Source organism: Pinus tabuliformis, chromosome 2_1, assembly GCF_031772625.1.
Source record: "Pinus tabuliformis cultivar Carrire ecotype Pingquan chromosome 2_1, CPIR1, whole genome shotgun sequence".
Lineage (NCBI taxonomy): Eukaryota > Viridiplantae > Streptophyta > Pinopsida > Pinales > Pinaceae > Pinus > Pinus tabuliformis.
The window spans coordinates 703,544,231-703,616,319 of record NC_142299.1 but is presented as its reverse complement, the minus strand read 5'-3'; the positions used below and the strand labels follow the sequence as shown (position 1 = coordinate 703,616,319).

At 35.5% G+C, this 72,089-nt stretch overlaps 1 long non-coding RNA gene across 1 annotated transcript; it reads left to right on the top strand.

The window, feature by feature from the left end:
* The first annotated feature begins 39,835 nt into the window (after positions 1-39,835).
* Positions 39,836-40,832, top strand: LOC149202527 (uncharacterized). The gene is made up of 3 exons (XR_016253535.1): positions 39,836-39,975; positions 40,201-40,456; positions 40,609-40,832. It is a non-coding gene; the product is annotated as an uncharacterized LOC149202527 (long non-coding RNA).
* The last annotated feature ends 31,257 nt before the right edge of the window (positions 40,833-72,089 follow it).

Here is a 72,089-nt window from a genome sequence, read left to right as displayed (position 1 = left end):
TTCAATGCATGCTCCAATGTGATTAACTTAATTCATTCAACTTGTTGCCACTCTTTTTAAATCGAGCACTGGATACAGAGGGGAGAAGACAATTTATGGCTGTAAATATGCAGTTAAAAATATCTTGTTCCAGATTGTGACACGACTTTTCATATCCACGACTTCGTCTTCATGGCTTCTTTGATCAGTCGAATAACCATTCTACTCGTCTTTTCTAAGAGCATTGGTCAACAAAAAAATGTACTCTTTCATGTCTCATTCCATTTGACACCAAGAATCTTGTAGCAAAACTTCGACAATCTTATCAGATTTAATCCATTGTGTTATGTTCTAAAGGCCCCACGCAAGTCTTCATAATAATTTTCCATATTGCATCAGTTATTTACGCATAGTTCTATGCAGATTGCATAATTTCATACAATGCATAATTCATTCTTTAGAAACCTCGCATACACCCAAAATATTTGTATGCTCTGATACCACATGAAGGATATTCAATCAACTAATAAAACATTAATAAAATAAACAACAGAAATATACACAAATCAAACATGGCGAAAAAGGCTTGAGAGCCTCACTGTATTCCTCACACTCTCAATGTGATTTACAAATAATGTTTATGATACATATAAATACATGAGGATAATTTGTCTCAAGATAGTGCATCTATCTTGGACACTATGGTTGAGCAAATATCTCAACCAAAAAATAATCTAGGAGCCTAACTAGTTGGAGAGAATGTCTTAACCAACTAGGCCTAAATTGACTCCTAACCATGAGGAACAAACCCAATCTAGAAAGGTAGGATTAAATCCAACTTTCTTGATTTTAATTAATTTAATTATTTTGGGCTTATAATTGTTTTTAACACATGAGAGTGAGGCTAACACATTCAGCTCGAATGCATAAGCTCTTACCCAATGATAAACTCTTTTCTTTGTACCTATAGCCAACTGCACTAACCAGGATTCTGCATGCACTTATTTATTCAAACCACACTTATCCACCAATTCAAGACTAACATCACTATAATTAGATCTAGGGTCAATCAAAATGGAAACAACTTGATCACAAAGCTTACCGTCCATCTCAATAATAGTTTCCTATTGATCTGCCTGCTTGTTATCTAGTGCTGCATAAATTCGTGGAATGCTCTTCCCAACATCCCCAACTGTTTGTGCTTCCTGTGCACTGTAAATATGAGGCCTACCACCCTGATTCTATGGAAAATACCTATTAAGATGCTACTTACCATATGTCCAACACTGCAACCGTCCTGTAACATCACCTTTTTTCTACTACCCTCCATGTTGTGACCCATTAAAATTCTTGTAAGGTGCACCATTTTCTTTCTCACCTGCATCCTGAGGTCTTGTTCTTTTCGGCTGACATTTACCTTTAAATTTGTTTTTATCTTTCCAACCTTGCTAAGATTTTGTCTTGCACTTTGAATGCTCATAACAATGCATCAATTTCCCAATAATTTACTCGAGGGACCAAGGCTCGTCATAATCAATATGATCTCTAAATTCTAAGGGAAATCCACAAACAAATATCTCAAATTTGGTTTTTTTTTTTTTTCATTCTTAAGATACAATGCATACCTCAACAACTCCAACAACTTGGTCGTATAATCCTCGTCTAGTATCGATCCCATTTTTATCTCATAAAACTCCTTATCTTTGTTTTCGTACTACCTCTCTGACAATTACTTCTTCCTTAAAACTATCTTGAATTCATTCCAACTCAACTCTTCTATCCTGATGTCTCTAACTTGCTTCACATCTTCCCACGGGATGTATGCTTTCCCTTTGAGGCTGAAGATAGCTATTTTGGTCGTCATATTCTCTATGTATTCATGTAGCTCAAATAAATTCTTCATCCCAAGCAGCCAAGCTTCTGCATCCTTTCAACTTCTTCAAATCTCCATCAAAGGTAGGTGGCTTTATGTTCTTGAACTCATCTGGAAAATATCCCCTGTCACTACTTCTATAACGGTAATAACGAAGGCGATCATAGTGTCGATCAGAACAAGAACTAGAATAGAACCTATGTCCATCACCTCTCATATCCAGAGTATCCAAGGGCCTGCCATCTCTGATTGTGTCATCTCTTTTTGACATGTGCCCACCATGAGATCTACTACCATATGCCCCATTAGTTTTGTCCCCCTTCCCATGGGTGATCCGAAGTGGTCCCTGTCTTTGCAATTTTGACAAACTCTAAAGGAATATTGCATTGACTTCTACTTGTTTCTCCTGTGCCTACATCATTCTGTCATTATCTGCCTTGCACCTTCTTATTTCTTCCTTCAAAATTCTCAATGTGTCTATTAAGTCATAAGAATAGTCACCACCACATTGCTCATTTGACCCATAGAGAGAATCTCATGAACTATAGTCTACCATCTTGCTAGTCATATTTGATCTCTTTCCTACAAGTACACCATGTCAGCTAAAACCAAAACATAACATAATCAACATACCTCAGTATAGTTTAGGGAAGGATATCTCATCTACAAGATTAACCAGATTAGCACAATACATGTATAATCATAATCACATGATCATATAACATCAATTTAACCACTATCCAGTTATCAATGCCTGATCATACCAACCACATACCGTGAACTCATGCATGACAACTACAACCATATCAATGTATGCATAACAATATATCAGCACTGGCATACACTCATGACGACCACATCCAACAATAGACCATCCACTTTCACATGGAAATACCATTACAACCATGACCACCACCATGCATAAACAACAAGTACATAGGCCACAAGCATAGAGAACACATATATGCAACCGACATGAATGCATGACCAGCACACCGCCCATCCAATCCAAGGGGTGAATCGTGCTTTGGTACCACTTTGTAACACCCTCCTCCCACATTTACCCAAGTTAACCAGTCCGCTGGGTTAAACATGTGATGAGAGACTACTATGATGTGATTTAACTCCCCATGTAAAGTTAAGGAAGTGGAACCAATAAAACAAAACCATTATGACCTTCCACACATGCTACAGAACCTTCAGGAGCCAACCAACCTTTCCAGGTGACCAACCCCTGAGAAAACTTGTCATTTCACTGATTTGGACCCTAGCCCTCCCATGAAAAGCCATGCATGTGACTGAGTCCTTCCAGTCTCTCACACAACAAGGCATGCCAGTAAATGTGGACTTTTCAACTAGTTTTGAGCTAGCGACCCTAGATGTTTTGCCACTTTTTCAGGGCCAGGACTCAGGCCACTGCCCAAAACTTTATGAAACTTTCAAAAATGATAAATGACATTGGAACAAAGGTACTAATGCAAATACTAGATTAATGCATTGAATGGATCCCTACTAGCCATGACAGGAATTTCGTCAAACATGTCACAAATATGAAATCTACAGGTCATAACAACATATCTGAGCATAGGGGTGTCATAATTATCTGATATTTGTAAAGAAGCATTGTTGCCATATCACAATAGTTGCATTATTGTCTATTAGGTCCTATATTCATTGTACATTCATTTGCAAATCAAAACATGATGAGAGCCACACATCAAGCTTGTCATAAAAAATACTCATAACCAACATATAAACAACATAAATAACAAGGATATAATGACCATAAAATCCACATATAATCCAGTAAATTTACATATGAAATACCAAGAAGAAGAAACTCTTATTAATGAATGCAAAATCCAACCAAGTATGAGATTTCCACGAACCACCCAACCATAGATTGGCCGAACCAAATCTTTCTTTCAGTCAATCACCCCCGTGCCATATTCCAAGCATGAATGTGGAACTCAAAACCAAACCAAATCAGGTTTCCACGGGCTTTACCACAATCCCCACCAGATCACTAGGCCCTAAGAAAGCATGGATGCCATCGAATTTCTCCACCTACACCGTGAGGAATTTTCCTATCTCCTAGTCTCTAGGATTTACCGTATATCCTGCCATACAATGGTCGATAATTCCTATGCCTAATCAAGACTCCACCCTCCAAGATTTATCTTATATCCCGCAATTCACGGGTAAAGGATTCTTAAGTTTGATCGAGGCCACACACCTCTAGGCTTTACCATATATCCCGCCATTCACCAGTCAAGAATTCCTAGGCCCATCAAAGCACACAAAATCCACATTTACTGCAATCCTACCTTCTCCAATCCTGGGATTCGTAGGTCTTGGGTTCTTTCTTTCAGTGACCACCTTACTTAGTTTCAAAACCATCCAAAAATCCAGCTCAACCAAATACAAGAGAACCCATCAAACCATGACTATCCAAAAATGGTAAGGCAAGGCTAAAGAACATTGTCACACCTCGAAAAACCCATGCTAATGACATCAATAAAACCAAATACACACATGAATGTACCATGCATGCCAAATCTAACAAGGAATTCACGTATTCAAATCAATACCTGCAAATAATTCTGTTGTAGCTACTAGAGGTCACTCTTCCTTATTTGATCTTTGCTTTCCTTTGCCTTCTAGGACTTTTCTTTGCTTTCCTTGATCCAATGCTAGAGTCCTCTAAGTGTCCAAGAGTGTGAGAGAAAGTGCTCGCAAAACTGAACTAACAAAAGGTACCAACTGATTGTCATAAGCCTTTTTATTAACAAGGCCTCTATTTTCTTTATTTTCCTTAGCCATAATAAACCAAATGAACACCCACACTAGGATTTTTTTCCCAACACTCAACTTGGAATACGTGTTCCATGACCCTGGTTATTATTCTTCTTTTGTTAACTTTATTACAAGGATTTTTTGACCAAGGCTATTACATTTTTTATCTTGTAACGCCATGGCCCTTTCCTACAGGTGCTCTACATGTTCTTGTAGCTGTACAATATCTTCTTGTAGCATTGTTGTGTTTTCCCGTCGCACTTTTATTCCATCCTATAGCACTACAAATGTGGTCAAAGAAACTTGGGTAAAAATGAAAAAAGGAAAAGTTTAAAACAACTTTTCTACTCCATTCAATTTTAGGTAATCTTGCTGAGTGTCTTCTTTCATAGTGTGGGCATTCATTCATTGTGCATTTCCATATCTAGTGTTGTATTATCTACATTTTAAAGGAGGTACAAGTGGGTCTAGAGAACTATGAAAGTAATTCAAATGAGATGAGCAAAATCATGTCTTCTTCAACTAAACAAAGGGTTTGGAGCTTCAATATGTCTTCTTTAGCTAAAAAAAGGGATCAAAGCTTCATTATTTCTTCTTCAGCTAAACAAAGGGATCAGAGTTGCACTACACCATTGAAGAAGCAAAAGAGAAGGTGGATGGTGAAATTAGAGAGCTAATTAAGGTATCTAAGCTTCACTAGACCATTCAAGAACCTCGAGAAATGGATGCCCACACTAAGCTCCCTTAAATTTTTTGTTTTACATTTCTAGTACTCGAAATGAGATCAACGTCACTTCCAAGAATTTAATGTGGGTGGATAGGATAATAATCATATCTCCCAACCACACTAGATAAACCCAATTGAAAATTGTATAAATACCATTCAAGAAACAAAAGAGAAGGTGGAAGGTGAAATTAGAGAGCTAATTAAGGGATTTAAGCTTCACTAGACCATTTAAGAACCTTGAGTAATGGATGCCCACACTAGACTCCCTTAAATTTTTTGTTTAACATTTCTAGTACTCGAAATGAGATCAGCATGTCACTTCCAAGAAGTGAATGTGGTTGGGGAGGATAATAATCATATCTCCCAACCACACTAAAGAAACCCAATTGAAAATAATATATATATATATATATATATATATATATATGATGCGATGTGATTAATTAATAAAAATAAATATGTGTAATAAGTGTTTCATGGAAGCTTTGTTCCTCTTGGAGAAATTAGAAAATATATAACTGATAGTTAAACTTAATATCCACAAGAAAAAGTGTTCTTTGTCAGAAGATAACTAAAATAAGAAAAACATTAGTTACTCCTAGAATATGTAAAGGAGAATTATACTATCTATCCTGGAAGAAAAAAGAAATTTTAATCTTTTAAAGATCAAGTTCATATGAGCAATTATCCATGGTAAAAGGTATCAACACCAATATATTCATACAATCTCATATATATTAGTTCCTAACATCATACAATTGGTAAAAGGTGTTAGCCTCACTCTCACATTAAAAACAATTCTAATTCCAAATAATTAAATTAATTAAAAACATGAAAGTTAGGATTTAATCCTACCTTTCTAGATTGAGTTTGTTCCTCATGGTTAGGAGTCAGTTTAGGCTTAGTTGGTTGAGATATTCTCTCCAACTAGTTAGGCTCCTAGATTAGTGTGTTGTTGAGATATTATCTCAACCATAGTGTCCAAGATAGACGTACTATCTTGAGACCAACTTCATCATGTATTTATTTGTACTATTATCATTCTTTGTACATTGGATTGATTAATAATGAGAATGTGAGGAATGTTGTGAGGCTGAGGCTTTTTCAGCCATGTCTGGTTTTTCTATATGTCTTATATTCATTTTATGAGTGTGAGTGTGTTACTATTAGTGTCTTAAATCTCTTCAATTGGTATCAGAGCTAAGGGTCATGAGACTAAAGAAATTACTAGGTTGTGTTTAATTAATGAGTTGATCTCTATGGTGAAGCACTTGGCCGTAAGAAGAATCATGGGTCCAAATTGACGTTGGCTCCTATGCATAGTGGAGGATGATTAAAGAGCATTTCATAGATGTTACATAGAGAAGGAGCAATTTCTACTGTAAGAATCACTTTTGGGTAGCCAAGACTGCGACCTGCGGGAATACCACCGACTGCGGAGCTAAATTGAGCCAAATATGACTTTTGATTTTGATCTCAGATGGATTCCATAATGCGGTCTACAAATTTTTTATCAGTGTGCATGAAGTCTGCAAGTCTCTGCTACTTTTCCTTTGAGAGCGTCATACGGTAAAAAAAATGAAATTCGAGGAACTCCTGCAGCCTTAATGATTTCAAGGCCACAACGAATGCGGTACCAGTCATTGTGCTCCACATTACAAGCAGTGGAATCACCTGCTTTAAGAAGAAGTTGCACAGTTGTATCCCAGTCACCATTGCTCTGGAGTGTTCTATGCTCCGAGTTCACATCAGAGACAATTTCAGGAGATGTTTCTGGCACATCCATCTTGCCATACAAATACCATCAGTATAATTGTGAAAGTCGAGTATTTCTCCCATACTAAAAATCACGACGGTAAATGTCGCTGCAACGTCCATGGAATTCTTGCGTGAAGGTGCAACGGGTTTCTGTTGTTGTCACGACATCTTGTTAGGTCCTTATACTACTAGTGTAAACCCTTATTATTATTAGTGCAACCCCCTTATTATATTGTTGTGCCCATGAAGTCCCCATATTGTTATAATTGTGCCCCATAGAAGCCCACTATTGTTATTACTGCACCCTTACATTATTATTGTTATGTTAGCTCTGATTATATTATGACCCCTTAGACTCTTATATATAAAAAGGAGGTCTTGTCATTTGTATCATCCAATAATTGTTCATTTGTGTAATGTAAAGGAGGTTGCCCCTTCGAAGAGGTTGAATTGTAAGGTGTTCATCTATCTTTTCTATCTTTTTGTGAGTTGGTTTCATAACATTTGGTATCAAAGCTTTGGATTACAGGGTTTCGCTACTCCAAACAGGTCATCATGGCATTTTCACTATAACTTTTTTCTGTGACGTTTCAAACGCTAACCATTTGGGTTGAAATCGTTCTGAACCTCAGATCCGAATTTCAGAGCTTTTCGCGCTATATTTGTGGAGATATGATCTAAGGAAGTTGGCCTTTTTGCAGACTCCCGAATTACATTCCAAATAGGTGATTTGGGGAAAATAGTCATAACTTTTATTTTGAGCATCAGATTGAAATTTCGTTAGAAGTTACAGAAAGAGGACAGACCATAGTTTCATGTTTATAGTTTTTAGATCCTAAAGTCAAAACAGTGACATGTGGCACTTCATACAAGTTTGCTCTTCTGAAAAGGTATATAATCAGGTCATCTTGGGAGATTGTGCATAACTCTTTCTTGGAGAATCTAAATTTGATCAAACTGGTGGCATTGGAAAGAGGATGCATAGGGCTACTGCAGGTTGCAATTTTAGAACTTAAAGATCTGAAAGTACAGAGTTACAGTCGTTTCAAGATCGAGCTCCTAAAATCAAGAAAAAGCGAGATGAGGAAGTTTGATGGCAAGGATCCAGTAAATTGGATACTACAGATGGAGAAATATTTTGATCTACATGGTGTACCACTATTACAAAAGGTATGTATTGCATCTTCATATTTAGAACAAAATCAACTTTATGGTATAAAGGGCTTTGTTGTCGTAAACAACTTGTTACGTGGTCAATTTTCAGGGAGGAATTTATAGCACATTATGAGAATACAAAGAGAAACACCTTCTTTAGAGCAACACCACAACAATTGGAAGAAAAAAGAGAAAAACGGCTTTGTTACAAAGTGGAAAGCAAAATTATGGCAACAAGGAATTCTACCCCTCACAACTATAAAGATGGAAGTGTTTTTCCTCCTAGCCTTGCACAACCTACAAGGGTTACACCACAACAATTGGAAGAAAAAAGAGAAAAAGGACTTTGTTACAATTGTGATAGAAAATGCACTAAAGGTCATAAGTGTGCTGAGAAGAAATTATTTTACATTAAGTATGAAGAGGAGGACGAAAAAGATCAAGAAACGTCAAAAGAAGAGTATATACACTAGGAACCAATCCCAGAGAAAGAAGATATGAATCCGACCATATTTTTTAAAGCATTGGCAAGAATTACCACTCCTCAAACTCTCAAGATAGAAGGACATATCAAGAAGAAAAATGTTCAAGAAGTGAAAGATCACATCAAGCATCAAGAAATGAATCTGACCATATCTTGTAAAGAATTGGAAGAAATTACCACTCCTCAAACTCTTAAGATATAAGGACATATCAAGAAGAAGAAGGTTCAAGTAGTGAAATATCAAGAAGAAAAGTATCAAGAAACATCAAAGGAAAAGGATACTCACCAGGAACCAACCCCAGAGAAAGAAGAAATGAAGCCGACATATCTTGTAATGCATTCGTCAGAATTACCACTTCTCAAACTATAAATATAGAAGGACATATCGAGAAGAAAAAGGTAATAGTGTTGATTGATTCGAGTAGTAACCATAATTTTATTAATTGTAAGATAGCCAAGGAATTGAATTGCTTCCTATATCCAACACCAGAGTTTCAAGTGACGGTTGTAAGTGGAGGAACCATAAATTGCTCTAGAAAGTGCCATAATATCAAGCTATCCATGGGAGAATATGTATTGAATAGCCCAATGCTTTCTGTTCCAATGGGTGGTACTGATGTTGTACTAGGAGTCTAATGGCTACAATCCTTGGGTACAATATCTTTTAACTTTCAAGAACTTTTTATGAAATTTTCTTCGAAAGGAAAGGAAGTTGAATTAAGGGGTATCACAGGGAAACCAAGAAATATAATAAGCTCTAATGGAATGAAAAATCTTATAAAGAAAGAACAACAAGGCGTAATTGCACAATTATATTCGCTAATGGTTCCCATATCGAAATCATGTATTTCTCCAGATCTCCAAAAAGTCTTGGACAATCATTCCAATGTATTTGAGACTCCCAAAGGTCTCCCATGTATTCATGATCATGATCATTCTATTCATTTTATTCCACGAAGTGTTCCTCCAAACGTCAGGCCTTATAGATATCCATATGCCCAAAGGAGTGAAATTGAACATATGGTTGCAGAATTGGTAGAGGTTGGTATAATTATCCAACCAAATTTGATAAACAAAGCAAGGGATGAATGGAAGAATGGTGAAGTAGGGTGGGAACTCATTCAAAAGTTGTCAAAGATCCTAGTTCCAACAATATTGCCAAAACTTGATAAGGAAGGAAAAATCATATTGGAACCTGAAGCATTCACAGAACCAAGAAGTCAACATCTATGAAATCGATCAATTTCAAAGCATCTCATGAAGTGGAAGAACTTACCTGCTGAAGATTCCACATGAAAGAACGAGAATTTTATACAAAAGCATCAAGAACTACTCAAGCGTTGAGGACAACACTTTTTGAAGGAGAGGGGCATGTTAGGTCCCTATACTACTAGTGTAAACCCTTATTGTTATTAGTGCAACCCCCTTATTATATTGTTGTTCCCATGTAGTCACCATATTGTTATAATTGTGCCCCATAGAAGCCCACTATTGTTATTATTGTGCCCTTACATTATTATTGTTATGTTGGCTCTAATTATATTTGGACCCCTTAGACTCCTATATATAGAAAGGAGGTATTTTCATTTGTATCATCCAATAATTGTTCATTTGTGTAATGTAAAGGAGGTTTCCCCCTCGAAGAGGCTGAATTGTAAGGCATTCATCTATCTTTTCTATCATTTTGTGAGTTGGTTTCATAACATATCTTATCCTAGTGCTTCTGCTGCCTACAAAGAAATTGTCCTTAAATTTCTACATGTTGGATCGTTGGTTGAGATTGCATGGTTGATATGCATTTTTAGATCTGCGTGGGAGGCTACTGTATTGAAGGTTTGACTACATGGCCCTTGCCATAATAAGACTCTGTCAACGTTACTGATTATCAACAGAGGAACGTTCATGGCATCCACGGAGTTGAAAATGTAGGCAAGTTTCATGTATTGGTTCCAAGTATTTATTGAATGGGTCAACATTGCAACACATTAGCTACATCAATATGCCATGGATATCCAACCCAGGTCAAAAGATAACTCTAAAAGGGATTACGATTTTTACTTCTAACAGTAATGTTTTCCCCCACAGCTCATTCCCCATCAAAAATCTCGAGATTGGTTCATGATGGTTGGTCAACAATGTGAATGGTTAGTAGAAATAAGCTATTGTGAGCAATGGTCGTGATGTGAATGGTTCCAACCATGCCACAGTCAATATGTTTAACTCAAATCCTTCTACCGCAAATGAAAAAACATGGAACAACTCTGAAGTTGTTACAATTTTATTGTGAGTCTACGCCAGAGATACTGCAAATGGATTAATTATTGAATTCGTTATCGTATCTGTGATTTTCTCTTACACATTTTTTACAAATAATGAAGGAAGAAACTAGTTCCACATAAATTTAATTATGCATGGTGGAGATGCGGGGTAAACGATTTTGGCTCATTGTAGAAATGGACGATTGCAGAGTTGTGAATGATGTTGACTGCCATTAATCTTCCACCTTCCATGTAGAATTTCTGCTCACCATTGATAGGAGGTTACAATTTGGGCAATTATGTTTCAAACATCGGCTCAAGAGAAGCAGTCCAATCAATGAAATTCGTTGGAGATATACAAACACAAATGAAAACTGCATGGAGGAGGACTGGATTAAAGGTGTGTGTTATTTTTTTTAAAAGGAACGAGCACAAAATTTTAATTTTTGAAATCATTTCACTTGTATAGTGACTTCATACACTTTATTTCATTTTTTAAAGTTACATCATAAAGTGATTTTTTTTTATATAAAGTGATAAGATTTGGAGAGATAAGGAGCATTTGTAATTTTTTGTGTAATTGAGTCATAAGTGATTTTGTGAAGTCATAAGATGCATATTCAGTATTTGGGGCGACAAGTGAATTTTTTTGAGTGAAAGCCATTATTGTAATCCAAAGTAATGTTTTACTTTGAGAGAGATTGAGTCAGTGCAGGCAGTTTTTGAAGACAATTTGCTTCCAAAGTTTGCAAGTGTGACATTCTCATTGAGAAGTTTCCATGACAGAGTTTTGACATTGAAGAATGATGTACTCCAATAATTAAAAAATCATAATTTTTGTGGTGGTTGTGTCCTAGGTCCACCCGAAATTGAATAAGGGGATCTTAGGTACACCATGTCTAATAAATGTGTGTGCATGACTTGTGTTCAGATTACCAAAATTCTCTCTTTGAATTATGCTTAAACAATTACATGCACATAAGCAAGCTTAACTATATGAACGCTTAATCAAGCTCCTGTAATCAAGCTTAAGTACACAAGCACAAAGCGTCACATCATCAACTTGATAAGATGATCTTCCAAGCAATCACATTTCACATCATGTAATCAAAGCAATCAAGTTAAGGATGCTACAAAATCAAGCATTTCAAGCCAAGATGACATCAACATCATCAACACTTTTTGTATCACTTGCAGATAAAAAAAAATTAACTGAATTTTACGGGTGCATTCTCGGTTGTAACCGACACCCTAATTTGAATTGTTAAGGTGAATACATTAAGTCAAGTAAGTCTTCAACTAAGTCATCAAGATTGAACTTTTAATTTGTCTCTTGGGTGCATTTTCGACAGTGTTTGATACCCTTCCTTTTCTTAAATCAGCATATTCAGTGAATACATTCAGGAAAGCACAAAGTGCCAGTAGTCAATCAAGAAAGTTTAAGAAAGCCATCTAGCAAGAAATCATCATCAAACGGGTGTGAATTCTAGTATTCTATTCTTCAAGTGAGCATCAAATCAAGCCAGTGTTTAACGCAAGTGTAATAAACAACAAAGCAAGTGAGTGTGTCATTCAAACAACAAAGCAAGTGAGCATGTCATTCAAACAACCAAGCAGTAAAGCATGTCAAAATCAAGTGCGAAAGTTCACAAAACGACATCTACAACAAACGAGCCAATGTGAAGTTGATTGAAGCATTCACAAAGTGTCAATGAAGCATTCAAGCAAAGCGATCGTCATCAAGCAAGCATGAAATCAAGAGTTCAAGCAACCAAGTTATAAAACTCTAGCAAGTGTTTACAACATCAGCAATAAGCAACAGTACAAGCGAGCCTGAATTCAAAGTGAGAAAGCTAACATGGCAACACACATTCAACTGTCCCAAATTTTTAACAATTTGATTTCATCATTAGCTAGCAACATGGTGAACATCAACAAAACAACTCTTGTTGATATTCAAGTGCATCTTCAACATGCACATGAAATGATCGAGTTTCTTCAATTGGAGTCGCAACTTCAAAGAGATGAGTTGCAACTGAAAAGTGATGTTTCCAAATCTTTCATCCGTACAGATGAAGATAAATATGTTAATTCCAAGTCACTGATCCAACCAACTTTGTTATGAAACCAGCTCAAGGAAAAGATAGAAAAGATAGATCAACGCCTTAAAATTTACCCTCTTCGAGGGGGAAACCTCCTTTACATTACATAAATGAACAATTCTTGGATGATACAAATGAAAAGACCTCCTTTCTATATATAGGAGTCCAAGGGGTCATAACATAATCAGAGCCGACATAACAATAATAATGTAAGGGCACAATAATAATAATAGTGGGCTTCTATGGGGCACAATAGTAACAATATGGGCACTACATGGGTACATCAATATAATAAGTGGGTTGTACTAATAACAATAAGGGGTTACACTAGTAGTATAGGGGCCTAACATGCCCCTCTCCTTCAAAAAGCGTTGTCCTCAACACTTGTAGTTCTTGATGCTTCTGTATAAAATTCTTGTCCTCCCATGTGGAATCTTCAGCGGGTAAGTTCTTCCACTTGATGAGATACTCTGAAATTGATCGATTTCGTAGCTGTCGGGTTCTTGTTTCTGTGACTGCTCCAGGTTCCAATATGATTTTTCCTTCCTCTTCAATTTCTGGCAATATTGTTTGAATTGGGATCTTTTGCAACTTTTGAATAAGTGGCCATACTTCTTCGTCCTTCTTCTATTCATCCCTTGCTTCGTTTATCCAATCTGGTTGGAACAATGCTTCCACATCCTCATCCTTGAAGAGTCTTCTCATTCGGTAAGGTCGCCATTTTTTAAGTGCATGTAGTATTTCCAACATTTCCTTCTCATAAATAGCTTGCTTGAGATGTAGCAGTAAAAATACCCAATCACCTACATCAAAACATTTTTCACTACGATGTTGATCTAAATGTTGTTTCGTTTGATTTTGCACCAAAGTGGCGTTATTCTTTAAAATTTGGAGAACTTGTTGTTGATGCTCAATGTGATCTTTCACTGCTTGAACCTTTTTCTTCTTGATATGTCCTTCTATCTCTGGAGTTTGAGGGGTGGTAATTTCTTCCAATCCTTTACAAGATATGGTCAGATTCATTTCTCGATACTCGATGTGATCTTTCACTTCTTGAACATTTTTCTTCTTGATATGTCCTTCTATCTTGATAGTTTGAGGAGTGGTAATTTCGACCAATGAATTAAAAGATATGGTTGGATTCATTTCTTCTTTCTCGATGTGATCTTTCACTTCTTTCACCTTTTTCTTCTTGATATGTCCTTCTATCTTGAGAGTTTGAGGAGTGGTAATTCTTGCCAATGCTTTACAAGATATGGTCTGATTCATTTCTTCTTTCTCTGGGGTGGGGTCCTGGCATATATCTTCTTCTTTTGATGTTTCTTGATCCTTTTCTTCCTCCTCTTCATATTCTATGTAAAATCATTTCTTCTCAGCACACTTATGACCTTTAGTGCATTTTCTATCACAAAGCCCTTTTTCTCTTTTTTCTTCCAATTGTTGTGGTGTAGCCCTTGTAGGTTGTGGAACGCTAGGAGAAAAAACACTTCCATCTTTATAGTTGTGAGGGGTATGCTTCTTGGTTTCCATAATTTTTCTTTCCAATATGTCACAAAGCCCTTTTACTCTTTCCAATTGTTGTGGTGTTGCTCTAAAGAAGGTGTTGCTCTTTATATCCTCATAATGTGCTATCATTTCCTCTGTGAAAATTGACCATGTAACAAGTTGTTTACGAGAACAAAGCCCTTCATACCATAAAAATTGATCTGGTTCTAAATATGAAGATGCAATACATACCTTTTGTAACAGTGGTACACCATGTAGATCAAAATATTGCTCCATCTGACGTATCCAATTTACCGGATCCTTGCCATCAAACTTCCTCATCTTGCTTTTTCTTGATTTTAGGAGCTCGATCTTGAAACGACTGTAATTTTGTACTTTCATATCTTTAAGTTCTGAAATTGCAACCTGTGGTAGACCTCTTTGTTCTCTTTCCAATGCCACCAGTCTGATCCAAATTGGATTCTCCAAGAAAGAGTTATGCACAATCTCCCAAGATGACCTGATTATAGACCTTTCCAGAAGAGCGAACTTGTATGAAGTGCCACATGTCACTGTTTCGACCTTTGGCTCTAAAAAATATCTACAAGAAACTAAAGTCCGTCCTCTTTCTATACCTTCTTATGAAATTTCAATCCGATGCTTAGAGAGAAAGTTATGATGATTTTCCCCAGGTCACCTGTTTGGAATGTAATTCAGGAGTCTGCAAAAAGACCAACTTCCTTAGATCATATCTCCGCAAATATAGCGCGAAAAGCTCTGAAATTTGGACTCGAGCTTCAATGCAATCTCTTCTCAAGTGGGTTTTATTTTTAGCTTCTAAAACATCACAGAAAAAAAAGTTATAGCGAAAATTCCACGATGACCTGTTTGGAGCAGCGAAACCCTAGAATCCAAAGCTTTGATACCAAATGTTATGAAAGCAGCTCAAGAAAAGATAGAAAAGATAGATCAATGCCTTAGAATTCAGCCTCTTCGAGGGGGAACCTCCTTTCCATTACATAAATGAACAATTCTTAGATGATAAAAATGAAAAGACCTCCTTTCTATATATAGGAGTCCAAGGGGTCATAACATAATCAGAGCCGACATAACAATAATAATGTAAGGGCACAATAATAACAATAGTGGGCTTCTATGAGGCACAATAGTAACAATATGGGCACTACATGGGTACATCAATATAATAAGTGGGTTGTACTAATAACAATAATGGGTTACACTAGTAGTATAGGGGCCTAACAAACTTCAAGTGTCGAAGTGGTCCCTAATTGAGTTCAACTTTCTTCCAAACCAATCATCAAGCCATGGGAAGAAATCCAAAGTAACAGAAATCGACGAGGCTTAGGATATGTCAAAGATGACGCCAAATTGCATATCCCAAATTATTCAAGGCCCGTTAAGTTTTTCAATGCAGGGTCTCTTGCACAAATCACATCAACAAGCCATGAGAAAGTTGAATAAAAACATAAATACACACAAACTGAAGTTGCAGACAAACAGAAATACATGCAAACTAAAGTTGCAGTCACACCAAAATGCCTTATCAAAGAACCGGTCATCTGGAAGATCAGTTTTTTGATCTCCATCCTTGTCACCATTGTGGCAAGTCAAACCATTCATCCACACAATGCAACAAACAAAAACAATCAACCAAATTAAAGATCAATTATTCATGGATTGATCCCTGGGAATGGTCATCCACGGTCATAAGATTGTATAAGTTTTACAATCAAATTCACTCACACATATTACAACCAATAGTATAAATGAATATGGTACTCTCATGCAGTTGAACGAGGGAGTACAACAGTGAAACACTCCTACACTTGAAGGGGGGGAGTTCATAAATAATTTGCAGAATATTGTCTCTTCTTTCAGCTAACAAAGGGGGGAAAATGTCAATGAAATTGACAGTGGTTGTCAGACTGAAAGTCTCAACAACATCAGCGAAGCAACCAGTGGGAATTTTCATCAACGAGTGAGCATCAACAAATTCGCCAGTGAGCGATCGACAGTAAAGTCAGCAGTGAGAAGTTTTCAAACACAACAAAAGCAACAGTGATTTGTTTTTCAACATCATCAGTGAGTGGGCGATCATCATCAGCAGATACACTAATGGGAGTTCATCACATTTTGTTAGTGGAAAAAAGATGTTGATTGCAAGCAAAGGACAGATGTATCCTCTTGCAGCTTGGCACGTGATGGAGTTGTCAAGCGACATTCAGAGATGAATCAAACATGTAGTTGACTCATGGTCTCTTCATATTTCAGTTTCTTCAGCATCCAGCTTTGGCGGTTTTTCAGGAAAATGTTTTTTGAGGATCAACAGTTTCAACATGAGAACTTGGAAGATGGTTCCTAGTTCTTAATTTGGACTTATCATTGAGGGGGGAAATGTTAGCCTCACTCTCACATTAAAAACAATTCTAAGTCCAAATAATTAAATTAATTAAAAACATGAAAGTTAGGATTTAATCCTACCTTTCTAGATTATGTTTGTTACTCATGGTTAGGAGTCAGTTTAGGCTTAGTTGGTTGAGAGATTCTCTCCAATTAGTTAGGCTCCTAGATTAGTGTGTTGTTGACATATTTTCTCAACCATAGTGTCCAAGATAGACATACTATCTTGAGACCAACTTTCTCGTGTATTTATTTGTACTATTATCATTCTTTGTACATTGGATTGATTAATAATGAGAATGTGAGGAATGTTGTAAGGCTAAGGCCTTTTCTACCATGTCTAGTTTTTCTATATGCCAGATATTTATTTTATGTGTGAGTGTGTATTATTTGTTTATTAGTTTTCTTCAAAAAGGTGAAAAAATATTTATCATATACTATGTTAATAACATGGGGGCTTCACTTAATGAACCTCTGACCTATCACATGCGTTCGTGGCATATTAAACAATACCCCTAATTTGACTACATATTGGAAAATACCCCTAACAATCACATTATTTAACCCCCTACCAATACAAACCCAATATGACTTCCCAATTTAAAAAACCCCTACTTCCACTAGATATTGTGGGTATCAATTTTTTATACCCGTTTATATTTTTTCATTGACTTTGAGCTCCATTTTTATACCTACCAATATAAAAGCCCTTTACCCCCTATATATCCCCTAATATGTTATGTCATTTTTTCCTCAATATATATCCCCCAATATGAACCCATGTGGTATGGTATTGTTCCCCCACTGAAGCCCCCGTGGTTAATAATAAGTGTATAAAACATTTATTAATGTATAATGTCGTTAAAAAAAATTTCGTAAGGAATTTAGGAGTTTCAAGTAGGAAAAAAAAAATTGAAATAACTTTTCACTTTTTCTATTAGTTATTATCCATGGGAGGAGGCTTAATTGGTGATCACCTTGATAGGAGATTCCAAGTTCAAACCTACTCATAGGTTAGCTAGCAAAAAACAATACTTGTCCTATGAGTATAAACTCCACCACCCCCCCCCCTGCCCCCTTTTTTTAATTTATTGCCTCTTAATTTTTAATTTTCTTTTCCTCCTCATTTTTCAAGAGGTTTGTAACCTAGGTTAGTATGAGGAAGGAAACTGCCTTGGAAGAGTTGGGCGTTCGAAAGCATGAAAACAGAGGATCCCATCCAAAATACATAGTGGTGAGGGAGGGAAGAGTGTCCATGGATTAGTACTAGGTGAAGTGACCTCTCATAAGTTCCTTCTACCTTTTACTTTCTCACACTTCATCATTATCATACATTTTTTCCCACAATCAGGAGTTGCTTTATTCTGATTTTTCATTTATTGTTTTTCATTTGCACAAATGGTTAAAATGATAGTTTTAAAACATTTCCAAAACATTTTATTGCATATGGCGTGTCATGTTGGTGATCATATTGTTGTAGGATGAAATCCTTAACAATTAATATGCCATTTTGATATATATTAAGCTTGTAAATAAAATGACTCCACAAAGACCACAATCACAAGGGGATTAACATGCATTTACCTATTAATTTATTAAAATGAATGTAGGTGTGTGTGAGTAATCATATTATTAAATCGTGGAATTCTCAACAAGTTATATGCCATGTTAATATTTATGAAGTTTGTAATTTCTTTTTTTAATCTTGTAGAGAACATTTGTTTGCTCAATAGATGGTTACTTTTATAGTTACAAGAGGTAGAACCATTTAAATCGTCACATGATAAGGCATGAAGGAAAGTTATTTGTGTGCCTGAAATAGGATTGCAAACTGGAGTTGTCATCTATGTCTAATTTGAAACACTATATGAAGTGACATAGAGAGAGAGGTGAGTCATGGCAGAGTCTAAATATATAATCTAGAGAGGTGAAGAAGAATCCTTTTCCAAAGCCATGTCGTCTGAAGGTTTTTAAAAGTCCATCAAGTCTAGTGAAGCACCTAGATGATGTGCATTGTAAGTTTTTACCCCTTCACTGCAAATATTTCTCGTTTGTTTGCACTAGAACTAACTTTTTCATTATTGCTCAGAATGATGGGCTTGCATGTCTGAGTGTCAGTTTTTGTTAAGCATTTGATATATGTTCTGCTTATTTATATTTCTACACCTCTACATGAGATCTTGAGAGTAAGGGAAAAACTTTTTCCCCATAGAAATTTTCCAAACTCTATATGGACTTTGTTTTGTAATGAAATTATTAATTGGTAGGTCTATATTTTGGAAGATGAGTTGATTTTTTAGAGTGCCTTTAAGATATTTATGATGAAGCATAATCTACATGGTAACAGGGAAAGGATTGAACATTTTGGTATTTGTTTAATATGCAAAGATACAAATAAGTGAAAAATCTCCATCTTGTAGAGCTAATTTATAGGGCTAAATATCGTATCTTTAAAGCTTGGATATTAATCTAGTCTTGACATGATGTCTTTTATAAGCAGTTTATGTAAGTGATCCATAGTTTAGTGAGGGGTGGTTTATGAGACATTACCCCTCCAAAAAAAATTTCCAATATGGAAGCTCTTTCTGGGATGCTAGTCCTTATGATGATGTTATAGCAAACTCTCATGATCTAGACCTACCTTGTACGTGGTTTCAGTGTTATCCACTTGGTATTCACTTTGGCTCAATGTTGTTATCTACATGTTGTCTGTAATAATTGCAAGTCTTACGATTATTACAGTGGTTAGGATTTTGTTTCGCATTAATACTCCTAATTATTAATGTTAGGTGTGTCTATTATGAATGCTTCCACATGGTGAAGGATTGGAAGACAATGCTAGTTTATAAGACATTATTTGCAATTATGAACCACAAGTTTTGCTAATCAAGATGGTATTCGAGTTGAAGTCCCTACATCTATACAATAGCATATCCGCTAGCTCAAGTACTAACACCACTAGCAGTTTTGGTGTCATTTGTTATGGGCCTTCTTTCTTTCGTGCTTGGACTGATTACAATACTTACAAGTCTTACTACTACTATGACATATCAATATATCAGGCCCTCTTTGGTTTATGGTTGTTATTTCCATAATAATTGCAAGTCTTAATACTACAACATATCATTATGTTGGGATTATGTTCCACATTAATAGTCTCCTATACTTATATTTTTGTCATATAGACGCTTTTGAAAACATGGAGAGTCCAATTTTTGTGTGCCAATTTTAGAGTGAGTTATTAAATTTTCCCTTCCTACATGAAGAGTCGAAAACTAGTAAATATAAAATCAAAGTCCTTATGTTTGTAACAAAAAATGGATGAAAAAGGTAAGTATTAATGTGGAATATAATTCCAACATGGTGATGCATTGCTAGTCTATGTATCTAATGAGTTACTTAAGACATAGATTAGTTATTTTTTATTAAGTTGAAAATTGGGGATGCATGATTATAGATTTAACAAAGATTATGACATTATTTGTTCAACATTCTTTTAAAATAAATGTCTATATATGCAATTTCAAGGACTTCCATAACTCCTCACATAATTCTCTAAAGGGTGCTATCTCAATCTAAGATCTTATGCCTTATAAGCAAGAGGTTGGTAGTTTGATTCAACTATCCCTAACATGAATTAATCAATGATATTGTAGTTTATTTTTAATTAAATACTTTTTACATTGATTTATTTCAATGGTGAGATATTTTTCTAGATTCATTATTTTATATTGTCTCTAAAGATACACAAGTGATATTGTATTATCATTAAATATAATTTTTATTGTCTCTCGAGAGACAAAAATGAAATTGTCTCCTAAGAGACAATAATTATTGTGTTGTCTTTGTAGAGACATTTTTTAAGATAATAATTTGAGACTCTCACTTACATACAATATTTAAGACAATACACAAGTTTTTTTTGTATCAAGTTAAGGCAATTTACTCAAAAAGTGTCTCAAATATTGCCTTAAAACCCTCCTCTTTATTGTAGTATTAGCATATAAATATTAATTATAGTAATGATTATTGTTTAATATCAATTTTAATTTATAAAACATTAAAAGATTAAATGGGAGATTATATAACTATTTTGTTATTATAATTAAAAAAAGAAATATAGGAATTTTAATATTTAAATTTGTGTTTTATTAATTATAAATATTATTAATACTAAAGATATATTTAACTTATATTAATTATAGATATTAGAAATATTAGAAATATATTAAGTTAAGTAAATTTTAATATAAGTATAAAAGAATATTACTTTTTATTAAAAAAATAAATTATAATAAAAAAAATTGAATTATATATATGAATTTAATGTTAAATATTATTAACAACATTACTTATAAATAAATTTTAATTTAAATATAAATATTGTTAAACCACATGGTAGTATTTCTCTAATGGATTATGGTTGTGTGCTAAAGATCTATGATCTAGATATAATGTATATGTGCAAGTTTGGATTTATCTAAATGGGAGAATGTTATGGCTGAGTATCATTTCTTAATGAAGAATATCATCCCTTAATGTATAATGACACATGGGATTTGGTCTCTTAATCAATAGGAAATAATGTGGTAAAATGTTAATGGTTCTACAAGATCAAATTCATATCTAAAAGAATTATGGAAAGATATAAGATTCATTAAGACTTTTATCAACTACATTAAAACTTTTATATCAACTAAATTAAGGCTTTTACACTAGTTGCAAAATGAACTCTATTTTATTAATTCTGTCGCTTGTTGCTCATTTTGGATGGGAGTAAATTGGATTGATGTAAAAAGTCACTTTCTATATCATGGTCCCATTGAAGACATATATATGGAGAGATCCCATGTTTTGAGGAGGATGGTAGTATTACGTGTTCCCATTGAAGACATATATATGGAGAGATCCCATGTTTTGAGGAGGATGGTAGTATTACGTGTTGGCTAAAGAAATCCTTAAGTGAATTGAAATAGGCTCCCCAGGCATGGGATGAGAAGATTGACCACTTCTTCCTTAATTTTAGTTTAAAACGATGTGAATCAAAAAGTTAAAATATTGATTATTGGATTAGATGTAAAGGACTTAGTAATTTCGAACATTATGAATCAAAACATATTACTTGTGTTACATGTAAAAGCTAAAATATTGATTATTTCTTTAGATGTAAAGGACTTAGTAATTACATTAGATGCATATGACTTCGTCATTATTGAAAAGACTGTGAATTTAGTTTTGGGTTTCAAGAAACTCTTATCATATACATTTGAAATGACAAACCTTGATCTCTTGCACTTCTTTTTGGGCATCAAAAGGTCATAGATAGATGACGATATCATTGTTCACCAACCCAAATATGTGATGTATATTTTATAGAATTTTAGATAGAAGGCTATCAAATGTATGATATATTTTACCAATTAAGAATGAAGTGAACCAAAGAGTATCATTCCCTGATAGTCAATACTATACTATAGGCAATGATGTAGTATATCAATTGTTTTTAGTAACCTTATTTATTGAACTAACAGTTACTTACTATTCTCTTTATTTTCAATGTGGTTTCCTAGTTTAATGCAAGATCCATGAAAGGTGAGCTTAAAGCTACAAAGATAATTGTTAATTATATCAATGGATTGGGTTGGGGCTTGAGATGACAAGTAGCCCACATCTCTCTATGTATTTTGACTTGGATCTAGACTCATTATTTGGTCTTGTAAAATTACAAAGTGATTTTTTTATCCACCATAGAAGATGAATATCATGATGCAATGCAGAGTAGCATAGAGGCTATATGGATTCAATATCTCATGGAAGAATTTAGATTTGTGGTTGGTGTTCCTTTATAATAAAAGTGTGATATAAGTTACAAAGAACCATTTAGCACATAATGTGATATAGGTTACAAATAACCATTTTACGCATAATAATAATAAGAAAGCTTGGGGAGCTTCAAACTCATTATTATGCAGAGTAGCATAGAGGCTATATGGATTCAATATCTCATGGAAGAATTTAGATTTGTGGTTGGTGTTCCTTTATAATAAAAGTGTGATATAAGTTACAAAGAACCATTTAGCACATAATGTGATATAGGTTACAAATAACCATTTTACGCATAATAATAATAAGAAAGCTTGGGGAGCTTCAAACTCATTATTAGATACCATCAATATAAGAAATTATTGTGCATCTTGTTTATTCTAGAAAAAATGAGTTGTGGATATATCTATGAAGCCTCTTAGAATATAAGCTTGTGAAACTTCATGTTCTATTTGATTCCAGTATAGTTCTATTTGGCTTAAGTATAGTTGCAATTATGACAAGGAGCATAGAATAATTCCAGCTAATAAATTTCTAAGATCAATTTGTTGATGAGGAGATAAAAAATTGTGCATATGTAATTGTATTAATGATGATTTGATATCTTTACATATTACTCATGAATAATTAATAATTGATGAATGGAAGTTAAATAATTGATGAATGGAAGTTAAATAAAGTGGAGTGACAATAAGAAACAAAACACTTAGTATTCTTGTGATAAACCCTCAGGTTCCATAGAAATATATTCCGTATGGCACGGATACACAAGATATATGACCAGAACCCTGGAATTTTCGATGGATGGTGAACTATGACCCATATGGCATGGGTGCACAAGATGCATGGCGAAAACCGTGGAGGTTGGCCATGCGTGACAGTGTTGCAATGGAGCAGGATTGTCTATGTATTCTGCAGTGGTGCCTTGAATGTGATTGTCATCATTATATGTATTATCCGTCGTCAAATCTTCATCCTTCAAATTACATGCATCGTTGCCAAGGCCAACAGTGAGCCAATTGGCCGACATTAACACGATAGGCGCAGTTACTACTCTCATAGATGCCAGAAGAGTGTGGGTGTTTATTATGTTATGTTTTTTTATTTATTTAAATAAGTTTTTTTAGCTCAATTCTATTGAAAATGGATAGATCTGCAAAAATGAGTTATTAAATCTATATAATTTAAAGGTTATATAACATCTTAAATTACTTTTATATTTAAAATGTGGTGGGTGAGTTATTAAATCTATATAATTTAAAGGTTATATAACATCTTAAATTAATTTTATATTTAAAATGTGGTGGGTGAGTCTCACTTATAGGAGCTTTATTAATCTAGATTCACAATTTATATATATTTACAAAAGCTTGATAGAAACCATAGACTGCGAAGTAGCCGAGCGTAGCAGCGAATCATGAACGAAGGTCAAACCCGGGTGGGAAGGTTATAAACAACCGTCCCTAATCACAGGAACGTGGGCACATTATAACCTTTTAAATTATATAATACAATTTCAATTAAAAAAATTAATACTAAATTTTATTAAAAACAAAATATAAAATTCTTTTATTAAAAATATATTTGAATTCAGATCCGAATCCAATGATTCGCATGAATATTTGATTCTGGTCTGCATATGATATATTTGATTCTGGTCTGCATATGATATATATATATATATATATGGATTATTTTGAATCCAATGTCCATCTACATTATTTATGCTATATAATTGAGTATTTCATTTTTTACTTATCGCACGACGGTAGAAGGAATTGGTACAATTTAGTAAGTCCTTACCTGATAGAACAACTGCAAGCCTATAACCTATTAACAGCTTGTTGAACTATTAAAGACGCAGGAATATAATTTGAAGCCGCGGGAGGAAAACTGAAGCCACAGAATTTGATGAGCAGCTCAAAATATCGAATAGAAGGCCGTATGATTTCTTATTGGCATTAATCTAAACATGTGGTAAAGAATAATGTTGTCGGAGGCCGGAACCTGCATGCATAATATTGTTCAATTTTTTAATACGATTGAAGCTGGACTTATTTTCTTTTTTAACTTGCAAGTTTTCAAAATAAAATGCATATTAAAACAATATTATTATTTAAATTTTATCACAAAATAGGAGATTAAATACTGTATTATCACTAAATCATCATGATCCATGGAAACCACTTGTTATTTAAAATCCATCTCTTTAACACTATTATCAGAAATGGATGAATGTCACCCCTAACAACAAACAAAGCCCAACAGTAGTGGAAATTAAAGGAGGGGAAGCGAGGAAGTGGAAGACGGAGACTAAAAGGTGGTCGCAGTGGCGGGGTTAAACCACCCAGAGACGGTGGCGCCAAACCGTGCAATGGAGGAAAATGAAAAGGTGGAATTGTGGGGACATTGGGAAGTCCAATCCCACCACTGCCGGGAACCTGCAACAATGATCGCCTCCTAGTGCTCTCACCATTCTTTGATGCAGGATCCCTCGAGGTACCACTCGCAGTGCGGCAACACCCCATAATTTCTCATAAATCAAATCACCGCGAATTCGGCAACACTCCACAATTTCACCGAGCGCTGCATTTTCACAGAAATGGATGTTTGGAATGCACAGAACTACCATCTATATATAATCTTCTTTGATAATAGTAGGCCTGCTGCAAGCTGTCTCAGCTGCCTCTGACATGGTCATGGATTCAGCAATCAATGACCGAAAAAACACAGCGACTCCAACAGTTATCATTCATGGCGGACACGGTGCATTGTGACAAAACCAATTAACAGCAAAAATGTAAAAACGCGGCGTTTGATAAGTGGGATCATATACTTTCAATTTCTGCCATATTTGGTAATGCCAAGATTGTTGAATTTGGGGAAACTCCCTGTAAATATGACCCTGCCCTTATAACAATGATAATATTCAGTTTTACACATAAAATTTACAATGGAGAGAAACCCCAAGTTTCATCTCATACTTATACAATTTCACCTTGCCTTGCCCAACCACCGGGCAAAGTCACACGAGTTGCTGCCCAACTCGTGCATCCGTCGCACTTGTCGCACAAACTTCTTCACCGGCGCCCAAGCTCGTCGAGTTGCACTACCCGTGCCCACTGTTCGTTAAACAACTTGCCCGAACGCTTCGTCGTTCAGTGCGCCCATCTCGTCGTCATGTCGCACCGCCCGCGCCCAACTTCATTGTTCACCTTCGTTTCATCGTGCCCGCCCGTCAGCGCGTTCACCGCACTTCATTTCGTTCGGACGCGACCGCCCAACCGTTCTACATTTCGTCGTGCACGGGCGCATCCACCCGACTGCCCGTTGCACTCCTAACTCGCACAACTGACTCGTCAACCAGCGCCCTCACCTGGCTCGTTCACCTGGCACCTCTATTTGGTTTCGTGCGCCCACGCATTGCCCGAACTCACCTTTTGGCGCTCGTTCAACCGCGCACCCACACTTTGCCAAACTCGCCACCCGGTTGACCCAACCTGTGTTTGTCCGCCCAGCGCTCCGTGTGCACCTGACCTGCGCTTAGACCCGACCGTCAACTTGTTCCACCTGAACTGTCCGCTGCCTGTGTCCTACGCTCTGCGGCCACCCACCAACTCACCTAGACCTGCGGCTAGGGTGCCTCGGCCCCTATGTCCGCCTGCACCTTTTGCCCAAAAATTTTAGAACTCAATCCTTTACTCGCACTTCGTCTTGTGTGAAGACTTGCTCACACTTGGATGATGCCTTTCTCCACCTTGCCCACGCTCTATATATATGCCAACTCGCCAAGTTTTGTTGCACTTCATCCCAAGCCAGCCGACCCACCATTTTAGCTTTTTGGCTATCTTTTGACGTTGGCCAAGGTGAGGGCACCCACACCCGAGACCGCCCCACCATATAAGCTCGTCCATCCAACTTTTCCATACTTAGTCGTTTTTTTGTCAAATGACCCTTTGCGTTTCTCCATTGTTTCGACCGACTCGTTGCACCGTTCGAGCGCGCTGGCTCATCAATTACTCCAACTCGCCCTCTCACCCATCGTGCCCCCATCGCTAATCTCGATTCTAACCCGGAGGCGTTACATCCTCCCCCACTTCAAGTCTTGGTCATCCTCGACAAATCCTCATCCCAACGACCATCTGTCGCCAAGATATCCATCCACACAACTGTGTATATGGGTAATCCAGATGTCCACTACTCAACCTGCCTCATGTCATAGATATGCCACTGCTCTGCAAGGAATCATGTGCTGGTACCCCTCATGTCAGTGATTAGTTGGGTAGATAATCCAACCATGCATCGCCTCCATAAAAACTCATGACCCTACATCATCATGACTGTGGACTGCATGCTACCTATCAACCTGTGCCATCTCACCCCTAGATGTCTCCTTAAAGTGTTTAGAGACTCACTACCATGAGCAGCTAACAATGAGCCTCATCCTCCATGATATTCTAAGACGATGAGTAGGGAGCAGAGCCTGAAGGCTCTCCCTCACTAATCAACTCAATCCACCTATCTGAATCTTCCACTTCCATTCTCTGCAAAAGTATGCCTCCCTATCCTCCATTTGAGCATTCAGCCTCACATACTCTTTGTTATCGTCATCTTCCGCTGCTTCCAACCTCTTAGATAGATCCAAGATGCTATCTGACAATGTCCTGATAACCTGTGATTGCTCCACAAACTTTGCCTATGCAACAGACAACCGTTTACAGATCTCTTCATCTCTTTTCTCATTCTCCATGTTCATCACTGTTAACTTACATTTGGGCTTAGTTACCCCCAAGGTTGGTACACCAATGGGTACATCCTCTCGTCTGTCGTAAATGTACAGTTTCTTCATATGGGGAACAATCATCGCATCAAATTCCTTCATGAATCCTCTACCTAGTACAACCTCATAGTCATCTATCCGCACTATAATGAAATCGACTTTCCCTGTCCATTCACCAAGTCTCACATCCACTTTTTTAGCCACACCAATCACAAAATCTGGAGGATAATTCACTGTCTTCATTTGTGCTTGCATCGGTACAAACTTCAGCACAATCCTTCTCATGGTATCTTCGCTCATGAAGTTGTGAGTTGCACAACTATCCACCATAGTAAGCACATCAACACTCCCAACCTTCATTTCAACATACTCCAATTTGTTTCTTTCCGGGTCTCTCCTTAAGACAGCTTCCATAGCTACCGCAGCTCCTAGAATCTACATAACTCCTACGAAAGTTTCTTCTTTCTTCTTCGCATTGGATTGTGCTAAGGCATCCACCTTTGGTCTTGAAGGACAATTCTTCACCATGTGTGGTTCCTCGCATATCCAACACTTTAGTGGTTTCTTCATCTTTGACTTGTGATTCGATATTGAAGTCTCCTCTTTCCTATTCTTCTCTTTCGGTTTGTCACACTTCTTCTTCTTCTCTTCAGAACCCTCAGCGTAGTGTTCTACCAAACGATCCACAGTAGCAAAAGCTTCCTCAAGTGTCTTAATATTTTGTCTCTTCACTTCATTCCATGCCCAAGATTTCAGACCTATGAGTTGAACACCTTGTCCCTTTCTGCCATGTCTAGAAGTTCCAAAACTGCACTTGAGAATTCTCATTGATATGCTTGCAGACTTCCCGTTTACTTTATGTATTCTATTTTCATCCTTGCATCCCATGTTTCATCTTGTGGACTGAAGTGGATTTGCAAAGCCTTCTTCATGTCATCCCACGAAATTATGTCTTCAGCATTGCCATTGGTAATCTGATCCATCCTCCATCGCCACCACATCTTAGCATCCGTCGTCAAGAATTGAGCAGTTACCTTCACTTTGGTTTCCTCAACGGATAATCCCAAGCACTCCAAGTACTATTCCATATCCCATAGAAAGTTACCAAGAGTTTTCACACTCCTTGTCTCGTCATAAGGATACGGCTCTTTGACCTTGACATGAGTCACACCTCCACCTGAGTTGTGTCTCACAGCCTTCTTCAAAATCGCGATCTCATCCAAAGTATCGTCAAGAGCTTGCTGCAATTTCAAGATTTCAGCCAAACCTTGATCTCTTGCTTCACCAATCTTCTCGACTTCTTCTTTCGTTTGCGTATACTCCCATTCTGTATACTCGTATTGAACCTTGAGGTCTTCAAGTTCCTCTTTCACCTTCGCATAGCCTTCGTGAACCTACATGTTCTTAGCCTTCATTGAAGCCATATCGGAACCCAATTCCTCCACATCATCCAATACCCTTTCAAGGAAAGCCTCTCTAGCATCTTGGCTAGATTCCCTTGTCATTATCTGAGGTTCTTCCGCCATCGCTGCCATATGCTTCCTTTGTGATCTTGTATAGACCATAAACTTCAAATCTGAATCACCTGTCAGACTTCTTCATCACGTATTGGCCTTTGAATCAACCTTTCAGTTGCACTTCAACTTGTTCTCTGAATGAGGGCTCTGATACCACCTGTCATGCCCCTACACTGGTGGTGATCTTCCAACCGCACTATAGGAGGTGCGACACCACCAACCCTTTTCTTTTTAACAATACTAACCATCGTGGACTACACCTATTCCTATACTTAGTTTACTTTTTTATCAGCTAAGTACAACATTCGTTAACACAACAGAAACATTAATCTTTCATAAAAATCACTAACATGTTATCATCATTATCTTTCAAATGCATAGCGGATAATCTCTGGAGGGGAAACTCCGTGTAAATATGAGTCTGCCCGTATAACAATGATAATATCCAATTTTACACATAAAACTTACAATGGAGAGAAAGCCCAAGTTTCATCTCATACTTATACAATTTCACCTTCCTGCACTTTCGTGCAGCCTTGCCCAACCATAGAGAAAAGTCACATGAGTTGTTGCCCAACTCATGCACCCATAGCACTTGTCGCACAAACTTCTTCACGAGTGCCCTAGCTTGACAAGTCGCACTACCAGTGCCTACTGTTCGGTTAAACGCCTTGCCCGAACGCTTTGTCATTCAGCTCACCCGTCTTGTCGTCATGTCGCACCGCCCGCGCCCAACTTCATTGTTCACCTTCGTTTTGTCGTCCCCACTTGTCGGCACGTTCACCGCACTTCGTTTCGTTCAGGCATGTCCACCGCGACCGCCCAACTGTTCAACGTTTCCTCATGCACGGGCGCGTCCACCCGACCGCCTGTCACACTCCTAACTCGCACAATCGACTCTTCAACCGGCACCCTCGCCCAGCTCGTTCACCCGACACCTCCGTTTGGTTTCGTGCGCCCGTGCCCTACCCGAGCTCACCTTCTAGTGCCCGTTCAACCGCGCACCCACACTTTGCCAAACTCGCCACCCGGTTGACTAGACCTGTGTCTGTCCGCCCGGCACTCCATGTGCGCCCGCCCAAGCTGCTACTCGCCCGCACTTAGAGCTGACCACCAGCCTGTTCTGCCTGAACCATCCACTACCCATGTCCTGCCCCCTGCGGCCACCCACCAGCTCGCCTAGACCTGTGGCTAGGGTGCTTCAGCCCCTATGTCTGCCTGCACCTTTCACCCAAATTTCAGAACTCAATCCTTTACTCGCACTTCGTCTTGTGTGAAGACTTGCTCACACTTGGATGATGCCTTTCTCCACCTTGCCCATGCTCTATATATATGCCAACTTGCCAAGTTTTTCTGCATGTCGGCCCAAGCCAGTCGACCCACCATTTTGGCTTTTTGGCTATCTTTCGACGTCGGCCAAGGTGAGGGCACCCACACCCAGGACCGCCCCACCGTATAAGCTCGTCCATCCAACTTTTCCACACTTTTCCACTTATTTGTTAAACGACCTTTCACGTTTCTCCATCGTTTCAACTGACTCGTCGCATCGTGTGGGCGTGTCGACTCGTCGGTTACTCCAACTCGCCCTCTCGCCCATCGTGTGCCCGTCACCGATCTCGGTTCTAACCCGTGGACGTTACATCCTCCCTCACTTCAAGTCTTTGTCGTCCTCGACATATCCTCATCCTAGCAACTATTTGTCGCCAATATATCCATCCACACAACTGTGTATATGGGTAATCCAGATGTCCACTACTCAACCTGCCTCATGTCATAGATATGCCACTGCTCTGCAAGGAACCATGTGCCGGTACCCCTCATGTCAGTGATTATTTGGGTAGCTAATACAACCATGCATCGCCCCCATAATAACTCACGCCCTTACATCATCATGATTGTCTACTGCATGCACCTGTCAACCTGTGTCATCTCATCCCTAGATGCCTGCTCAAAGTGTTTGGAGACTCACTTCCATGAGCAGCTAACAATGAACCTCATCCTCCATGATAGTCTAAGATGATGAGGAGGGAGTAGAGCCTGAAGGCTCTCCCTCACTAATCAACTCAATCCACCTATCTGGATCCTCCACTTCCATTCTTTGCATGTATGCCTCCCGATCCTCCATCTGAACAATTGGCCTCACATACTCTTCATCATCATCATCCTCCACTGCTTTTAGCCTCTTAGATAGATCCAAGATGCTATTTGACAATGTCCTGATAACCTGTGACTGCTCCACAAGCTTTGCCTCTGCAACAGACAACCGCTTACAGATCTCTTCATCTCCTTTCTCGTTCTCCATGTTCATCATTGTTAACTTACATTCGGGCTTAGTTACTCCCAAAGTTGGTACACCAATGGGTACATCCTCTCGTCCGTCGTAAATGTACAGTTTCTTCATATGGGAAACAATCATCGCATCAAATTCCTTCATGAATTCTATACCTATTACAGCCTCATAGTCATCTATCCGCACTACAGTGAAATCGACTTTCCTTGTCCATTCACCAAGTGTCACATCCACTTTTTCAACCACACCAATCATAGAATCTGGAGGAGAATTCACTGTCTTCATTTGTGCCTGCACCGGTACAAACTTTAGCCCAATCCTTCTCGCGGTATCTTTGCTAATGAATTGTGATTTGCGCCACTATCCACCATAGTAAGCACAACAACACTCCCAACCTTCATTTCGACATACTCCAATTTGTTTATTTCCGGGTCTCTCCTTGAGACAGCTTCCATAGCCACCGCAACTCCTAGAATCTGCATAACTCCTACGGAAGTTTCTTCTTTCTTCTTCGCATTGGACTATGCTAAGGCAGCCACCTTTGGTCTTGAAGGACAATTCTTCACCATGTGTGGTTCATCGCATATCCAACACTTCAGCGGTTTCTTCGTCTTCGACTTGTCATTTGATCTCGAAGTCTCCCCTTTCATATTCTTCTCTTTCAGTTTGTCATACTTCTTCTTCTTCTCTTCAGAACCCTCATCGTAGTGTTCCACCAAACGATCCACAGCAGCAAAAGCTTCCTCAAGTGTCTTAATCTTTTGTCTCTTCACTTCATTTCGTGCCCAAGGTTTCAAACCTATGATAAAGTTGAACACCTTGTCCCTTTCCGCCATGTCTGGAAGTTCCAAAACCGCACTTAAGAATTCTCGCTGATATGCCTGCAGACTTCCCGTTTGCTTTATGTATTTTATCTTCATCCTTGCATCCCATGTTTCGTCTTGTGGACTAAAGTGGGTTTTCAAATCCTTCTCATGTCATCCCGCGAAGTTAGGTCTTCAGCATTGCCATTGGCAATCTGATCCATCCTCTATCACCACCACATCTTAGCATCCTTCGTCAAGAATTGAGCAGCTACCTTCACTTTGGTTTCCTCATCGAATAATCCCAAGCGCTCCAAGTACTGTTCCATATCCCATAGAAAGTTACCAAGAGTTTTCGCACTCCTCATCCCATCATAAGAATCCGGCTCTTTGACCTTGACATGAGTCACACCTCCACCTGAGTTGTGTCTCACAGCCTTCTTCAAAACTGCGATCTCATCCAGAGCATCATCAAGAGCTTGCGGCAATTTCAAGATTTCAGCTAGTCCTTGATCTCTTGCTTCACCAATCTTCTTGATTTCTTCTTTTGTTTGCATATACTCCCATTCCATATACTCATACTGAACCTTGAGGTCTTTAAGTTCCTCCTTCACATTCGCATAGCCTTCGTGAACCTACATGTTCTCAGCCTTCATTGAAGCCATATCAGAACCAAATTCCTCCACATGATCCAATACCCTGTCAAGGAAAGCCTCTCTAGCATCTTGTCTAGATCACCTGTCATTACCTGAGGTTCTTCCACCATCGCTGCCATTTGCTTCCTTTGTGATCTTGTGTAGACCATAAACCGCAAATTTGAATCATGTTTCAGACTTCTTTGTCACGTATCAGCCTCTAAATCAACCTGTCAGTGGCATTTCAACTCGTTCTCTGAATCGGGGCTCTGATACCACCTGTCATGCCCTTGCACTAGTAGTGATCTTTCAACCGCACTATAGGAGGTGTGGCACCACCAGTCCTTTTCTTTTTAACAATACTAACAATCGTGGACTACGCCTATTCCTATACTTAGTTTATTTTTTTATCAGCTAAGTACAACATTCGTTAACACAGCGGAAACATTAATCTTTCATAAACATCATTAACACGTTATCATCATATCTTTCAAATGCACATCGGATAATCTCGAGAGGGGAAACTCACTGTAAATATGAGTTTACCCATATAACAATGATAATATTCAATTTTACACATAAAACTCACAATGGAGAGAAACCCCAAGTTTCATCTCATACTTATACAATTTCACCTTCCTGCACTGTCGTGCAGCCTTGCCCAACCACCGAGCAAAGTCACACGAGTTGCTTCCCAACTCGTGCACCTGTCGCACTTGTCGCACAAACTTCTTCACCGGCGCCCCAGCGCGTCGAGTCGCACTACCAGTGCCCACCATTCGGTTAAACGCCTTGCTCGAACGCTTCATCATTTAGCTCGCCCGTCTCATTGTCATGTCGCATCGCCCGTGCCCAACTTCATTGTTCACCTTTGTTTCGTCATGCTCGCCCGTCGGCACATTCACCGTACTTCGTTTCGTTCGGGTGCGCCCACCGCGACTGCCCAACTGTTCAACATTTCCTCGTGCACAGGCGCGTCCACCCGACTGCCTGTCACACTCCTAACTTGCACAACCGACTTGTCAACCAGTACCCTCGCCCGGCTCGTTCACCCGACACCTCCATTTGGTTTCGTGCGCCCGTGCCCTGCCCGAGCTCACCTTCCAGCGCCCATTTAACCACGCACCCAGACTTTGCCAAACTCACCACCCGGTTGACCCGACCTATGTCTGTCCACCCGGCACTCCATGTGCGCCGGCCCAAGGTGCTACCCGACCCGCGCTTAGACCCGACCGCCGACTTGTTCCGCATAAATCGTCCACTGCCCGTGTCTTGCGCCCTCCACGCCCTGTGACCACCCACCAGCTCGCCTAGACCTGCGGCTAGGGTGCTTCGGCCCCTATGTTTGCCTGCACCTTTCGCCCAAATTTCAGAACTCAATCCTTTACTCACACTTCATCTTGTGTGAAGACTTGCTCACACTTGGATGATGCCTTTCTCCACCTTGCCCATGCTCTATATATATGCCAACTTGCCAAGTTTTGTTGCACGTCGGCCCAAGCCAGCCGACCCACCGTTTTGGCTATCTTTCGGCGTCAGCCAAGGCGAGGGCGCCCACACCCTGGACCGCCCCACCATATAAGCTTTTCCATCCAACTTTTTCACACTTCGTCATTTTTTTGTCAAACGACCCTCCGTATTTCTCCATCGTTTCAATCGACTCGTCCCACCGTGTAGGCGCATCGGCTTGTCAGTTACTCCAACTCGCCCTCTCGCCCATCGTGCATCCATCACCGATCTCGGTTCTAACCCGAAAGCATTACAGGCAATGTAACGAGGCATTTTTTACCATTGTAACTAAAATATAACCAATTTTTTAATATAATATAAAATTTATAAATTTATAATATAAAATAAAAATTTTAACTCTAAAATTGTATCTTTCAATATAATATTAAAAAAAATTTAATAAAAAAAATTAACAATTTAAAATTATAATTTTTTTAATATTTTAATAAAATTGAAAAGAAATCTACCGAGAAAAGCTAAGTAAGCCATATTGGTATCTACCATCATCTTATTGTATGGAAAAATTATAATTTAATGTAAAAGTATAATTTCACCCCCTATTATTTCAAACTAATTCTTAAAATTTGATTTTTATTTTTTAATTTTAAATTATGCATTTTACATTACGTTAAATAATGATTACAAAGCCAAAATTATTTTGCTATTGGTTTGTAAGAAGGGAAATTAATTTTGGAACATGTATTCAAAGTCTTAGCATTTCTAAAACCTTGTTTAACTAAAGTATCTTATAAATAAAAATTTATAAAAATAGATTGGTTGTGCGACTTTGAGATATATGGATATGATAAAATAAAAAAATTATTAGTGTTATAAGAAAAAAAATTGAGTCATAATAATTATTGGACAAAATCCACCTTTGGTTGATCACTATCTTCATCCAAGGTGAAAGGGATGTTGGTTGATCTCATGGCTAGATTGATCAGCTTACGGTCTATATTGTCAATATTTTCCTCCATTTCTGCAATTCTTATAAGATTCTCCTAGTAAATCACATCCCTATACTACTTACAATATTAAAATAACACTACTTACAATATTAAAATGACATTTAACCTTATATTAGTTTCTTACCATAATCAATAAAATAACAAAAATACATGCAATATCCCAAATATAATGAAAACCACAACACTTTTTATATAAACTGACATCCTAACGAAGCCAGAATAGACAGCCTGAGCACCCTACTCGGAAATCCTAAAATTTGATTTTCCTATAACACTCCAAATTGCAATTTGTGCAGTTCTTTATCCTTGCAATTCGTATAATTCTTTCTTATCATTTATTGCAATGAATACTGACGATTGAAATACTCCGTATAAAAAGTCGCCTTTTTCAGTACAAACGCATCACTGAAATACAGTACAAACGTGTATGAAACTTCTGCAGATGGTCTGAGACCAAAGGCATCACAACAAAGGTTCATGACATTTTTTAATAAAGGTGAATACTTTAGAAGGAACTATTAACTTTTTACAATGCCCATTTAGTTAAATCTGATGTGTGAAAATGGGTGAGGTCTAGTTTCATGGTGAATAATTTTTTATAATACTTTTTTAATTAAAATTAAATGTGATGCGTGAAAATGGGTTAGGTGTAGTTTCTTGGTGAATAAGTTGGGAAGTTAAAAATTAAGCCATTATTAGGCTAGTTGGCTAGTGAATGAGTTGGCTTCCTCCGGAGTGAGAGTTGGGTAGGGAAACCCATTACTAAGCCTTTATGGGATCTGCTGACTTGAATTTCAAGTGTAACGGTTAGTTTTTTATGTTAATTTTAATCATTAAATTTAATTTTATCATCTAGTTAGAGTTGAATGTTAAGTGTAATAATGGGTTAGTTTTTTAATTGATTGTTAATTTTAAATTTAGATTTTATTTATGGTAAGTAAGAGTTAAGTGTTCATATAAGGAGTTATATGTTAAATATTGTATGTGATAGCGGTTAAAGTTTTATTAAGAAAATTAACATTGTAAATATCAAATAATGATTTGATAGAATTGTAGTATTATTTTTAAAGATGTGTTTGAGGTAAGGATATTGAGCATTTACATGGAGAATTTTAAAATTTAAAATGGTTAGAAAAATAATAAAGTAATAATTAAAATAATTAAACAAGAGCTAAAAAAAATTATTTTAATTGTATTTTTGGATTATCTAGATTTAAATCCAATTCGTGCTTACACTTTATATTTGAGAAATATATGTACTTTTCTTTCTTTTGCATGATTACTGGTTTTTTTGTAAATCAAGGAATTATATTAATTCAGGAGAATAGTGCATCCATAAGCGCTCCATTTTGGACCTCCACCAACCTCATTCCTACAAGACTTGGCCAGGTGATATATACAAAAAAGAAAAAAAAAAAATTGGCCACACACAGATAGCCCACAAAGACCAAAAGCACCCCAAAATCCATATGCACCACCCTTGGGGTGATCTCGTAGTTCCTACGGGGTGGAGACGATGGGGGCTAGATTAAATGAGTGTTTTATGGAGTGTAGTTTTTTTTAAATAAATTTCAATATAAATGTATAAGAATAAGTTGTTTTCAAAATAAATGGAAATGAAATAATGGTAAATAATATTGATTTTCGAATTTAATTAAATTTTCTTTATAATTATTTATTTAATACTAATAAATTGATATATATTAATTAATAATATTAGTTAGCAATAATATTATAATAATTATAGAGATTGGTAATATTAATTATTAATTAATAACAAAATATATAATTAATAATATTAATTAGTAAGAAAATTATAATAATTATAGAAATTGGCAATATTAATTATTAATTAACAACAAAATATCCAAAAATGGAACATTATATTTTGAGAAGCTTACAATATGATTATTAATTTATTTCTCAATCAAATTTATTTTCATTTATTTAAAGTTAAACATTAAACATTGTACATGTAAACCAAAATTTTCATGTGGAAGAAGTGTTGTGTGGGTTGGAGGTGTGCAGAAGAAGAGTGTGAAATGAGGAATGTGTGGGAAGTGGGGATGTGTGCGAAAGGAGGAAGAATGCAGAAGAGGCATCACCATTTTTGCACCTTCTACATGTGCAATAGATTTTAAACTCAGATTAATATATAGTTATTGATATGCTAGCACAATTAAGATAGTGTGAGGTTAACATCTTGTCCGGGGTTTGATTACACTTTGATTCACCAAAAAAATGTCGTAAGAACAAGATTAATGTATAGATATTGATATGCTAGCGCAATTAAGATAGTGTGAGGTTAACATCTTGTCCGGGGTTTGATTACACTTTGATTCACCAAAAAAATGTCGAAAGAACAAGGCTTCATGTCTTGTCCTCATGAAAATGGATTCTTGATTTGTTTACAAATAATAAGCCTTAATTAATATTTTTATATGCACTAATCTACGCTCTAACAAGTTGATTGAGTTTATGTGATTTGATTAAAAGTTGATTCACCAGAAAAATGTTGAAAGAACAAGGGTTTGTGTCTTGTCCTCATGAAAATGGATTCTTGATTTGTTTACAAATAGTAAGCCCTAATTAATATTTTCATATGCACTAATCTGCGTTCTGACAAGTTGATTGAGTTTATGTGACAACATGTTCTCCCACACAACACTTATTTCTCGCACACATTAAAAAGACACTTCATTTAATATTGGATGCTAAATATTTTCTTAAAGTTAAAACAATTTTTTCTTAAATTTAAAATGATTTCATGTATGCATATACCTCATTTTACCACATATACCCCCTCTTTTGCACATCCTTTTTTATGCACAGATCAGCGCTAGCTCCGTACACTTGGTCTCACACATATCTAAATTGGTAAAGTATAAAATAACCATAACCATCCCATTAAATCTACATTAAAACACATATACCCCTCTTTTTCACATCTTTTTTTATGCACAGATCAGTGCTAGCTCCATACACTTGGTCTCACACATATCTAAATGGGTAAAGTATAAAATAACCATGACCATCCCATTAAATCTACATTAAAGCAACCATCATCCTCACACAAATCTATCTGACCCCAAAGCATAGCCATATAATTAATGCCTCTACAATTGAAATCATTCTCAATTAACGTCGAGATCCGTAAGCGTCTTGAATGCACCTCAAAATAGAGGCTGCTAGATCCTTGCCTCAACCCAGAGTTAATAAATAGGGAGTAAACCTTCCATCGATCCCTTATTACATCCTTTATGATGTGAGTTTCCCACGTGTACTCATGATCCCAACATTTAGCCATGGAGGGGAGTCACCAAAGCCAAAGAGTGAGAGAAGATATGGTCCACAAAACCACTTGAAAACTGACAAGAGGGCATCGATTTTCCAGCACAATCCCTTTTCCTTTAATGCTAATTAATGCTATCAGTACTCCTAATATTTGATTCTTGAATGGAATTTTCATGGTATAGGTTTGAAAACTATAGTACTCTCATTCTGAACCATCACTCCTTGATCCAGGGAAACACCTTTATTAGTCCCTGCCCTGCAGGCATGGACTATAGTAATCGTTCCCGGCGGATATAGCATTAGTTGACCTGCTTTTATTCCCCGGTCATCAGCGATAACCAAAGTTTTATTCCCGCTCGTTAGCTATAAACAAAGTTAACCAAAGTTTTGAGAGGGACGCTGATTTCTTCATCTTATTTGGCCTCTTTCCAAAAAACCAAAGCTAGACTTCAAAAACCAAAGCTAATCTGAAGCGAAGACAATAGGTTATATTTTTGTTTGTCCGATATTTTCAAATTGTCAGTCCCTGCAACCTAAACTAATGCTAAACTAATGTTAGCATTACTGGACAGCATTAAATGTTATCTCAGCATCCACGGACACCTTGGTATATACCAAGCAGGTCTAAGCATATTATCATAGTATATTTCTTTAAATCATAGTATATTTCTTTAGTATACTAAGAGAACAAGCATCTCGCTGTCTCTGCATGTACAGCTGCCGCGGCTTCGTCGACAACTGCTATGGCTTCGACAACTGCCATGGCTTTCTCGAAGTGTTATGACCTTTAGAAAACTGGATAAATTCATTCTAAGAACCTCGGCGAAGAATGCAATTGCAGGAGTGGAAGCAACGGAAGAGTGGCAGAAATGGAGAGAGCGCTGGTTCTTATAGTTGTGCGGCTCCTTTCATCTGCACCTGCACCACAGAAGGCTCCTTTCATCTGCACCTGCACCACAGAAGGCAAGGTATAAATTAATTTTCCCGCATAGAAAATATGGGATGATGACATTTATTTCTAGGATTATCCTCCCTTCTGTATTCTATTTACAATAATCATTTTATTTTCAGTATTTATTTATGCTGAAAATTAATCTAAAAAAAACTAATTTCGTGAGTTACTATTCAGGTGCACTGAGAGTGTTATGCTATTACTCTATCTAATATTGCAGATCTTTTACATATGTGACCAGGATGGAGATGAGTGCATAATTTTAATACATGGTGTGCAGTGCAGAAGTACAAAAAAAAAATTACATTGTGTAGAGGGCAGAAGTAGAAGGCTCCTTTCATCTGCACCTGCACCACAGAAGACAAGGTATAAATTAATTTTTCCGCATAGAAAATATGGGATGATGACATTTATTTCTAGGATTATCCTCCCTTCTGTATTCTATTTACAATAATCATTTTATTTTCAGTATTTATTTATGCTGAAAATTAATCTAAAAAAAACTAATTTCGTGAGTTACTATTCAGGTGCACTGAGAGTGTTATGCTATTACTCTATCTAATATTGCAGATCTTTTACATATGTGACCAGGATGGAGATGAGTGCATAATTTTAATACATGGTGTGCAGTGCAGAAGTACAAAAAAAAAATTTACATTGTGTAGAGGGCAGAAGTGCTAAAAAGAAAACTTCGCCTTCCCACAGGTAATCTACAGTCGTTGTTTCGGACAATGAAACCGAAGGTGGTGGTGAGGGTACCTGAGCAGTTGACTTGTTTGGTCCTCAGATTAATTAGGGTACTATTAAAAGCGCGGGGCCATCTTGGTGAAGAAACAAAGCCAGTGAGGTAATTAACTAAAAGCACAAAAGAATGGTTTGATTGTTTTCGATTTCATAGACCATTCAATACCATTCTTAATAATTTTTCACCAGCGGCATTTCAATTTCATTATTTTATCTTTGAATAAAAAGCGGGTGTGGAATGTGAATTGATATTAGGAATGAAGTTCTGTCCGGAACAACAATTGAGCACCCCGTGCAAAGTATGGTCTTCAAACATTCAATTTCAAGCAGTAAGCTACAAGCATTGAATGAAAAAAAATCGAGATATTCTCTAATGCTTTAAACAGTACTTCAAACATACTTCAGACAATAAAGTACAGGCATTCGCGGAATTCAAGCCCTAATTAAATGCGATAAAAGAGGGAAAAAATTCGAAAACATACTTGCTTCCTTCCTCGGTAGTAACAACAATAGCTTTCACTGTGTCTTGCAGCTCAACTAGCCTGTTTCTCAACTCTTCCTTGAATTTCTGTTCCCTGCTAAGGAATTCCTCTAATTCTTCAAACCTAGCGTTCTCGGTTTCTAACTCCACGTTCTTTTCTCTGATAAACCGCTCGGCGCAGCCTATTAGTCTCTTGCAGACTTCCAATTTCTGGCTCAAATTGGCAGTCTCCTTTAGCACAGCGTCGTCTGGTGTGAAATTTGGCAGAAGTTCACCAAAATACTTGACAAAATATCGGCATTCCTCTGCTTTGAGATGCTCCAGCACATCCTCCTCCTCTGCCTTGGCAATGTCAACCCTAAAAATTTTGTCATTTTCTTTCTTCCTTTTCTGTTTTCTGAAGCTTGGGTTGCTCTGAGAAGCGGGAGAGCTCTGAATCTTTGCACTTATGCCAGGAACTTCGACATCTGAATGCTGCTCTGATTTGGCTATTTCAGCTTACTCTTACTCTTCTTCAGTCCCCTGGTGTTGGGCCTGCTTTTTCTAGTGAGCACCTTTGTCTTGCAGTTCGCAGCCAAGGAAATTGCGCCATATGCATATATTGTCCACCGAATCCATGGCGGCCTATTTGCCTCCTTTCTGCTCGGTAAATTGGTCTGGAAATATCGTAGCCTGCGGAGAGAACGATCTGCTCGGAAACAGAATGAAGGTGCCCATGAATTCGACAGAGAATATCTGCAGAATCTGACAGGCCTTCCTACAATATTGACTTACGAGATCATAGAGATAGCCACGGGCGGATTCAGTAAAGAGATTGGAAAGGGAGGATTCGGCTCAGTTTATGAAAGAATCATGAAAGAGTGAACCAGTCCAGGCAGGGACTAGCAGAGTGGGTTCCTCGCTGCCACAGAGAATGAGCCCCTCACCTCCCTGTTGCCTCAGAGCGTTGATCTACTGTGTCAGGTTTCGCTATGACGCCTGCGTTACCCAGCATATGTTTTACACACAAGCACATGGCTTGCATGCAATGCACGTGGTAACGGAGAGATAAAGTGGTCTTCCGAGACAGCAACTCCTCTTGTTGTATTTGAAATCTGGCTATGCCATTTCACATGGCTTGGGGACTTGCATAGAAAATGAGAATTGGTAATGTAAAAGGATTATAATATACTTTTTATTAAAGTTTGAATGTCCCGGAGTTGGTGCTATAAATGGCAGAGTTGTTAAATAAGTAGAAACCTGAAATCTGGGCAACAACATAACTCGGTTATCAAATTATTGATTTATATGTGAGAATCCACTTTATGAGAATAAAGACTTAGTTATGAGAAAGCATGTTTACGTGTATAAGTGGAAGTAATGCCTTTGTTGAGATATGTGCCTTGAATTATTATCCTTGAAGGTACGTGGAATTATACTTAGGTGAACTTATGAGAAGAGCAGCGATTCTTTGTTGGAGGAGAGATAAGGAGTGCTCATGTTATATTTTAAATATGTTTTGCATATGGTCAAAGACTCTCATGAAATATTATGAAATTAACTGATCATGGAATATTACGAATGAGGAAGCATAGAGGTGTATCGGCACCCGAGTTAGTAGAGTATCGTCGTTTTAAAAATGAGAAGTGGAAATTTGTAGGAGAAGTCGATGTATAATCCAGCGTGCATTTTATAAAGAATTTGCTTTTTTCCAGACTTGTTCGGGGCAGATTTCTCTGCATTTATGAAGTTATCCACACAATTTTACGTTGGATAACGACGGTATAATCTATGGACTGGCTGCTTACAAGGTCGGCTGGGCAGCGGGTTTCATTGCCAAACGTACACTTTATTATATTTTATAAAGTTAATTAAAATCATGATAGAGCATACAAACGACGAGTTAAATCGGCCATGTCAAGCAGTGCCGAGCATGGTCCCATGGAAACCCAGAGAGGCGCAAACACAAAATTGACACACAAACAAACAGTATTGAGTTGCTACTTTTTTATTGATGTAATAAACTTGTCTTTGAAACAACTATCTATAGAGCTGGGGCTTTTGGCTTCTACATATACTTGATTCTACTCAAACAGGGTGAGAAGTATTTATGTTTTCCGGGAAGAGACTCACTCAAAATTCAACATGTAAATATGTATTATATTTAGTTTTTCCCCAATAAGATCAAATTCGAACTCACTCACGCTCTAATCCGGACTCAGAGTTTCCATACTTGTCAGCATGACTCTCAAGCATGCTTTTGCTTTCAAGCCTCCTTCTCGTCCTTATGAACCTGCGTCTTTGTCTAGTTTTGAGTCGCCCGGTACACGTAGCCTATGTCGCCAGTCAATCGTTACCCGGAGCCTTCGAGTTAACCTGCTGCTTATTCGCGCAACAAGTAGCCTCCCGATGATGATACTTATCGTATAGAACGTCATTACCCGCTAGCCACGACTGCTGCTGCTGCTTTTCGTGCTTGTGCTTGAGAGCCTTCTGAGTAGCCAGCATTCTGATCGTTTTCGTTCTTTACGTCAAAGGTACACTTTCAAGTCCCCGTATTCTCGTTATGAAACTGCTTGTGGTTCAGGTAGCCGAGAGTACTTTGAGGTCTAGTAAGCAGCCTTACGATAGTGACCCGGAGCCCTAAAGGTCTTATCGTTTGCCTTCAAAGTTTCATTGGCATTGGCGGTTCAGCTGTAGTGCTTCTTCGTTGCCATGTAGTTCGTATGCTTCTGAGTCAAAGCCTCATGACCCTTGTAAGAAAGCCTCGGAGCCTTTAGCTCCGTTATAAGTACCCTTAAAAGCCTGTAAATGAACCTGCCTCATTTCACTCTCAAGCCAGAGAACCAGAGCCATCTGCCTGTCGGGCGAATGACCTTCACTCTTCAGCCACTCCTCCTTCCGGACCTGATACTTGTGCCTATCGGTCCCCTTCTTATACGTATCATTTGCGTAACCCCCCCTCAGAGCCCTCTGAAAAGCCTTCGAGCCCTTATTCAAAGCCTTCTGAGACCTATTCACAGGCTTTCGATCCTGAGACCTAATGCATGTATTATTTACGTATCTCCTACCCTTAGCTCAGACCCTGACTTGGCTGAGACTGACTTGGCTAATACTTATCCACCGCCTACGCTCTTGGCCTGGCCGTACTACGCCCAAGATAATGAGACTAAACTCCTGGTTCAGACCCTTACCCTGTCCATCTAGGATGATACGCTCTGTCCTATAAACCTCCTCGCGGGTGGCTCACCAGACCATTCCTTTAGCTCGTGTCGCAGGCTGCAGCTTACAGCAAAAGGCTGAAGGGATACCAAATCAGCTCATGAGAGTGGTCTAGCAACGCAACAAACAGTGAAGTGATCGCTCCAACTTTGGCAGGGACTTGCTGCTCCGCAGCTCCCCTTGTTTGCGATTGGATCCGCTATTGTGTTGATATGCCTCTTCACGTGAAAGAAATAAAAAACCTCATACTTCACTTTTGTGAAGGCTTATTCTATTCAAGATAGGAGAGAGGATCTACACCTAGTTGTTTTTTATTTTGCACTTTTATGGGATAATTAGCATAGAGTAACCAAAAACCACTAGTAACTATATATATTAAATTGTCAATTTTATCGCTTGCCACAATGCTAAGAATTTATTTTAAATTTTAGATGCACTTTTCAAACCTCAACCATAATTAGTTTCTATTACTTTGTCGAGGCAAAAAATAACCCTTTCTTCTCTTGCTTCTCTGAAGAAAAATTTGGTTGTTACACTTCATAGGGTAGTTGGTTTTTAGTGCAAACTTGTTGATGGCAATTCTTTGCTCGGACATTCTATGCCATGGAACTGTGACTCGATATTATTTAATAATGATGTTGTCTAACTATTATAGGTTATAGGTTTTTGTTGGCGATATTTTTTGGGTCAAATCTTGATTTTTGCTATTTAAAATTTGGTTTTTGAGTATGTATATAGATTCAACATCCTTAAAAAAACTCGTGGCACTAAGATTACGAAGATTTAATAACTTAAACTCGTGATTTCAACAAATTTCGAACTGAACAAACTAGAAAATATATTAGAAAACCCTCCCAAACTTACAAATTTAATAACTCAAACAATTTAATGGTATTGCATGTTTCACTAGAGTGCAGTAACGTGATTAGGGGATCCTTTACACCAAAATTCAAGGTTTTTGAGTGGCCCATACATGTTAGTTATATTCCAGGTTTTTGAGTGGCCCGTACATGTTAGTTATACAACTATAGAGTGCAGTAACGTGATTAGGGGATCCTTTACACCAAAATTCAAGGTTTTTGAGTGGCCCATACATGTTAGTTATACAACTATTACCACCTTTGTTGATTAGAATTGGATGTTAACATTCAGATTTATAAGTCATTTAATGTATGATAGGATTAATTCAATTCCATACTATTTTCAACAACCATTATCATGGAATTCTTAGTGCTCGAATATAATTGATTCTTGAGCTAGACCTTCTAACTAAGATTACTTAATGTTGGTTGATTCGAGACTTGAGAAGCTCTAAAACAAAAAAGTATATTGTGAAAAAATGATAGGTCAGTCTTCAATTCATGTATAAAAATTATGATTAGATAAAGGTGATTGAGTCGAGAAGTTTATTTTATAGTTTAATATGAGGGCGATGTATTAAGTCGAGAAGTTTATTCTGTAGCCTAATATGAGGGTGATGTGTAATTTTATTTTAAAATAAAATAAAAATATTCTTTAAATTAAAAAATAATGTCGACTATAATTAAATTAAAAAACAAATATACATGTTTGGTTAGTTTTACTTAAAAATATTATAAAATGTAGTCTCACTCTAATTGTACTTGCTTTATTGGTGGTTGATATTACAACCCAATACACATGATATATGTACAAATATTTCACTCTCACCCTAAGTTATAAATAAAATATTTCCATGTCCATATGAAATAAGATAATTTTATATCAACTTTTAAATTCATTTTAAAGTAATTAAAACAAAAAACAAATAAAGTTGATATTATTTATATTTTCATATTTAGATTGGATACATAAATAAACCGTTTTAATATCTATGTTAACTAATTTATTTTAATATCAATATTAGAAAAATATATAAACATATATGTATATATAGGAACCACAATAAAATATTTCAATGGGCAAAGAGAAAAAGTTATTGAAAGATATCAATAAAAAACAAATTTTTTATTTGGACAATGTAATCCATAAATAAAATATGTCACTGTTCATATTAAGTAAATTATTTCAATGTCAACAATTTATTGTTATTATATATAATTTAAAATACTACTAATAATAATGTCTATATATTATATATAGGTAAGTGAAAAAATAAATTCTTATTGGTATAACCTTTCAATTATCATTATTTTACATTTTAACTCTTTTATTAAGAGTTAATTTTGAATGGAACAAATATTTTTTGGAATTGCATGTTTAAGCTATGTGATTCCATGTATTCAAGGGACTTTCAGAAATACAATTTAAAAAATGAAAAAAAATATATAGAAAGATTCATCTTAAGTCCCTACAAAGATGTAATCTTTAGAAGTGCAACTTTTTTAAGTTTGCATTATAAAAAAGAATTTGACCCTTTGACTCAGCTCAACCTTACTAAATTTATAATTAAAATAAATCTATACTAATTTACTAAATTTCTATTAGTTAATTAATTCAAGTAACCTAACTATATGTAGTTTTTGATACGTGGACATTCCAAGCATTTGATTTCATCTAGTGAGCTTAAGTCTATTGCAGATTCCCTGAATATTCAGGAATCCTATGAACTTGGGCGCGGTAAAAAAATTGAACACGCCCATGTCTATCAAATTCTTAAATATTCTGGAAATCTGTGATCAACTTAAAAATGTCCGATTTCATCCATTTACAAAGTTGTGAATTACGCTTCATTTTGGTTCCACTTAAAATTTTTAAAGTGTGTGGTCTGTGATCTGGAATATACGAGATAAGAGAGAAAATAAAAATAAGTTGAAGGTAATTGAAATTCTAACGCGGAAACAAACCTTCACATTTTTCTCAAATGCAAGCATTCACTTCTCATTTGGCAAGATTTAGAAAGAGCCTATGGTTTCAAACTTGATATGCATGTTTCGATTCAGGAGTGGTTCATTGATTGCAGCAAGAAACAGATTTTATGGCGTAGAATATGCATCATATCCATATGGTTTATATGGAAATGGCGTAACTCCTGTATCTTTAACCATTCGAATTATTCTCCAGCTAAAGCATTTGATTTAATCTCTGCTTATTTAGATTCGCTCCCACAGAAGAAAGTGAAGATTTTAAACATATCCCCAGCCAGGTCTTCTATAGCTCATCTTCATCAGCCATCAGCTTTTTTCGACGGGGCAGCTCAAAAGGGCCAATGTGGATGTGGATTCCACATAAAGATATCTGCAAATTCTCACTTCTCTGCATTCTGGCATGGAGGACAGGGATCCAATAATCTGGCTGAAGCCATGGCCCTCTCAGGTCTTCTAAAATTTTGTATATTCCTAGACATTCAGCAGGTGGCTTTTTTTGGCGATTCAAAGCTATGGGTTGATTCAGTAAATCAGAAAAACTTCATTCTGGCACAACATCTGACTGGATGGAGAGATAGGATACACTTCTACTGGACCTGCCTGGAGAACTGCTCTATTCAGCACATCAATAGGGACGAAAACACTACAGCAGACGATCTTTCAAAAAAGGGTCTTTCTTCTACTTCTGAATTTTGGCATCTCGAGATTGTATCTGATGATTCCCATTATCAGATAAATGATTTTGCCCTACCAGACCTTTAATGCTTTACATTTAAGACAGTCTCAAATATTTGAGTTTTTGATATCAGATATTATCAGTTTAGATATCATAGACATTATGTAGTTCTATAGATTATAGGCTTTTATTTCCTCATATCTTTATGGGATCATAGCTCTGATCTGTATATTATCAGAAAAAAGATGTATCATCAGTACTTTATATCTCTCATATAATACATATAGTTTTTTTTTCTCTTAAAAAAAAAATTGAAATTCTAACATGATCGGCAGTATATAACTCTTATTATTTTGTCACTGGTAGATATAACGCAATCTATATTACGTTGACTCTCTATTTACTTATTCTTTGACCAAAAATTAAACTAAAATACATAATATTTAAGTCAAATAATAACCTAATGGCATTCGACATGCGGACATAAAAATCAAGTGCTAGAGTGGGGCCATCGAGCAATGCCGGGCAAAGCCTCAACTTAATTTTTATAGTTTTCTTCATATTTAGTAATAAGGTTTTTGATAAAATAGTAATTTTACACTCTTAAAAATATACTTTCAAATATATAAATTTATTTAACATTTTGAATATATTTTTTTATTATATATTTAACATTTTAAATATATTTTTTAATATTTAATAAAAATATGTTTTTAAATTAATTTATTTAATATTTTGAATATATTTTAAAATATTTAATAAATATATACTTTTAAATATGAATATACTTTAAATATTAGAATTATATAAATTTCTTACTTTAAATTTATTACTTAAAATTGTTTATATTGAAATTCAGAAAGAATTAACTAAATGTAGTTTTAAACTTAATTAACCAAAATATTTTGTTATAACACAAAGTATATGAAATATTTCAGCTATAAATTATTTCCAAAATTTTGGTTTTGTATTGATGAAGAACATGAAATAATATTTGTGGATTTCATAATATGTCGAAGAAAAAAAGGAAAAAAAAAAAGTCTTTATTGTTTTTACACAAAATCAATAATACAAAGGAAAAAATATTTTAAATTGGAACATAATCATCCAAATATATCATAAATAGTTGTTTCATATCTTTCAAAGTTCAATAATTAAACTCAATTATATAACATTCTTAAAAAAATAAGACAACATTATTATTATAACTAAATCACAGTTTTTTTCCTGAAGACACTAACATCTAAAATCTAAAATGCATCTGTGAAATATTTAACAAATACAGAGTGGAAGACATTCTCCAAATTCGTTACAAGACACAACTGGACTCAACTCCCAGATTAGAGGGCTATAGTCCCAGATTAGAGGGCTATGATACTATAGCGGTATCGATTTTCTTTAGAACAGTGACCATGCATGTAACACCTACTTTATTATAATTTGGAAAAGAAAGTGGGAGAGAGAGAGGGGTTTCATGGTTATATAATTGCAAAAATTATGTGATGCCTGTCATTTGTATGAATTTTTAATTTACATGGATTGTTCCGGTCTTTAAAGTATTACAAGGTTTATGAATAAATATTTATTTGATTATTTGATAATTTAACGTATAAATATTTACTAATGTCAAATCATATACTTATTATAATTGTAATCTACCAGGGAATTATTCCAATTACTCAGTAACTGTTATTCAACAATTTGGTTGAACAAATGATTCAATCCATGAACCAATGGGAATTACTTTTTATAATCATTGGTTTTTTAATACATTGAATTCTGTTAATTTGATTTTAAAAATGGTTTTTTTGTATTTTTATTTTATTTATTTTGTGATATTGAATCATATTTATAATCACTGTTTTGATGATGAACTACATTAATTAGTAATTGGTTCTAAACGTTTATCTAAAACTATACTTTAAATTATATTGTAAATCACAAAATCTCAAACTTTATTAATTTGGGTTTTATTAAATTATAGTTTCCATTTGGGTTTTATTAAATTATAGTTTCCTGGAAAGTGGGTCTGGGTCCTATTAAACGTTTATCCAAAACTATTCTTTAAATTATATTGTAAATCACAAAATCTTACTCTGTTAATTTGGGTTTTATTAAATTATAGTTTACTGGAAAGTGGGTCTTATTGAATATTAAGACAAAATTTATTTGTCACGTGGGTTTTATTAACCCAAAATTTAATTGTCACATCGATATTTTTATATGAGTGCATCATTAGTTGTATTTGGAATGGCTTGTAAGTAAGAACGATGGATGGGATAATATAATTTCATAGACATTAAATTACGCGAGAACATATCCTCCAGTGTAACCATTAGACATACCCACACTCACCATTGTTTGCCAGGTTTGGTAGCCTTCGAGTGGCTTCGAGGACACAACCTGTAATGATTACATGACACTGAGTTTTATTGCCATTTACCTCAAGTATATGGATGTCTTCTTATTACACTAAGAATTGATTCATGAAATCACTAAATCTCCCTGTCTTATGAGCGCTTACCCTCGATGGATTCTACACCATATAATTATTATGGTATCAAAATTCCTCAATTAAATGAAATTCTTTAATGTTGCATAAACCTATGATCCTAAGACCAAAGTGATTATATGGAGTGTGATGATTCCATAACATCGATAATTCATGATGCAACTCCAGTTATAGTTCATTTAAGGGTGGAGGAAAAGATCTGTGAAGACATTACTTAGAGTTAACCTGGAGTATTCCTCATTGTTCTTCATCTCGCCTTGGAGTAACTATTGGCCAAGGAATGTTGAGATAACTTGAGAATTAGCGAGACAACCAAAGTCGTCCTACCTAAAAAGATTTAAAATTTTGGATTGGTTGAGTCAGATTAGCTAATCCTAGAATCTGATGATTAGGAGAGATCAATAGTTTAATTTTTTTGGTGATAGTTAGATTTTAAGATATTCCCAGAATCTGCAATCTTTATAAATATTTCCAACTTAGAATGTTCCAATGAGTTAAATGAATGGCTTGAGAATAGGTGTTAACCTTCAATGTTTGCATTGACTACACCGTGGCTCTGTAGCTAAGTTTGATAAAGTTTCTCTGTAGAAGAAAGGCTTAACCCACACAAGGAGAAGTCACTACATTCTACAAAGGCTTAACCCACACAAGGAGAAGTCATTACATTAGTGGATCTATTGCATTAGGAATAAGTGTAGCAAGAATCAATCACTCCCATCGTTTCAACCAACGTAGATCCATAATGTGGTAAGATCCCTACGCTAGGGCATTTTGTTACAACATCAAGCCTTCCAGCAGTCGACAATCATAGTCTAATACAATATTTAAATTGGTGCCATGGTTCTACTTAGCTGACACAAATGTATTATTTTTGTTAGGGAGGTCAAGCCTTGAATGGACCATTTCAAGTAGTGTTCATTTTTCCCAAGTATTAAATGCTACTGATATGGATTAATTTCTCTTGAGATGGTTGTGAACAAGATTCATTAGAAGGAACGTTTTGATTTATTGTCACTTGAAGGATTTATTTTTGAATTCCACACTGGCATTTATTAATTTATTGTCACTTGAAAGATTTATTTTTGAATTCCACACTAGCATTTATTAATTTGACGCTATGATTTGACTATGATTGAAAATAATTTAGGATTCAATGGTTCATACAATTATTTATTCAGTAACTAAGATGCATTTTCACTCTTACAAACTCGTAGTTAAATTGTGAGAATTAATATGGTTTAAATGTAAATCCAAAGGACTAATTGAAATAACCTTATTCTCAATGGAACTTTTAACTGAAAAGAAAATGCATTTTCATATTGTTATAAACCCATAGTTAAATTGTGAAAAGGAATATGGTTTAAATGTAAATCCAAAGGAGTAATTGAAGTAACCTTATTCTCAATGGAAATTTTAACTAAAAAGAAAATGCATTTTCATGTTGTTATAAAGTTGGATTTTAAGCATATCATTTAAATACAATCTTACGATATATAAAAATTTGTGGAAGAGGTCTATAGAATTGTGGAACTTAGTTAGTGAATTCCCATATATAATTTTATTCTATTTTAATAATAGACATTGGCTTAGAATTCCCTATACAATTTTAACGGAATGAACTACCAAGATCTTTTTTCCATGTTACAAATAATGCACTTTTACCCTTTACATAAATATTAGTTTGAATAGATATTTTATACATTAATATATAACAAATAATGCACACTTAATCTTTACAATAAGTTGTAATAAATAATGCACCTTTACTCTTTAGATACATGTTCAAATGTTAATAGAGATTTTAAATAATAAGTTATAATAAATAATACATCTTTACTCTTTACATACATATTCAAATGTTGAATAAAGATTTTATACCCAACAATGTTTCTTTAATTGAGATATAGCTAAATCATAATCCATCACATTTTAACCTGTTATTGAACTTGACTTTAAAGGTGAACCTCATCCCAATAGGATGACACTATAGTGTTTGATGGATGAAGTCCTTCTAATTTATTCCAAATTCTTGCAAACTAGCACCTCTTGCAACCTTCCAATACTTTGTTCATAATATTATCTACCTACTTCACCAAATGTTGTTTGACTCACCACTAGTGACCTCCTTGCCAACTTTTTGGGTACTCTTCTTCCTTGTAGACCTTCGAGTTGTGTTGGGGTTGCATGGAAGATGGATGCACTAACATAGTGAAAAGGAGTTCTCAACTTAGGAGGTTCCCAATCAACAGATTTTCACTCCTCACAACAAATCTCTTAGTAGTCACTTCAAAAGAAATGTATCATTAAGACATATGTCCAACAATATGGCAAAAAGATATCTTTTCCATAGTTTAGCTTTATTTATAAAGGGTTTTAGCAGTGCCACATGTCTCCTCATAAAAAATAGTTATTTTCTTTAATTCAAAATTTGGATTATTCACTTATCCATGTGTCAATTTCTTATCAAGTTTCTATTAAAATCATTTTCTTATTTTCTTTTTAACTGAATAATTTCTCTCACCCCACATGTTTCCCTAGTTCTTTTCTTGGTTGTCCTTTGATCCAAAATTTGATTCCCTAATTTTTTTATTGGAATTTTTAGTTAAATAGAGTCACCAGATAAGTATTAGATTCTTGTCCCCAACTACCCTCTACTTTTTCTCAATTCAATTTTAATTGACCATTTATTTTATTTTTACTTTAGCCACATAAAGTTCCTTTATTTTTCTCGAATTTTATATTAAATCTTTTTAATTTCGTGCAAATTTCCTTCTCTTATTGTGAGTATTATACAACATTTTATTATCCTTATTTCAATTTAGAAAACCTTTTTCACAACTTATCTTAAAATAATTAGAAAACCTTTTTCACAACTTATCTTACAATAATTATGATATTCAAAAGAGTTATTGTAAATCTAAATTTTGTAAATCAAAATATTTAATTGATTCCCATAATTTTATTTTTAAATTTACCATTCCTTTGTTCAAACTTTAAATTTAACCCAACTACCTCATTTATTTATCTTCTTAACAATAATGTTTTTAAATTATGAACCTACTCTCCCGATTTCTAATAACAAAGGTTCCAAATCAATTGTGCCTTTCAAAAACCTCTACATAATGTTCCAAAGATGTCACATTTATTATCTTGCTACTAAAGTATAAAGCAATTAATATTAAATTGACAGTTAATTAACTTTTTTTGGGCTAAAAATTAAACTAAAATATATAACGTTTATATTATAAATCTGAAATAATTTATTCTTTTAAATATATTAAATTTATCTATTAAAAATTTAAATGGTTCTTATAGTTTTAATCTTCTTTCTTATTATGTAATTATGTTATGTTTGTGCCGCCGTTCTTGCGTTTGATCTTGGAATCACATTCTTTCATGCCCTCCCATGCCATGTTGAGGACGTCTCCAATAGTCAAATACCCCCGCGGCCCCGCCTCAAAATTCGAGGACACCTCTTTGCAGTCGGAAATTCTCGGAGTAAACTCTGGCCTGAGAATATCGAGACATGGGACATATCATTTTTTCTTTTTTATGCCACGTACAGAATGGGGCGAGGATAAATGAATCTTCTTTCAGATTATAGTGTTTAATACGTTACAAATTTGTTTTTATTTTAGGGAGCCAGAGTTGCATTTTTCAGGCAGGATTCAGGCAACAGACGAAATTAATGTTTTCAGTGCACTTAACACCGCCACTATAGAGATCTGTCATATTATTACAGATTAATTTATATGATAGATGAAAGAATATGATTTATATAATAAATCAAACCAATTAGGACAGACCTCTGCAGGTGCAGTATAGTTTTATGCACACTAAAAAGACCTCCATAGGATCAAGGGTGCGCACTCTTCATCCTACTCCCCTCCCAGGTGTCAGGCTTGGAGAGCTCCCGTGCAGTAGAAGAGAACCTTTCAGTGGGAGCGGTAGAAGCGAGATTGATCTTTTATATTATTATTTTCTAATTTAGTAATCAGAGAATTCACAGTAAAAATCATTTTAACTCACAATAAAAATAATTTTTCGTTAATTTTTTCAAATCCCAACAAGAATCTATCATCGGAACTTATTATCATATAACTGAAATAATATAATAAACATTTACATTAAATAATATAAATTAATATTATAAATTTAAGCAGTTGTCTATAACGCGACTTTTTGAAAGCTTTCCGGCGGGTTTTTCCGGTCGAAATCCGGCAGGAATTTATTGGAATCGCAAGTTTGATAGCTAGTTTCTGCACAATGAAAGCGTCCCAGGGGGTGCTGAATCCAAATATGCAGTTAAAAAACCATTTTAACTGCAACAAATCAAGATTTGACCTCAATTTCTTCTGCCGGATTCCGTCACCGGAATCTCCAAAAAGTCGCATTATAGACAACTCCTAAATTTAATAACAATTCATTTGAAGCCTACATTAATGTCATAATTATCTTTATAGTTAACATATAAATATATGATCATGCTCAAATTTCTGGAAAGAAGAGTATTGGTATTTTTAAATGGCTCTATAGTATTACTTTTCTCATAAATATTATATTCAATGTTTTGTATAAATATTATATTGAATGTCTTGTATAAGTAAATCTTGTCTTTTTACATGGTGAATGTTTTCAGTGCACTTTGTAAATTGAGATTAGAGATTTCATTACTTCACGTATTTTAGGAAAACAATTTCAATTAATTGCATGTCTTTATGAGATAGGGTAGTTTGAGATATGTAAGTACTTTGAAATATGAGATAGCTTACTATTTTCACTCCACTTGATTAGCAGTCAAGTCGTGCATAAAGTAAGATTATGATTGGTAAGGAGGTTGTTTCATTTGGATAGGTTGGGTTTCTATCTTTTCATTGGGAGATGGGAAAGAAATTGTCCCAAAAAACTTTAATGCCAAAGGGATTTTACATTTTAATGATGCGGGAAAGGAAATTATCAAATACCATACAAATTGTAATTGCTTTATAATATTGAGTTTTATGTATGACTTTATTTTTTTTATTTTTTTATTTTATTTTATAAATTAATAATCTAATATTTTTCAACTTAAAAAAATAGAGTCATGATTCAACTCTCAAAAATATGTTATGATTTTTTTATAAACTATATTTATTATTTTAAATTATATATATTTCAAATAATAATAATAATAAATGTATAAAGAGTTTTTTCGGAAGAAGAAGTCACATTGAAGATTTGGGTCTAACCGTTTCGAACCAGCAAGTGTGGTTCATCTTTAGGACACAATAATAAATGTGTTTTTTTAATAATAATAAATTAACTTGTATTTTGAAATTGTAGTTAATATTGATTTTTCTAATAAAATAATTGACTATTTCATTATGATAAGCTTTATTATTTTAGATGAGAAAATGTCCATTTCTAAAGATGAAAAAAATGGTTTTTTTTTCTTTCTAAAATTAAATAATATATAAATTAACGATATTGTTATTTTTCATAGCTTTCAAAGATTAATAATTAAAAATTTCAAAATGTGCAAAACATTAATTTTTTTTAAATATGTATGTGAAAAAAAAATGGTGAAGGTTGTATAAACATGCCAATGCTTTAAAATTGTTTTGTTTGGTTAAGAGCTCGTTTTATTTGGACGTAAGGAAACAGGTTAACAACTCAAGACTCAGAGACATCTGGCAAGAATGAAAATTTGCCCCCTTACGAACCATTACCCAGTTATTCTAGGTGGGGTGGTTTTCCTTGAATAAGGGTGATAAGTCAACTTGCATTCACAGTTATTCCAGGTGGGGTGGTTTTCCTTGAATAAGGATGATAAGTCAACCTGCATTCACAGTTAACAACCAATGATAGTTGTCTTCACCACTGATTTGACAACTAAATTATATTAAGTTTTCCCACAAAAAAAAAATCAACCAATGCCCTACTTCAACTTTCAAAATTTTGATATAAACCTTCTTCCCAATTCATGTAAGATTCATTGCAACCCCTCTGGTCCACATAAAATATGGACAATGCTCTTCATACGACTAAAAGATTTTTTTTTTAACTAAAAATATTAGACCAAAACTCGTCATAACACTACAAAGTAAATTAATAACTAAATCAAACTAACCCACATTAACACTAACTAACTATAGAACCTTGTTAATCGTTGTTATAATATGTTTTTATAACACTTATTTAAAAAAAACTTATATTTAAAACACTATTTGTATCCTTTAACATGTAAAGTTAAAGGATATATGGTAAAAGATATCAAAATCACCCAAGTGTTTAAGCATTTTCTTCGAACCAGGACATGGTAAGATAGAGTTATCCTTTTGATACGGATTATGAATTCTTTATATCGGAAAATAAAAAGACTCGAAAATAAATAATACAGGTTACAATACAACAAAACAATTAAAAACGGGTTTGAATAAACATTTTTCTTTACCAATAAGAATGGTGGCTAAAAGAATTTAATTATTATTTAAAAGTAGAAAACAACATTTAAAAGTAGAAAACAACACAAATGTGATGCTCCAACTTGTATTCAATTGATGATTTATATTTATCTAAACTCTTTATATATAGGATTTAAATAGATTAACCAACAAAAACTATTAAAATAAAATTAAAATATTATTATGTAAGTGTTTTTATTTTTGAGTAATTTAATAGCCTTGTAAGTTGTTTTAAGTGGCAACATTGTACTTTCCTTTTGGGGTTAGTTAAGTAGAACCAAACTGTGAAGACGAGCTTTTGGTTTAATAGGTGGACAAGTACAGCTAATTAGAAATTTTTCCTGGGGCATTGCCCTGACCTCGTGTAAGAGGGCTATTTCCCCTTGAAACCCCCCTGTTGCGCCCGACACAACGAACAGGGGAGGCTTTCGCCCCCCTGCGTGCGACTAGTCATAGAAAGAATATAACACACACCCAACAATCATGACACACTCTTCTATATTGGTTTTTGGCTTACACAAGTCTCAAGCTCGTCCGTGGAGGAACAGGTTCGCTCGAAGATGAAATTGCAAAGCCTGAAGCTCACATTTATGATTTAGGGTTTTGGGCCTCAATCACAGGCACATGATAGAGATATATCGACTACAATCACTCACTACCAGGCTCATCTGTGCGACCGAAGCATCCTAGTCACACACACAACTTGTCCTTTGTGCAACCAATATCTAGGGTTTCAAAATCTCAGTTGCAAACTGCATTCACTCGCTACCAAGCTCATTTGTGCAACCGAAGCATCCCATTCACACACACAACTCGTCCTCCGTGCAACCAGCATCCAGGGTTTCAAAATCTTAGTTGCAGATTGCAGTCGCTCGCTTGTAGGCTATAGAGAGAAACTAGAAGTTTCCCAATCACACGCATGACTCCTCCTCTGTGTGAACGGGACCTAAATGATGAAATTTTAGTTGTCCAAATATTTCACTCAGTGATCGTAGTGTTCGGTAGTTGACCACAGACAGGAACAGTTCATTACAGGCTTCAGAATCATATTTTTTAGTATAAGTATTATTGTGTTCATTTCATGGATATTCTGTAGTTGTTTTTGTTGGATAGTTGTATGGATGAAGATATGGATCATTGTACTCTTTTGTTGAATCGTTCAATGAAAATCTAACAAGAATAATAATTTGAAAGGGTTTTCCCCATAGTGGGTTTTTCCCTGGTCTCTGACCAATCTTGGTGTCTCTATGTGTGAATGATTTTCTTCTATTTGTTCCTTTATGTTCTGCTGCATTGATGATGATGATATTATTTTTTCTATATAGTTGCATATGCTATTGAATAATGATGTAAATATGAATAATGTTATGATATTATGGGGTGAACTTAATGTGTTAATGAAGAAATGCAATTATCAAAGCAAAGAACAATATATCCCTAAGAAAAATTAACATGGGATCATAGATGGGTTGAAGAAAACTCATGGAGATCACCCCTACGATGGCACCATTGATGGAAGAAAGAGAGGATGGAGGAGACCTAAAATAATTCTAGGGTTTGAAGGAAACCCTAGGCAATTTGTGTATTAGAGTTTGATGGATATTATAAGGGTTTGAGAGAAACCTTGGTTTATGGAAAATATTTGAGATATGAAACCTAGAAACCCTAGCAGGGTAAATGTGAAGATGCTCAAGCACTTGTGTCAGAATTGATGAATCGTTAGATGGAATAGTCTTTATTAGTCCTATTTGCTTATAATGTTGGTTGAAATAATGAAAGCAATATTTTCATATGGACAATAGATAGTGTTGGCTCTTGAAGGTTGGTTAAAGAGGGAGATGATCACCTCTTATTGAAGATAAGTACTTTTCAATTTATGATGTTTCGTTATGTATTTACTTTTGTTTAGGCTTATTGATTTGATTATTGTATTACTTATACTTCCTGCATGTATATTTGAGTATTTGGATGCTTCTAACTTCTTGATGATATATGATAAGTGGATCCTTCTTGAGGATCATGGCTTGTGCGGGAAGAGGCATCTCATGAAAAGATGACAAAATGCTACTAGCTAAGAAGGTGCACAGGTATCTAAACACTATAAGGTATGTATGGTGTTATGTTTTAGCTGCAATATTGAAGACAAGGTAAGCCCTAAGGTATGATGAAAATGTCTCCTTCACAAATGATTCATGCATATGAAAGTGATTTGGATTCATGGTTCTTGTAATGGTGCACTTGGTAGTAAACAAGTATCTTACCTTTTAGACATGATGAACTTCTTGATTCTATGTATTAATCTTTGAGATAGTGCTATACTTGATGTTTGGCTAACATCTATCATTTTGAATATCTTGATCCCATAAAGAAGGCTAGCATCTTGATTCTAGTAGATGGTAACTTGACAATATTGATATTGTTTGTAAAAAGCATGATAGCCATGATGATAGAAGTATAACAATGTGATCGATGTCCAGTATATTTTGTTGACCATGGTTATGTTTTTATGTCTTTAGTAATTATGGCATATGGAAAAATTGAATTCCCTGACTTGATGGATTGAGTTATGTGACAAAGAAGTAACGTTGTGATCATGATTTTTGAAGTATAATCCTATTAGTTTGTAACATCCCTTCCTAATAATCTTCCCAAGGTGAGGAGAAAATCGATTTTGGCAATTTTGGTATTTTTGGCTTTAGGCAAATTTGATGGGAGAACTTAGGAGAAAGGGGGTCGATGTGCTTTTAGTGGATTGTGGGGCCCACTTGCCCACCCAAAAATATGCACCCCATGAAGGCAATTCAAATTTCCTAAGTGGAGATTGAAATATTTGATGGGACCCACATGGGGCCCAAGGGAGAAAGCATAAATAGGAGGAAGTGAGCAACATTTGGGGTCTTTTGATCATTTGAGAATTTCATTATTGCTTTGGCTGTTCAGCTAAGCTACAAGTGTTGTTCAGCATAAGAGCTTCCCAAGGAGTGAAGCTCATCCCTCTCTTCAGTGGACTTCGAGGGCCACCCTAGGAGGGCTTTCATTGCCCACATTGAGTTTTCATCTTGCGGAGGAAAATTTGCAGCAGGATATCCAGTTAAACACCCAGTTCGAACTGCTGATTAGAGAGATTGTGTCATCCTCACTCAAGACTGTGCAGTCACTTGAGGGGGACTCTTGGTTAGAGGTTTAACCGAAGGATTTGGGGATCTAGGGTGTGGAGAGATTGTTGGGAGTTTGATTTGGTGAGGTTTCCAACATTGTGGCAACAAGTTACAACAGTTTCAGTTGTAGGCAATGAAAAGCAATGTTGGAGGAGGGCCAATCCCCAAGGGGTCGAAATTGGAAGGTTAAAACCAAGCAAAACCCTTTCTTGGTTTTTCTGGGTTTTTGGAAAGGAGTACATCCCCAAAGTTGTAGAAATTTTTGGGTTGTTTTGAGGGGGTAAATCAAACCCTGATATCAGCTAGCTAAGCAATTTTGAGGGAACAGTGCGGTATATTGGGTGCAACAAAGATTACAGTAGCTAGGCACCTTTGTATCATCCACCTGGGGCTTGTAGCTTGCCTTGTGCAAGCCCAGGTGCACTCCTTCCATCTTCTATTGTACTCCAACAATTATAATTAATGAAAATTGGCCAATTTGGTGTTCTGGGCAGAATTTATGTTTACATGTGTGTTTATTGAGTAAATCTATGTGTTGAAATTGTTGCATGTCTTTATTATGGAATATTACATAGTTGTTTGACACTAACCCTTGATGAAAATATGCTAACATATATGACCATGATGAATATGTGATATAGCCTGACTTTATGATCTAACAGGCCTGTTGATGCATGACAGTATCATAGACATGTTGATGACTTGAATGGAGATGACTAAAGTGGTTTCCCATTCAGAGGAAGATTCTCTCAATAAGATCCCTTACTCCCATTATCATTTGCATTATATGCATATTCTTTATTGTTGAAGTATGATTTATGCACATGAATAGACAAATATCTAATATTGTTGGTATGCAACAAAGTTCTGATCTAAGAAGAGAGAGTTTTCCCTTACTCTGAGCCTCAGTCGCACAAAATTAAGATCAAGGGTGTGATTGTAGTCTCTCAACTGCACAGAAGAATGCGTATGGGTGCAGTTATTCCTACAGGACACAAAAATGAAGTTTGTGAATGAAATCGAAAGTTCACATGAATAGACAAATATATAATATTGTTGGTCTGCAGCAAAGTTCTAATCTAAGAAGAGAAAGTTTTCCCTTACTCTGAGCCTCAGTCGCATGGAAGTAAGATCAAGGGTGTGACTGTAGTCTGTCAACTGCACATAAGAAGGCCTATGGGTGCAGTTATGCCTATAGGACACAAAAATGAAGTTTTGTGCATGAAATAAGAAGTTCACTTGAAGGATGACGGTCCTACAGACGTGGAGCTGACAAAAATAAGTTCTATGAGCATAGAAGTTTGAATGTTTGACTTTCTATAATGTGAATATGTTGACTAAACTTGTGTTAGGATATTCATATCAATATTTCATTATGATTTAACCTTGTGTATAACAGTATATGATAATAATTGCATGGGTTTGACAAGATTTGATCTATTGGCTTAACTTAGTGAGCATATTAGCTTGAATGATTGATGATATGTTTTGGTTTATGGATTATTTGAATTCACGGTGATGACAAGTTAGAGTTATTATTTGATTTGGGATTTGACATGATGACTAATGATTTCATTTGACGACTGATGATTTGCAATGCTATATGGGCATATTGAATTTCAGTGACTTATATTGGTATTCAATAGATGTTTTGTATTGACATCATTAGCTTTGTCACATTAGTTGAAGTATAAACATTTGTGATTCGGTATGAATCTATCTCACAATAAACGGATGGAACTCGCATAAATTATTATTGGTGTATGCATTTGCATCTAGTAACTTATACTATGATAATGAGAATGACTTGATGAAGTATGGCTTGATATTGTTTGGTAAATGACAATTTGTTGATAGATGAAGTCACAACTTGATGTGAGCTCTACCTATCACATGGTCTATCATGTTAAAATATGAAACTTCGGTCAAATTCCACTTTGGAAAAATCATTTGATGGAGATTATGATTACATTGAATTCCTCTTTTCGATAGGACCAAAATTGACTTAAATATCACTCAAAACAGATAAGGGAAAGTGTACTTATGAAGAAAAGCCCACATGTGCATATTTGATAAGGTTGACCCTAAAGAAAAGTGGACACCCTTGGAAGGCTATAAATACAAGTGACCTCTACCTCATTTGGACATCATCATGAGACACTCTTCTATCTTGGTTTTTGGCTCGCACAAGTCTAAGGCTCGTTCACAAAGAAACAGGTTCGCTCAAAGATGAAATTGCAGGGTTTGAAGCTTGCATTTTTGTTTTAGGGTTTTGGGCCTCAATCGTAGGCACATGAAAGAGAGATCTCGACTACAGTCGCTCGCTAGCAGGGTCATCAATGTGATTGAATCATCCCAGTCACACACACAACTCGTCCTCTGTGCGACCAACATCTAGGGTTTCAAAATCTTAGTTGCATATTGTAGTCACTTGCTTGTAGGCTCTAGAGAGCAATTGGAAGCTTCCCAGCCGCACACGTGACTCCTCCTTCATGATACCGGGACCTAAATGATGAAATTTCAGTTGTCTGAAGATTTTTCTCAGTGACTGCAGTGTTCAGTAGTTGACCACAAACAACAACAATTCATTACAGGCTTCAAAATCAGAATTTTGAGTATAAGTATTGTTGGGTTCATTTCATGGATATTTTGTAGTTGTTTTTGTTGGATAGTTGTTTGGATAACGATATGGATCATTATACTCTTTTGATGAATCATTCAATGACAATCTAATAAGAAGAAGAATTGAAAGGGTTTTCCCCATAGTGGGTTTTTCCCCGATCTCCAACCAATCCTGGTGTCTCTATGTGTGAATGATTTTATTCTATTAGTTCCTTTATATTTCGCTGCATTGATGATGATGATATTATTCTTTCTCTATAGTTGCATATGTTGTTGAATAATGAAGTAAATATGAATAATTTTATGGTGTTATGGGGTGAACTTAATGTGTTAATGACTAACATACCAAACCTTCAAAAGGAAGAGGATGAGATCATTTGGGACATCTTAGATTTGTTCATTTTTCTTTGGTGAGGTTTGGAGAACCTAGTTCTTAGCTTCAGTAGCCCCAGAATGGAAACCCTTGGGTGATTCAGTGAGATCAGAAGAAAACCCATCTCATCCCTTAGTGAATTCTCCAAAATTCACAAGTGTGTTATCAGTTCCAACTTTAGTGGAGATACCAGATTTAGTTCGCAATTGTTTGGAGGGCTTCATCTCAACCATTTTTCAGCTAGTTTGTATTACCATCTAATTTCATACTTCATAGTAATATAGTAAGGTTGAGATTTTATACATGTGTTTCCTATCCATTTTAAGTTGCAGCTTTATGTTTCTTAGTTTTTCTGATAATTTCATGGTGAATTTGTGTAATTTGATTGAATATAATTATGGCATAATGTTTTGAAGTGAAATCCTAAATACTTAATGACAATATTAAATGAAATATTATAGTGTTCCAGATCTATTTAATTTTTTCTTGTTTGGGACACTATAATCCCACCATATTGTTGCAAGACCCTTCAATCTAGTCACATCATATTTCACTTTATTTATTCAGCAACATATTCATAGTAAAAATATTTATCCACAGCATTGATCGAGTCTATCAATTCTTCAATATTCAGATTACCTTTGTACATGGGTACCTCCATATTTGGTCTGGCACTTAACATATTCATCATCCTCAATGTTTTTCTTTTGTTAATGCTTCAACAAGATTTCAACCTTCTTCATAAGATGACTCTCCCTTCTCGCCTCTTCTTTGATTACTCTATATGGCTTGAACCTTGATTCAATGTATCTCATCTTGCCTAGAAAAATTGTGTTTGCTACAGGTTTTCCTTGAACTATTCTTGCTCCTCTTTGTGCAATTTTCATCTCACAATGAACACTCCCACTCTGATATCAAGATTGATGTAACCAAGATATTTATCATGCTCATTTTCATAGACTCTTTGTTGGTGTATTTCTCTTTAGCATGTGTTCTAAGTGCTCACAACCTTTTTCATATACCTATAGATACCAATTCCCATTATCATACTTACCTTTATACTTTGTTATTAGACATATCGAGATGTTTTCCTATGGGGATGTTGTCAATTAGTGTATCTCACAATTCTCCATTGTATAATCCTATCCTGGTATAGATAGAATGTTACTTGATAGATTCTTCTCTGGCAACTAACACCACTAGCTATCGGGTCTCAACGTATCAAGATATAGTCACTTTACCACACTGGTGAAACACTATCATAAAAATTTTAATATGATTTTGTCCTTGTAGATGGATAATTTTACATCTCAATAGACATAAACATTGTTGTCAACTGAAGTCTATTCCCTGGGGCTATTGGATATCAGGTGTTGTGGCTTCAGGGAGCTTTAACATGAAAATTGAAAGTTCATCCCAACCCAATATAGAACCTTTTCTCATCAAATATCAAGATAAGGATACTGGATGATTGGGGTGTTGGGAGGTGGTGATCAAGGTTTCAGGAGATTGAGAACCCACCTCCCTTTCCAAAGTCCCAACATACTTCTATCTTGATAGTAACATAAACTTTTAAGTAATGGACTACTCCCTGTTAATTAACATTTTTGGTGTTAGGTGATGGGGTTTTAGTGTTTCTAATTAAAACAAACTCATAGAAAGGCTAAGCCAATTTGTAAACTTAGTTATAGAACCTTGAATTTACAAGTTAACCTCTATTATATTAACAATCTCTTGATTGATACAAGACTTAAAATAAGTTTCACTCTCCACCTAGATTACACAATAACATGAACACAAAGATCAATTTCATAGAGAAGAGCTTCATAAATGCAACCATCACTAGGATTTATGTAATCTTAATAAAAAAAATCTTCAAAAGGATTACATTGATTAGATAATCACTCATTTATGCATCACATTACACAATTATTCTCACTCCCTCTCTATTCTCTTCTCTATTCTCTATTATTCAATCATGTGGGATGTTTTACAAAAATGAGCTATTCAAATCTTCAAAGTTTAAAAATATCCAAACAAACTTCTAACTCCTCCTAATTTTCTTGATGATCCTACTAAAATATTCTTACTTGTCTTATTATATGGCAAGAATGATATACATCGGAAATTCAAAACAAACTAAATCCTTCTCAAACTATTATATCTTAAGAAAATAACAAAGTTACAATTTTAAATGACTATGAGGAATCCAACTTCCTCTCATAAATCCTAAGAACCTTTTGAGGTCAATTTTTGACTTGATTAGAAGAGATGCCTCTATATCAAATTATTTTTTATAGATGTAAACAATATGCAATCACTATAAATAATAAGCATAAACTATAATTCAAAAAATTAATACAATAAAATATCGGCATTATAAAATCTTTCAAAATAATAATTTTTTACATAGGTTATCATAGATTGCTTTCTCCTAGATCATTATATTTGTTGCGCTACTAGAATTTTGGAACCATGGTAAAGTCTCTTATCATTGTCATGTCAACCAAATATATACATGCACAATTACATTATCTCAAGAGCTCTAGCATCGAGCTTCCACCAATATCTCTAAAAGTATTTTATTATAAGGTAAGTTATGTTGGTTTGTTGGTGTTGCATGCTTAAACATAGCATAGATATTATCTTTGGAATAAGATTATATGTGTACAAAGGACACCTTTGTATGGCTAGACATATGACATAAGTTAAAGGTTATGCATGTTATTATTATAAATAAGGTGCCCCCCTTTATATGTATTTCATTATCTTTATCAATATAACAACCAACTTCAAGTTATTATTCATGCAGATGTGCTCTTCCATATATCTGATATAGTAAGTAATATTCAACCCTTAATGTGAAACTCTCCCCTTCTTATTTTTTATGTTTTGTTATCTATAATTTATGCAAATTTTGTTCACTCAATTTTTGGTGACACAATGTCAGCTTTCATAATTACTATGAAAGTGTTGACAGCATATATGGCGATGCTTCATGTGATATGGGGTGCTTGGTGAATGGATGACTCACGATTGTTTCTTAAGGGACTTAGACATTAGATTTTGCTTACTCTTTCATTACTATACATTTTCTTGGTGCTTGGGTGGCATTATACCTTGGAGTGTAAAAGCCATATGGAGCTTGGTGGCATCCTTCATGATTGCTAAGTATTGGATTTGCTTGCTTGAGATGACTATTTCTTTACAGCATTACGCATCTTAGAGAAAGGCATTAAAGCCTAGATGGCACAGGGGCTTCACTTAATGAACCTCTGACATATCATGTGCATTCGTGGCATACTAAACAATACCCTTAATTTGACTACATATTGGAAAATACCTCTAACTATCACATTATTTAACCCCCTACCAATACGAACCTTATACACCTTCCCAATTTAAAAAACTCCTACTTTCACTAGATATTGTTGGTATCCATTTTTTCATTAACATTTTTTTTTACCAAGTTTATATTTTTTCATTAACTTTAAGCTCTATTTTTTATACCTGCCAATATAAAAACCTTTTATCCCCTATTATATGCTCAACATATTATGTCGTTTTTTCCTCAATATATATCCCTCAATATGAACGCATGTGCTATAGTATTTCTCCCCAGTGAAGCTTCGTGCTCCACGTGTTAGCCTACTTGTGTAGAGTTAGGTTGCTTTATATTGTTGTTCTTCCTTAGGTCCATTTTTATATTGCTGATCTCCCTTAGTGCGATGGCCACAACAACCACCCATTTTATTTTGATTCAATAAGTAAAAGAAAAGGTGTGCCCCTACCAAAATTTTTATTTTTAATACCTAATCTTGTGAGTTTATTGTTTATTCATTTTTTCGAATTGATCTTTGGAAGGTTTCATTTTATAAGTTTATGACATGGGAATCTCACAGTTTAATTTTATATTTTTCATTTTTTATTTATATCATACTTTTCTTTAAGTTAAAATTTATTTTTGTTTTACTTATAATTTTATTTTAGATTTTATGTTTATTAGTTTGTATTTTAGTTTATTATTTTTTATATGATAATTATGATTGTCCTTTTAATTTTATTTATTTTGGTGTTGAATTCGATATATAATTTTTGTTTTGTTTTGTTTGGATTTTGATTTTATTCATTATTTTTTGACGCCTCATAGTAATGCAATTTACTTTTAATGCAGAAGTATTTACTTACTAACCCAACCTCTTTTGTTCAGTTAGAAAAATAAGATAATAATTTATTTATATTTCAGATTTTCTTTAAATTTTAAAACTCAATTGGGGTGTGACCACTGCACTCGTCCCAATTTAGACTCTAGGATCTCGTGTCCATTTTGAGTTTATTATATTAATAAACCACTTCTATTCATGCCACGTGGCATCCACGTGTTCCTTCGTGGCATATCTCAACCCTCCTCTTCATTCCTCACCAGAGTCACCACTCTAGCGTATGGATGAGTTATTTACACATAGAATATCTAAAGTGGTTATTTACACTCCATCCGACGGCCCACATCGCATCTAATCAATCAATGATTATAAACCATGGTGTTTCCTATAGGGGTTGGACATATATATAGGGGTTGGACATATATATAGGGGTTCATACACGGAGTAGAGGGACCGCCATCCGACAACCCATAAACCACAAATCAAGCGTGATAGCCCTGCCCTCGCACTCGCAGTTCCATTTGGGTATCCAACTTTTGATCTGACGGTCTACCACGCACTGCCCATCCGATGGTGAGAGGAGCCTCGTTCTTTCCCGCTGACGTCACAAGGGGTAACCCCCGCTAATATCTCTGTCATTCGTTCCCTAGAGCACATCTGACAGTCCAGGTTTAAGCGAACTTCCCACTCCCTTGCTGACGTCACAGGCAGGAAGGCCCCATGGTAATATGGCCAGTTGATTCCACGAGGACTAGTATGTCAGCTGCGCCACTAAATTACCAGTTTCACAAGGATGTTATAGAAAAGCATATTGGCTCTTTAGATCATCGAGATTCAATGCATTCTTCAAGGCCAAGAATCAATGGAATTTATATTGCTTTATGTATATCCATGCCATGCCTGGTGTTTATTAAGCCAACAACATAATGACATATTGTGTAGTTTATACCACGTATACATATATATTTGCAGATATAGTCTCTTGATAACAGGTCATTCTTCCTCTATCTAAAACTATCCTCACTTGTATGGATTCATTATTTAACAACAAAAATCTCATCAATCATCCCTACTTTTAAGCTCATGAAACTCAATCATTTTTGGCATAAACAATACAAGTCAAATTAACAGTGTTAATGCAATCTTTCATGGTAGAAGTTACACGTGAAGAGACTTATCTTGGATTGAAATATGGAGATGGGAAATTGAGTTAGAGACAACAAATCTCTACCCAACCGTACCATAAACGAGATGCAACCAGATCTCTCTTGTAGTTGTCACCCCAGGGTTTAAACAAGATGGTTTTTCTCTAGGGTTTAAATACCAATTGTTGGTTGAAATAGGGACTCTTGAGGTCCTCCCACCTCCACCCACCTCCACCCACCTACCAAATAGTAGTCAACCAAATGCGCAATGAATCCAAAGGCTTGTTGCCTCCACCCTACAACTATTCAAAAACCAATAAACTCCAAGGGATCTGAATGCTTCACTTACACCCTAAAACATATAACACAGTGGTTCCACCCACTGAAGGGAATACAAAACCCACTGCCAAACCAGATGAAACAAGAAAGGAGGATTTCAGAACTTCCCCTATCAGGAATCTGAGGACTAAATCTCAACCCAAGCTTGTTAAGGGAATCTAGAGAAGACCATCTCCACCCTCTAACTCCAGGTCGTCCAAAGATTTATCCTCACCTGAAGATAATTATTTTGTGCTCTTATTGTTCAACCCAAAATGTGTAGGTGTCTTCTCTGAGCGTTGTCTAAGTCCATAATCTCTCTACAATGTTGTAGAAATATCCAAATTTTCCAGACCAAGATATATGTGCATGGCCTTTTCTATGCTGACAAAAAATGCATGCTCCTCTTTTCTATGAATCTTACTGTTTTTTCTTCTCCCTGTGGTGCAAGTTTTTTCTTGTTCCCGGAGATACCTATGTGTGCTCAGTGATCCCATTCCCCCTTGCATGCTTTATGTTCTCGTTTTTTTTCCCATCTCCTATTTGAATGCCCTCTCTCTTCTTTTCCTTGTTGTGTGTTCCCTTACTAGGTTGACTTTCTATCTTTTCCTACTGCCTACATAGCTGATATCTCCATAAATGTGTTTGTCATGTTTGCTTGTCAATTCTTCCAAGCAAGGATGGTCCTTGTCCTTCTCTTGTAGTTCCATAAATTATGAAAACACTAGGCCACTAAAAACAAAACAAGCAGCCATCAATGGTTGTCCCAAAACAGTCAAGTTTTCGTGCAACAAGTAAATTGAGCATCCCAAGCAAGTCACCATTCTCAGTGCTTGGAATTTGTGTCCTTTACTCATCACGCTTTTTTTTTTTAGTTTAAAAATTAGAACACATGAAATGTTTACATGGCATTCATGAGCAACATATAACTAGAGTTGCCACACTTCTACTCATCAAGAATTTTCAATGTTACAAAATTTATCTCATTCCAAGTTGGGTCACAAAGTTATGGCCCTCAAAATATTTTGAAATATCAAGTATATGTAATCAGTTGACATGGCAGATGACATGTCTCTTAGATCCACATGTCACTATGAGATTATTGCATAGTCAACACAAGAGCCACATCATACAACTGAGTCATTTTCCCACTTGGAATCTAGCCATCTAAATCCAAAATTTTCTTTTGTTTGCATTTTGGCGAAATCTTAGATATCCAAACTTCAAACTCATCTATATTTCTTAATTTTCTTAGATATATAGATTCTAGACTCATTTTGATTTCTTAATTTTGGACCCATGCCCTTTAATTTTTCTCTAAATTTTTTTGTTTTGGTGTTGAATTGGATATGCAGGATTAGATCTTCTTTTTCTTTTGACTTTGATTACATTCATTATTTGAGATAGGTATTCCAATCATCAAGCCACTTATCCAAAATCCATTGTAACACAACATTAGTTCACCTCAAAGAGTTAAAAGTTACAATGTTTTGCTTCATTCAATTTGATCATTTCTTAATCTTGATGCTACCGACGTCTTCTACTCATCTAGAGCTTTTTAATGACATAAATTTTATTTCATTCCAAGTTTGAGTCACAAAGTTATGTCCCTAGGAAGATTTTGAAATATTGTTGTGTTGGTATAAAAGTTAACACAGTAGATGACATGTTTCCTAAATCCATGCATCATTATGTGGCTATTGCTTAGTCAACACAAGAACCATGTGGTCTAGTTGAGTCCTAGGAAGATTTTGAAATATTGTTGTGTTGGTATAAAAGTTAACACGGTAGATGACATGTTTCCTAAATCCATGCATCATTATGTGGCTATTGCTTAGTCAACACAAGAACCATGTGGTCTAGTTGAGTCATTTTCCAGCTTAGAATATGGTCATCCAAATCTAGACTTTCTTGTTGTTTTCATTATAGATAAATCTTGAATATCGAGATTCAAAACTCATCTAGATCTCTTAATTCTCCCATATGCCTTATTTTAATTTTATTTTTTCCCAGATTCCTTATTTCTTCAATATTTTGGATTTCAATGTTTGATTTTTTTATTTTTATTTTATTTATTTTAATTCTATTCCATTTTATTTATATTTATATTTATTTCTTATATTTATGAATCTAAACATCTAAATATTTCACAAACTTATTTTTTTAAGTTTTCTATATAATATCCTAAATCTCATAATATAATGTTTCATGGATGTCCCAAATTACAGATATATTTGAATTCATAATTTATAGATATCCTAAATTCTAGATATATCCAAATCCATAACTTTCACTTCTTATAACATTTTAATTTCTTCTTATTCTGAATCTGCATGTAACATAGTCTTAAAATTATATAATTCTCTTTACTTCATACACAAATAACCATGGGAGGCAAAAACAATAGTAACACCTCACAATGCAATCCCACAATTTATATGTGATAAAAAAAATAAACATGTAAATCTACAACCATAAATAATCTAAAGGTGAAAACAATAGCGGCTAAATGCTCTCTTTCTTGAGCCATATATTGAATTTTAAATAGGTGAAAACAATAGCGGCTAAATGCTCTCTTTTTTTTTTTTTTTGTAAGTAAAGGCAGGATTCATCATATCTATTACTGAAATTTAAAGAACATAAACAGGAAACATGTGGGCCGGTCTCAACCCGCCCCGAAGGGAAACCGGGTATCTTGACCACCTGAGGTTCTTAATTCCCATCCAAAAATAGAATAACTTCAGCTTTTCTACCCATGCGATATAGCCTGATATCCAAAAATATAAACCCAGCAGTCTTGTTTCCCACACTACCCAGCCAACTACCTTTCCTACCATAAAACAGAGTATGTCTTTATACATATAAAACTAGTATGCTCTCTTTCTTGAGCCATATATTGAATTTTAAATGACCAAATTGAGGGGAAAATGGCTCATTGGAAAACTAGGAATACAAAGAATGTAAAGAACATTTTGCAAATTTTGAAAACAATAGCGGCTAAATGCTCTCTTTCTTGAGCCATATCTTGAATTTTAAATGACCAAATTGAGGGGAAAATGGCTCATTGGAAAACTAGGAATACTAAGAATGTAAAGAACATTTTGCAAATTTTAATTCTGTGATAGGAAAATTTTTGAAAAAACTTTGGTTAAACCCACTAATTTCCTTAAAAAAAAACAAAAAAACAAGGAAAAGCTAAATTTAATAACTCATATTTATTATTTAAATTCATCTTGTGTGATTATATTTATAAATTGTTTTAACATTGAATTTTTTATTTGATTATAACTATTTCATTTAACTTTTATATTATATTAAGTATTTGGGTTATAAGAATAAAATAATAATATAATAAATGAGATTAGAATTCAAAGATTATAGACAAAATAAGATAATAAAGATCTAGTCTATATGCTAAGATTTTGATAATATTTTAAAAAATAAAATTGAAGATTTTGTTAACACTCAATTTTATTTTAATCTTTTTTGGAAAATGTAGACAAAATTTTAAAGTTTAAGGGAATAAATGACTTTATGGGTTATATTCCCGCAAGACATGTTAGCCTATGTGGCGAAAAAAAATTAAACAAGTTGAAAATCATGACAATAATTCCTATAAGCCTGAGGGGGAAGGCAAATTTGAAACCATTGAGGTGAATTATGGAAGTCATTGTGATTCAATCCAAGGTCTTTCCCAAAACAGTCCTCCAAAATTACCAATTAGTGTGTGTGTGGCATTGTGATTTGATCTAGAGTCTTTCCCAAAACAATCCTCCAAAGTTATCAATTTCCATGGGT